The sequence below is a fragment of the Nomascus leucogenys genome, chromosome 10, assembly GCF_006542625.1.
Source record: "Nomascus leucogenys isolate Asia chromosome 10, Asia_NLE_v1, whole genome shotgun sequence".
NCBI classification, from domain to species: domain Eukaryota; kingdom Metazoa; phylum Chordata; class Mammalia; order Primates; family Hylobatidae; genus Nomascus; species Nomascus leucogenys.
The window spans coordinates 48904361-48976449 of record NC_044390.1 but is presented as its reverse complement, the minus strand read 5'-3'; the positions used below and the strand labels follow the sequence as shown (position 1 = coordinate 48976449).

The following is a 72089-nucleotide window of genomic DNA, read 5'->3' as shown; positions in this document are numbered from 1 at the left end:
AAATATCAGACCTTGTACAAAGTGCTTACTTCTTAGCATCTGCAGTTTCTTTTCTTATAGAGTACAAAGATCAGATTGTGTTTATTTTTTTTTAACCAACAGAGGGAATTTAGCTTAGGGAAGTGTGCAAAAATAGAACAAAGTGCTGATTGAGTATAGTATTTCCTTTACAGAAGCTTTTTAAAAACGAGGCCTTTCCCTCTTGCGTTTGGGGAGACTTCTAACCTTAACTGGAGAACTTTCAATTGCATGGGTGCTGCAACATTTATCTGCATTGCAAAAATGGAGGTTGGGGATAGTGGGCATAGACTAGTCAATCATAAGTGGGAGAGACAGACAAGAACAGCTGCTTCTGCCTCACTCACATGCCAAAGAAAGACGAGCATCTAGAGAGCCTGTTGATACCGTTCTCTTGGTGTTAGATGCCAGATTGGTACCACTTTGTTATTTCATTGAAGTTTTTAGGTCATATTTCTGGGAGTAAAAAAGAACACCCTATTCATTAGGACTTGCAAATAATCATAATAAATATAATCCTATTAAACCATTAATACTGGGGTGTCGTGGAACCACAAATTGTCAAATTAGATACCAGGTATTTACCAGGTATTATGATGACCTTGCTGGTCATCATAAGAGCTGAGTCCATGAGTGCACGTGGAGGTGGTTGGCATAACCATCGTACCGAGAGATGTGGCTCCTGGGAGTGGAAGCCCTGCTGCTAGACAATGGGTATTATAGCATTCCTCAGCCTGAGGAGAAAGGGAACTGGTGGATCCAGAGAGAGGTGAAGAAAGATGGGTGAAGTCTGGATGAAGTAGATTATTAGTTGTATTTTAGGATGCAGTGAGGAGTAAAGAGTTGTGGAGATGATTATTCAGTCATGTACTTGGTCATTCAAATACATTACTTCACTGATTATTTCTCTTACCCCAAGAGGTGAGTGCCATCACTATTCATCAGTAAGTGCATACACACCATCTGGGATTTTGTAGATGGAAAGAAATTGTGATTCTTGACTTTCTAACTCGAAAGAACCCAAAGCAGAATACCATTTGATTAATTGCCCTAAAACCAGGTGCAGAGTTACCATCTCTTATCTGCACCAAGATCCAAAAGGCTTTGAATTCAGAAAGTTTTGTCCTAAGTTTGGGGAATAGTCATTTGGCAGCAAAATCTAATCAGAACTGACATGAGGCTATTATAATCTTTATGAATCTCACTGCATGTGATACTCGTACATTTTTCTGCAGAAAGTGGATATGTTATAGCAAACAGTGTTACCCCAGACCCTGCTGGGAACATTATGATAAATGGTCTAGAATGTGCATATACCTATATAAAATTGGAAAATCCTGAATTCAGAAGCATAACTAGCCCCAAGATTTCTGATGGACCCATGCAGCTTTGTGTTCTTGATCTTCATTTCTTGGAGGTAGTTACACCAGCCAATTGTTAGGACAGCCAGATCACTGAAGAAAAATGAGAAGCTTTTACCAGAAGAGCAAGCTATGACCCTAGAAGACTTGTCAGAAAATAGTACATGTCGCAAGAGGCTTGAGGGTGGAAAGGGGAGAGAAAGCAGAAGAGATGGGGGCAGAGAGAGATAGAAAGTGGGTTTATGAGTGGGAGAAAATTGCTTTGACATTTTAATACTTTACACTTTTAATAGGTAAGAGCCTATTTATTTTTTCCTTTAGATGGTACAGGAACAGACATTAGGAATCCTTAAAGTCCTGGAATTTTCTAGGCTTGTATCTCTTTTATACACTTAAAATATGTTTTAAGTGTATGAAGGAGTTTATGAAAGTTTAAGTATATGAAGGTTTTTAAATATATCTTTTTAAAAGCTTTATCTCAGTTCGTTTGTATGATTGTATGGCATGACTCAATATAGTACTTAAGCATTAAATACAGTAAACATCTCTCCAAATCTTCTTCTCCTTGGAATTTGAGACTTTTATTAAAGAAAATGAAGTAAGTTATTTTCTTTGTTTTAGTCAATAGAAGTAAAGTTTCATGTGCTCCTTTTCTTTGCACTTCTAGAGTTTGGTGTTCTTGCATCAGCAGCTGCAGACAAGTCTGAATAGTTTATACGTGTGATGAGGGCATTATTTTCATTGGCATTTCCCACGTCCTATGAGGTCTTTCTCCTACCTCCATCTGAGCATGCCTCTGGAGATATGAGAAAGTGACAAATGATGACAGATGAGATAAATTCATCTCATTAGAGGCTTGGTCCATGTAGGACAGTTCTACTGCGCATGTGTGTAAGCATTTTTCCCCAGAGCAGTTTTGAAAATTAAGACTCATAAATATTTGTTAAGTTATTTTATTCCCCTAGGATATTTATACTTTGTTATAAGAAAATGCATCTTAATTTTTTTTTTGCCTCTTTAACATTGAATGGTCAATGCTAAAACCAGGTTGTGCTGCTATCTGAATTGCATCTTTTCCTGTTATTAAAATTAGGGGAGCTTTTCTGTAACCTTTGTTAAACGATTCATGAATTGTTTGCTCTGTCTGCTTTATAAGCTATTGGATAAAGGTCGGCACTGCATTCGCTTGTAGGAAATACCTTCCAGATCTAATCTTTAGGTTTGCAAGTGTGAACTTTGGTTAGACAACAATCCTTGGTGTTACATATTTAACGAGAGAGATTGGGGATGGTTGATGACTATGATAGCTCATGGAGTGGGTGGTGATGGTGCTCTGGGTATGGAGGTGAGGGACGTCTTAGGCAGCTCTCCAGAATTGTTTATGCCCCATCTCTTGTTGGAGACTGTCCATTACTTTCTAGTTGCATTAAATAGGACCAGCAGTTAATGGACAAGCAAGAAGGGAGTTAGATAAAAATGGGTGAATATGGATTAAGATGTGAAGATGAATTTTATTATTATTATTATTATTATTTGAGATGGAGTTTTGCTCTTGTTGCCCAAGCTGGAGTGCAATGGCACGATCTCGGTTCACTGCAACCTCCACCTCCTAGGTTCAAGCAATTCTCTTGCCTCAGCCTCCCGAGTAGCTGGGATTACAGGCGCGTGCCACCATGCCCAGCTAATTTTTTGTATTTTTAGTAGAAACAGGGTTTCACCATGTTACCAGGCTGGTCTCGAACTCCTGACCTCAGGTGATCTGCCCGCCTCGGCCTCCCAAAGTGCTGGGATTACAGGCATGAGCCACCTCACCCAGCCAATTATTTTTAAATTATATGGAAGAATAAGAAAGAACAGGTCATTTGTGGTTATAGTTGTGGTCCTATTTCTTTTTAATTAATCTTTTACCTGATGTCACTTAAACTTCTTTTTTTTTTTTTTTGAGATGGAGACTCACTCTGTCACCCAGGCTTGAGTGCAGTGGTGTCATCTCGGCTCACTACAACCTCCTCATCCCAAGTTCAAGCGATTCTCCTGCCTCTGCCTCATGAGTAGCTGGGATTACAGGCTCCTGCCACCACACCCGCCTACTTTTTGTGTGTTTTTTTTTTTTTTTTTTTTTTGAGACGGAGTCCCGCTCTGTCGCCCAGGCTGGAGTGCAGTGGCGCAATCTCGGCTCACTGCAAGCTCCGCCTCCTGGGTTCACGCCATTCTCCTGCCTCAGCCTCTCCAAGTAGCTGGGACTACAGGCGCCCGCCACCACGCCCGGCTAATTTTTTGTATTTTTAGTAGAGACGGGGTTTCACCATGGTCTCGATCTCCTGACCTCGTGATCCGCCCGCCTTGGCCTCCCAAAGTGCTGGGATTACAAGCATGAGCCACCGCGCCCGGCCTACTTTTTGTGTTTTTAGTAGATACAGGGTTTCACCATGTTGGCGAGGCTGGTCTTGAACTTCTGACCTCAAGTGATCCACCTGATTTGGCCTCCCAAAGTGCTGGGATTACAGGCATGAACCACTGCGCCCAGCCTCACTTAATCTTGATAACACTCTTTTCAAGCAGTTGCTTTACATATTGAGAAACTAAGACATGGATTTGTTTTTTTGTTGTTGTTTTCTGTTTTTTGATATGGAGTTTCACTCTTGTTGCCCAGACTAGAGTGCAATGGCATGATCTTGGCTCACTGCAACCTCTGCCTCTTGGGTTCAAGCAATTCTCTTGCCTCAGGCTCCCAAGTAGCTGGGATTACAGGTATGCACCACCATGCCCGGCTAATTTTGTGTTTTTAGTAGAGATGGAGTTTCACCATGTTGGTCAGGTTGGTCTCAAACTCCTGACCTCAGGTGATCCACCCACCTCAGCTTCCCAAAGTACTGGGATTATAGACATAAGCCACTACACCTGGCCTCACTTAATTTTGATAACACTCTTTTCAAGCAGTTGCTTTACATATTGAGAAACTAAGACATGGATTTGATATCTTTGGTAAGTGCACACAACCACTAGGTAGTTGAGAGAGAATGCAGGAATTTATCCAGAGCTGAGGAGAGACTATCCTCACTCTTAGGCATTTAAAGTTGATTGGGAAGCACCAAACTGAAGAGCCACAGAGATGGGTGGTCCAGGGCTGCTGTAGTTGAAGTGTGTCTCAGAAGAATAACATGTTGACATAGGCATGGATTGGAATGTACAGAAAAGGAGAATGGTGAGGCTTGTGGGTGCTTGAAGTCTGGAGGTTGTGCATGGAAGGATGAGTGGGAGATGAGAGGAGGCTGCACAAGTGGGTGGAGAGCAGTAAGAAGAATTTATGGGTGATTGGGACTCACAAAAGCCTTGGTGGGTGAGGGTGGACCATGATGAAAGATGTGTAAGGAGCTATAGATGCTTTGGTGAGGAAAGGAGAGAGGAAGAGTTTATTGGTGATGAATTGGGAATGTTCTAGAGATTTGTAATTTTTTTTCTGCTCCAGTTTAAAGATGAAACAATGAGGAGCTTTTGAGTCAAGTGGATCTGTACTGAATCTCCCAGTTTGCTACCTAAAGATCAAGTTACTTGATAATTCTGAGCTAAAAAAGTAAAGAATACTTTTAGAGAGTGGATCCAGAAGTCAATCACATACACAACCAGTGCTAGAATTCTCTTTTCCTTTTTTTCCTACTGCAAATAGCTTTGCTAGTATATTTTTGTGGCAGGGGAATAAATAGGTTTATGTCCATTAGATGTAAATGAAAAGACTAGGAGATACACAGTTATGTTCAACTTTGAGGAAAAAGGTAGGGAAAGATAAAGCTTGACCGTTTTTAGGAGTGTCAGACCACCTTTTGTTTTTATTGGTGTTTAGCTGTAGGACACACATTCTATCAACAGAGCAATGGTGGCCTTTCATTTTTTACTCTCCCAGTGACAGAAAAAGGATGTAATTGTTCAAAGTCTTTCAGTGCAACTTTAACTCTACTGTAAAGGGGCTGTAAGTATTGGTGCAGTGTCGTGCATAGCAGAGAGTTCTTGGCAACCACTTTGTCAATCAGCTGCTTTTCCTAACTGTGGTCCTCATCATTTCCTTACTGTTTGCCTAAAGTTGAAAGGCTCTTTCAGGTAGGTTGTCAAGTTGACTTAGGAGTAAAAGCCCATGGATAATAATGGTGGTTCAAGGCAGAGTGGCACAGATGGTCAGTTTTAGCCAATAGTAGTTTCAGAAACAGCAAGTCAATGTGTCAGGCAAAATCCTTGGAGTATGTATTCTGATTCCAGTTTTACCAGCATTGTGTTATGACTTTGGGAAGATAAAAAATTTTGGCTGGCCTGTGATGATCTTCTTTAAGTGCTCTGATATGTAGATGTATGTTCTCTAGCAGCTATTCTTCTAAATTGTTGTGGTTTATTTTTTTTTTTTGATCACCAAGAGCTGTGTTGTGGGTATAACACAGCTGTGGCTGCATTATTGCTGCTCCTTTTGGTCAGGCTTTTTGTCCTGTCTGCTTCCTAGTACCCAAATCTAAATGTATTCCCTAAGGGATCTGTGAATCTTACTTTTTTTTATTTTATGTATGCCCTAAGGAATTTGTGATTCTTATTTGTTAAATCGTGATCTTATGTATTGAGGAAAATAATTATTAAGCTTATTTTATTTGACTGTCAAAAATATAAAGCTATTCTAGGATTACTGATTAGTTGCAAATCTTAGTAATCTTTACCAATTGTGGGAAGAATGGTGGTTTCTTTTTTTTAATTTTATTATTATACTTAAGGTTTTAGGGTACAAGTGCACAATGTGCAGGTTTGTTACATATGTATCCATGTGCCATGTTGGTTTGCTGCACCCATTAACTCGTCATTTAGCATTAGGTATATCTCCTAATGCTGTCCCTCCCCCCTCCCCCCACCCCACAACAGTCCCTGGAGTGTGATGTTCCCCTTCCTGTGTCCATGAGTTCTCATTGTTCAATGCCCACCTATGAGTGAGAACATGCGGTGTTTGGTTTTTTGTCCTTGCGATAGTTTACTGAGAATGATGGTTTCCAGTTTCATCCATGTCCCTACAAAGGACATGAACTCATCATTTTTTATGGCCGCATAGTATTCCATGGTGTATATGTGCCACATTTTCTTAATCCAGTCTGTCATGGTTGGACATTTGGGTTGGTTCCAAGACTTTGCTATTGTGAATAGTGCCACAATAAACATACGTGTGCATGTGTCTTTATAGCAGCATGATTTATAGTCCTTTGGGTATATACCCAGTAATGGGATGGCTGGGTCAAATGGTATTTCTAGTTCTAGATCCCTGAGGAATCACCACACTGACTTCCACAATGGTTGAACTACTTTACAGTCCCACCAACAGTGTAAAAGTGTTCCTATTTCTCCACATCCTCTCCAGCACCTGTTGTTCCCTAACTTTTTAATGATGGCCATTCTAACTGGTGTGAGATGGTATCTCATTGTGGTTTTGATTTGCATTTCTCTGATGGCCAGTGATGATTAGCATTTCTTCATGTGTTTTTTGGCTGCATAAATGTCTTCTTTTGAGAAGTGTCTTTTCAGGTCCTTCGCCCACTTTTTGATGGGGTGTTTGTTTTTTTCTTGTAAATTTGTTTGAGTTCATTGTAGATTCTGGATATTAGCCCTTTGTCAGATGAGTAGGTTGCAAAAATTTTCTCCCATTCTGTAGGTTGCCTGTTCACTCTGATGGTAGTTTCTTTTGCTGTGCAGAAGCTCTTTAGTTTAATTAGATCCCATTTGTCAATTTTGGCTTTTGTTGCCATTGCTTTTGGTGTTTTAGACATCAAGTCCTTGCCCACACCTATGTCCTGAATGGTATTGCCTAGGTTTTTTTCTAGGGTTTTTATGGTTTTAGGTCTAACATGTAAGTCTTTAATCCATCTTGAATTAATTTTTGCATAAGGTGTAAGGAAGGGATCCAGTTTCAGCTTTCTACATATGGCTAGCCAGTTTTCCCAGCACGATTTATTAAATAGGGAATCCTTTCCCCATTGCTTGTTTTTGTCAGGTTTGTCAAAGATCAGATAGCTGTAGATATGCGGCATTATTTCTGTACAAAAATCACAAGCATTCTTGTACACCAATCACAGAGAGCCAAATCATGAGTGAACTCCCATTCACAATTGCTTCAAAGAGAATAAAATACCTAGGAATCCAACTTACAAAGGATGTGAAGGACCTCTTCAAGGAGAATACAAACCACTGCTCAATGAAATAAAAGAGGATACAAACAAATGGAAGAACATTCCATGCTCATGGGTTGGAAGAATCAATATCGTGAAAATGGCCATACTGCCCAAGGTAATTTATAGATTCAATGCCATCCCCATCAAGCTACCAATGTCTTTCTTCACAGAATTGGAAAAAACTACTTTAAAGTTCATATGGAACCAAAAAAGAGCCCACATCGCCAAGTCAATCCTAAACCAAAAGAACAAAGCTGGAGGCATCACGCTACCTGACTTCAAACTATACTACAAGGCTACAGTAACCAAAACAGCATGATACTGGTACCACAACAGAGACAAAGATCAATGGAACAGAACAGAATGGTGGTTTCATATGAGTAGAGTATGACTAGTGGTTTTTTAAAATGAGGAATACATGGGAATTCTCAGGGCATTATATTTTACCCATGAAATAATTCTGTTTTTAGTAATAGCTACTTAAATTACTTTAATCTAGGTTTTGTTTCTCACATGATCTGTTTCTTAAACTTTTTGTTTATTTAGCATCATATTTTACACATAAAATAATTATGTTTTTAGTAATAGCAACTTAAATTAATTTCATCTAGGTTTTGTTCTCACGTGATCTGTTTCTTAAACTTTTTGTTGATTTGACATCGAATTCTAAGTACTACAGAAAGTACAAAAGGCATCAATGTGAGGCAATGGAGAGAGGGAGGCTGTAAATATAGAACAGTGTCTGTATGAAAACACCACAGAGGCATATTCTATTTGTATAGGGGTATTTTATTTTTACAGGATTTTATTTTTTCCAAAATTCAAGCTAGGTTCTTCTACTGTTTTTATAAAAAAGCATCCTAAAACTATGTACTTCATAGCATATTAGATTATCTGTAGAATCCAGTACCCTAGCCCTGTGTGTCATCATGGAAATACTCACAGGGCAATGAGCTGTGTACACCCACATGTTTCTGGGCAGAAATGGATTGGCTGCCTGCTGGGTTGTGTCTTACCTGATTAGGAGCTTCTTCAGCATCAGGGAGCAAAGTTGTACTTGAGCAACTTAAGATGTGCATTTTACCCTTTCCACTTCTGCACCAAAATATAAATGTTGGGATATGAGTTTTACAGAGTTGGGTGCATGTAGGCACTGATGTTTCTCTGATGACTGTCCTGGAAACTTTGGCTCTCCCCAGTGTTGTTTTTGTTTGATTTTATGTACAGAACAGATTTTAGTCTTGTTTGGACACATCTATACCCAATTTCTTTTCCAAAGCTCATACCTGAGCCCAACCGAAGGCTGTATTCCTATTTGACCACTCAGCATTCTCGTGGACACTGGAAAAACAATAATACAAAGCCATGTGAAGCATGCTGGCTACAAGGTTTATTGAAAGGTTTTCCAACCACAGTGTTTCCATATTTTTATAGGGTAGTGTATTTTGCGAGACACTTTTAAAAGTATTAAAATACATGGAGGAAACATTATGCCATCTGGATATTTTGCCACAGAAGGTAAGTGAAATGTGAAAATGCTATTTTTGCCCATTGGAGTTGTACTTTCTGGCATGTTGGCTGGCTTCACAGGAGCATATCCTTCTACTGCCTGTCCCTTTTCTCTCCCACCTACTCCTCCTGTGCCCATGGCAGGGACTAGATGTGTGGCCAAATCCAAAGTCAATTACCTGTATAGCCCTCCGTAACTCATCACCAGTAGTGCAGAAAGAGGAGGCATCCCATGTAGAATCAACTTTAGTTACTGGTCCCTTTCTTAGAAAACTCAAACATTGTCATAACTGTCATAAGAAAACAGTGTTTTCTTATCCCTCTCTTATCTTTATGACATTGGTTGATCTATGACTTGAACAAATAATTCATGGAACCCATCATGAGCAGGAAAGGAGTTATCGTTATCTGAAAGGCTTTCAACGACCCTGATGTCAGGTTTTCCTGCCAGTGATGATAGCTGGAGATATGCTCAGATGCTGGCTGCTTTCTTGCCTTACTGTGTTCCACGGAATGCATGATGCATGCACTTGTGAATACATGCACATACATGGGTGTAGCTGCTTGAAAGACTGGGTCTTTCATGGGACAGCACATTAGGCTTTTTTTTTTTCCAAACAAGGTCTCATAATGTCATCCGGGCTGGAGTACAGTGATGTGATTATGGCTTATTGTAGCCTCAAACCTCTGGGTTCAAGCAGTTGTCCCACCTTAATCTCCCAAGCAGCTAGGATCACAGGTACATGCCACCAAGACTTTTTTTTTTTATATTTATTTTGGAGAGAAGAAGTCTCCCTATGTTGCCCAGGCTGGTCTCAAACTCCTGAGCTCAAGGTACATCGGGCATTATGTTGCTATGTTGAAACATACTTCCTGCTTCCTTGTATTGATACCTGCTTACCATACATGTACACACGGATAATGCACAGGTCCTGTATCTCTCTGCTGTGGGGAATTAACTCATGCAACTTACTGTGCACTCTCCATCTTGCAGTAGAAGTGGTTTAGTTAGAAAATGGGAGAACTGTTTTTAAATATCCCTTTGGAACTGTGTAAATGTTGAATTAAAGTGTCCTTAAAAAGCAGTGGTTTCTTTAACTTTTGAGCATGTGTGATGTCCCCTATGAGGTAAAACATTCTGCTTGCTTCCATTCACCAGTGGCTGATTTGCAGGCTTGTGCACTCTGTGGCTTACACTGTTCTCTCTGAGGATGATTATGAGGAGTGGCTGAAAGGCTATCAAGAAGCCAGCACCACATTGAAAAATGGAGCTCAGTGGTTGGAAGAGTGTGGTCAGATCATTGAGAAGTTAACCACACATGATAGTCTTTACAGGTCCAAGAAGGACTTAAGCAGCTATCGAACAAAATCTTTGAACAGGAATCCTTATACTATATAATGATGTTTTCTTCTTCTGTTTCTTGTTCTTTTCCTATTCTCTTGTCTTGTTCTCTGAGACATTTCTTTGTTTGCTTTAAGAAGCACTAAATTTTCATGGCTATCTGAAATATCTAGCCACCCTCAACTGAGAATGACAGCTTAAGAACTCTCAGGCCAAAAACAGCATCAGTGACTTTCTGGCTTTGCTTAGGATTAGGCTTAATGAGATTAGCTCACCATGTTGAGTTACATGAGCAATCAGAATGCTGTGGGCTGATTAGACAATGTACACACTAAGCATTCTCACACTTACCTATGGTAATAATATTTAAGTTTTGCCATTGCTACTCTGTATTGCCTACTTCATTTTGTTGTTGTTGTTATGGTGGCTGTCTTCACCCTATCCCAAGGCATTAGGTAGCTTTCTTTTTATGGGAGTCCTTCAAGTCTGAGAGCTGGATTTCAACTTTTTCAGTTTTATGTCAGCAACCATTAGACCATCCATTTTCCAATTTCTATAACTTTGAAGCCATCACCTGTTTGCTTTTTTCATTTCTTTTTTTATTTTTTAATTCCTTTTAGTTTTTTATGCTCAGTTTTTATGTTTCTTATTCAATTGTTTATATTCAGTCATTTTAATGGAATTTGGGTAGGAATAGAACTGAATTCAAGTGTTCATTTGCCTTGATTTAATGGAACCATCCAAAATCACTTTTAGAATCTGAAAACAGTGATTATATAGACTGGGCAATTTACAAAAAGAAAGAGGCTTATTGCACTTACAGTTCCAGGTGGCTGGGGAGACCTCACAATCATGGCAGAAGGTGAAAGGCACATTTCACATGGCAGCAGGCAAGAAAAGAGAGCTTGTGCAGGGAAATTCCCCTTTTTGAAAGCATCAGATAATGTGAGACTTACTCGCTATCACAAGAACAGCACAGGAAAGACCTGCCCCCATGATTCAGTTACCTCCCACCAACTCACTCCCATGATATGTGAGAATTCAAGATGAGATTTGGATGGGGACACAATCAAACCATATCAACATTTTACTTGCAAATTATATTTGAAATTATATTGTTACTATGTTGCTAGTCATTCACAAAACATTTAAACAAATTGCGATGCCAGAACTCATATATTGACATGCAGTGACTCCTGGAAATCAGTAGAGAAATGTATTAGAAGAAAAGTTCTGGAAAAGACCAGACTGATTGTTGGCCTTATCACCCAACCTCAGGCATTGGTCACATTAGCTCACAGCACTAAGAAAAACCAAGTACTAACCTTGTTACTCAAGACTTTAGGTACTATTGATTTAGATAGACAAAAGATTTACTACAAAGTTATCCTGAAGAATATGTCCCTCATGCAGAGGACCCAAGAGGTTATGATGACCCCTGGAAAGCTTGACAAGCAGTAACAGTAAAAGTTACATAGGGACATGAGTGCAGAAATATTATCTCTACTGAAAATAAGTTTTATACTAGGCAAGAGTTACAGGGTATATGTAGAACTTTAGCACACGGGGTCAAACCACATGTATAAGTTCTATACAGTTTATGGGTTAACAATGGTAAATCCATTATGCTTATGAGAAGTGAATTAGCACAAATGATTGGAATAGCAAATAACTCCAGGGTTCATGATGAATTAATTGCTAGAGCACAAAATAACCAAGACCTCTCTGACTTTATGATGGGGATGGGTAACAGCAGTTTGGATGAGACAATACCCAAACATCATTCCTAGGTTAATCTAAACTAAAAAATGGAAGACTTTAGAAGGAGCCATTAAAATACTCAAGAATATGGAAGATTATTATTGTCTGATGGGACAGTACTTTATAGAACACCTGGGAAATTTCCCATCAAAAATGACTTTTTAAAAAGTCAAGTTAATATATCCAAGATAAATCCAATTACTCACAACATACACATAATATACCATACTGAGGTGGGAAATTGAAGAAAAATAAAATTAAAAAGAAAGAGAAATAAGCTTTCCTGTATTAGGCAGACTTGTCCCAGAGGCAGCAACAGGCACATCCCAGACCCAGGAAAAGTCTTGATAATATTATCTAATGTACTCTGGAGACTCTCCCAGCACTCCCTCAACATAGGAAGAAGAAAAATTTTCCTTTGTTTTAGGGTATTAGATTCTTGTTCTCTGTAACTAGTAACTTCAAGTATTCTGTTTTATCTAAAAAGTACAGCAAAGGTCATGAGAATCCTGAGCAGGCCTGAACTACAGCTATCTAGACACCATAGTGAAGGTTATGGGATAAGCCCGTGCCTAGGCAAACCTAGATAATGGACATCTGGGTTGCACAGCAACAGTTATGTGCAATCCTGAGTTATGAACCTGTTACAATTTGATTAACTTTGTCCTGCCTCTGTATCCCTGCTTTCATGCCACTGTAAGCTTGCTTCAAGCTAGCCTACCCCCTTTTGTAAAGTGTATAAAAGTCAAGTGCTGTCTTTGTTTCAGGCCCAGTCTTTGGATGTGAGTCTGCTGGGCCTGAGTGCACTCAATAAAAGATTCTCCTGTTTTAACCCGAGGTCTCTCTTGTCCTCCTAGATCCCACAACAATATAACACTGATCTTTTGACTGCCATAAAATCTTTCTTGCCTCTAAACCAACACTTCATTCTATAGTTTAATCTTCTTTCCACTTCTTCTGTTCTCTTAGCTTAAGGAAAGATTATGACAAACTTTGTATGTTTTTCATATGTACTTGCAAAAGATTATACAATTTTGTTGTGATTGTTCTTGCTTTAGGCTGAAACTTCCCTAATCATCCCTTAGAGATTGTGACACAGCATGCTAGTTTCCTTTTCATATCCAATTGTTTCTTCTGCATTTATCACCCTAGCTATGTGATTATATTTTCTGAGCTTCCCTGCAGCTTGTTATAGCTATTTGACTAAGCCAGTGATTTGTAAGCACTGTGCTGTGTGTACCTTCTATGAATCCTTCCTCCTTCTTCTCTTCATCTACCAAGCAATCTGGAATGAAAATACAATAGCTGGACATCAGTAGCCTTCCTAGGTAATGCAGGCAGGAGTGATGGGCAACAGTCTGTTAACTTCTTTACTAGAAGATAAGTTTCAGAACAATAAGAATCTTGTTTATGTTGGTCAAAGCAATATCCCCAGCGCTCACACAAAGTGTATGGCATGTGCTAAGGGCTCAGGTATCAAATGGGTATTGAATGAATGAATAAATTAATTAGTTCACTCTGGAGTCATGAATAAACAAGGTCTCAGCTTATTTCACATAATCAAACTCCTGATTAATTCAAATCACATTATTTTTTTCTCTTTACTGCCTCAGCCTTGCCAATGTTATAGAAAGATAAGATTTTTTAAAATGTACATCAATATTCCTTTCCATTAAAATGTTTTAAAAGCTATTTTTATAACAGTGCTTTCCAATATTTTCCTGCTTAGCAAGTTTAAAATTCTAGGACTTCAGACAATATTATTCTTAACACAGAATGCAGCCACTGGATCCTGAGGATTTCACTAGATGTTAGTTACTGAAACTGAACTTTCTTGAATTCTTTTCCTTCCACTGTGGTCTCCCGCATTTCAACATATCACCTATACTTGTCCTCAAACTTTATTTAAATTTTTCAACAGAATTAAATTAAATATTAATCATCACTCCTTCTCTGTTTTGTGAAGTGATCCTTTTCTTCCTATGATAACGATTCCTCTGGGCCCTTTTCATGGCCACTTTTGTGGTTATAGGGTTTGTAAATACATTTTTTGCAAATGCATATAATTTTCTTAATTATTTTTTACTCTTCCTCCAAAGTTGTTGCTATTTAACTCTTCGTGAGAAAAATTAAACTCATGTTTTACTTTTGTTATATACTTATTTATACTTGAGCTCCTTGATTTTTGCTCAAATTGCTTTTCAAGTTACCTGTCTTTTAGAGAAGACATTATTTGGTTTTCATTAGGTGTATCAAGCTTTTCTTGATAGGTGTATCAACAAGTGTAGACTTCTCTATACAGAATTTTCTTTTTCCAGAGTAGTTTTCTGAAAAGTCTATTAAAATAGAGAAAAATAGAGGTCTTCGAAAGAGTTCTTCCTAAACCTCCCCTCTACCAGAAATATTTCTATGGTCACATGGTCCTTTCTCCCTTCTTGCTTTTGTCTGAGTCCAAAACTAATCTCTCCTTGATCTGGATTGCATGCACTTGCGCCTTCTCAGGGCCCTTTTGTGTTTTTTCTTCTCTCTTGACTTCAAAAATGAGGTTTCTGTATTGGCTGTTACCCTTTAACATAGAAGTATACCCACCCTTTTTAAAAATCTCAGAATAAAAAGGCTTGCTTTACCATATATCTCCTTTACTACCTCATCTCTCTTCTCAGTGAAATATTTGGGAAGAGAAGCCCTCAGTTTGTGTCATTGTTTTCTCACCTCCAGTTCGCTTTCTCCACTGCCTGACATTCAGCTCACTCACGCACATCCCTTGTCACTAAGTTGCCATAGACAATATTTAGCTTTCCTGCCTTCCTGGCAAAATTTAACTCTGTGCATTGGGATAATATGTATTCAGCACCTATTGACCAGGCACTGTGTTAGGTCCTGCTGTTATAGAAATGAGAAGCAGACATCCTCTCCATTCTGATGAGACTCAATGGAGCAGCTATTCCTGATTCATATGCAGGTCCCTTGACATGGCCTAGCTTTTGCAAGCTTCACTTAATGCCATGTAAATCTCCCTATTCTCCAAGTCTTTCTTTCCAATTCCCCTTACTATACACAACTTCAAAGGCAATTATCTCCATGCTCATGGCTTCAGTTGCCTTCTCTATTCTTTGAGGACAATACAATTATAAATGTTTTCATTTAATAGCTTTATTTTATACAAGATATCTCATTTGCTATAAACACAGATTCAAAGTTGCTCCATAAAAGTAATCGCTAAAATATGGTGACATTTTTAGCATGTAAATTATAGGGAATTTCTCTAATTACTCTTAATGGTTTGATTTAGTATGTGTATTATTTTTGAAAATATATGTTGGGATGTCACAAATGGACTTAGTCTACAGAGATTTATATCCAACACTTGACTAGAGAGCTCCATTTTAATGTGATGCTAAGACTAAAAATCTATCTTTTCCTTCTTACTTATTTTTCTTCCTACATTCTCTGCTAGGAGAAAGGCACCACTGTTTCCCCAGTCCCCCACACCAGAGCCTTAGCAGCTCTGTTTTCCCTCTATCTCCCCTCTTCTTAACATATAATTACCAAGCACTACCTATTCTATCTCTCAGATGATCACAAAACTTTTCCCTTTGCTTTAATCACTGCCACTGCCTTTAACATTACTGTTCTTTAAGACGAAGCCTGTTAGTTGGTCCTGTTGTTTCCTGCAATCCTTTGTTATTGTTCAGAGTGACCACACTGCACACACATCTGACAGTGATGCCTCACCTTTGTATGGTTCAAAGATTCTCATGTTTTCAGAATAAAATTGAAACCACCCCAGCACCAAATTTGGAATCAAATAGACCTGGGTTTGTATCCCGGGTTCATGCACTGTCTAGAAGTGTGGTCTCAGAAAACTGAACTCTCTAAGCCATTGTTTGCTTATCTGCCTAAACTCTCTGAGAGTGGGGACTGTTTCACATATACAGTGCCTGGCACGTAGAAGGGACTTAATCAATTATTATTATGCCAAAGGATAATAAAAAGAGACACAAACAGGAAGACGCACAAAGTGGAGGGTCCTATGCCAGCCTGGAAGAATGAGATGAGACAGCAAGAACTGGGCATTTAGGTAGGGGGGAAAGAAATTCACTGGACCCTATGGGGAAAGACTAAGGGGTAGGAATGCAAGGCAGAGCCAGTCTTTGTTCCTGGTGCCCAGCCCTGGGAAAGCTGGCTACAGGCATGAAGGAGGCCAATGTGGAGGATACCTCCCAGGGGACCGTGGGGACAGTGTCAGCCACTGAATGAAGAATGAAGGGGAGACATTTTTAAATCGACATGAAAAAATCGTTGTTCTTTTAAAAATTATACTAACCTACAATATCACTTCCTCTAAAAGACTGACCTTCACTTTCTGATAATCAGGCTGGGGGAATTAGGGAATATAGACTACCTGGGATCAAATCCTGGCCACCCCTGAGCAGTCATGTGACTTTGGGGAGCTTACTTACTTCTTCATCTCAATTTCTTCTGTAAAATTTGTAAAATGAGATTATTTCTGATGGTTAAATGAGCATATCACAGTTGGAACACTGTCAGGCACATACTGTTTGCCAGTTATTGACTATTCATCTTTATTGAATTAGGACTATGGTACTCTATAGTTTTCAAGTTTGTATGAGAAAATCATGCTTAGTGCATTGATAATCAAAGAAAGGAAATCAGAAAAACCCAGCCATGGAAGGAAGAAACAGAGAGGAAAAAAGGGAGTGGGCTAGTTTCAGTATTTCAGAGCTTGTGGAGACAAGTTAGTTCCCTATTTTATAAACAAGGAAGTGGAGGCAGGATGTGTCCTGGGATCTCATGCAAGATACACAGTGATAACTCTTTATTGAGAGTAGGGTCCCAGGAATTGCTATGGACAAAGTTCTGACAAAAATTACCCCTTGGAAGACAGGAGGGGAGTGTTTAGATACAAAAACATTCAACAATTTAGGCGTATCTAAATTCAGTGAGCAAATGAAAAATGTACTACTTGGCAAAATGAACTTGCTAATGGGACCCATTCTACTAACTGGGACTTCCTACAGAACTTATAGAGGAGGATGGCTTCAACTAACAAATTGGCCTGTGCTTTCCTCAGGACCTAAAAGCTCAGAAAGCCTGTGATGAATGAAAGCATTAGTCCCAATAGCACTGCACAAGGGGCCAGGAAAGCAGCAGCATCATAAGTGACAGGGTGAGGTAGCCCAGGCTGGGACACTGTGAGCTGTGGGGAGGGGCAGCAGCTGGGCAGGGCATTGTGAACTGTGGAATGGGGCAGCCAGGTGGGGCATTGTGAGGCACATGCCTGGGATCCCCCTGGGTCAGTGGGCTTCAGTCTGGAGGTGACTGCAGAAGGAAGAGCAGCTCCCTTTGTAGTCTCTTCAGGCAGTTGTTGTGTCTCTTCAGCGTTTGTTGGGTTCACAACCTATTTAAAAGCCAGCTGGTCTTCACCCTCCCAGACAAGTCAGCTCAAGGGAGGCGGTGGAGTGCAGGCCTTGGCCTGAGCCCCACCCAGGGCTGAGCTGTGGGGCAGGCAGGAGAGCAGCAGGCAAGACCATCTCTGCAGGTGCAGTGAAGCCCTGGCCTAGAGCAGCAGGTGTGAGAGGCCAAACCTGCAAGCTAAGGCACAGGTAGTGGCAGAGAGGAGTAGAAGCGCCCCATGGGGAACACACTGAACTGTTGTGTGTGCACCAAGTGGGGCTGGCACCGGGGGCGTGTGTGTCCCTGTGAGCCTGAGATCTGTGAGGCAGCAACTGGGAACACAACGCCAGTAGCACCAGTGCCTGCTGCTGTAGAGCCTACTGAATTTGCTTTTGAAGCTGTTGAGAGCCTCCATGTACACCACATCCAAGACCGAGAGATGACAGAAGGTAAGGAGGTGATGGATGCCATCTGCCTTTGGCACATCTTTGGCTGCCACTGTCCCCAGGGTCCCCTGGGAGGTATCCTCTACATCGGTCTCCTTCATGCCTGTAGCCAGCTTTCCCAGGGCTGGGCACCAGGAACAAAGACTGGCTCTGCCTTGCATACCCACCCCTTAGTCTTTCCCCACAGGGTCCAGTGAATTTTTTTCCTCCCTACCTAAATGCCTAGTTCTTGCTGTCTCATCTCATTCTTCCAGGCTGGCATGGGACCCTCCACTTTGTGCCTCTCCTTGCTTGTGTCTCTATTTATTATCCTTTGGCATAAGAAGCATTATTTGAGGCTTTTTTTTTTTTGGTATATTCTCTCCTGTTTCTAAATAATATCTCAAATACCCCAGCATTCCAGTACCTATTCCATTCTCTCTCTTTACCTATCCAGATGGTGCCTAAGTAAAGGAACCAGGTAAGTGCCCAAGTGTTCCCTTCCTTCCATTTATTAGAGTATGGAAGAAATAATACTAATACTAATACTCAGGACAATTCATACCCAAATATTTTGGAATTTCTTATTTAAATTCAAAATAGAGGTTGCCATGGTATTCTTAATAGGTTGTTGTAAGTCACCTTGACAGAAACTGCTAATTCCTTCTAACTATAATTTGAACACAGAAGGAAAAAAATGGAGCATGCTTAGAATAATTGGGAAAGATGTGAAGTGTTACTGCCAGGGCTGCAGAAAAATTAACGTGTTTTCCCCCCAAAGGAATTTACCCATGAAGTTCTGTTTACTTTAAAATTCCCAGTTTATGCTGGGAGTGGTGGCTCAGGCCTGTAATCCCAGCACTTTGGGAGGCCTAGGCAGGTGGATCACCTGAGGTCCCGAGTTTGAGACCAGCCTGGCCAACATGACAAAACCACATCTCTACTAAAAATAAATAAATAAATAAATATTAGCCAGGCATGGTGGCGGGCACCTGTAATCCCAGCTACTTGGGAGGCTGAGGCAGGAGAATCGCTTGAACCCAGGAGGCAGAGGTTTCAGTGAGCCAAGATGCGCTATTGAACTCTAGCCTGGGTGACAGAGTGAGACTCCGCCTCAAAAAAAAAAAAAAAAAAAGAAAGAAAGAAAATTCCCATTTTAACACAAAATGGGTCTCCACATTTATTCTGGTGACTTAACAGACTTCATTTACCTCCTTGTTCTAAAAGAGAGGTAGGGTGGTTCATAGTCAAAAGTTTCAAAGAGATGAAACATAAGTTTAGACTTCAATTTGTAATATAAAGATTGAAAGTCAAAATGCCAGACCTTAACTACGCAAGAGTGTTTGTTGCCATGGTTCCTCTTCCCCCTCCTGCCAGAAGCATCTTGTTCAAAGACAAGAGAGTTGGAGTTCTTCAGACTTTAAACTGCTGGGAGAGGCAGGGGAATGGGAGGAGGTAGAAAAGAGGAAACATTTAAAATTTTGCCTCTAAAATTTTGGAAAGAGATAAATCTAGGTAAAAATAATTCTGGGTAACAATATGTCTTGAATAAAAAGTAAATCTTCCAAAATAGAAAACACTGTATAGTAAAGATATTTAAATCCAGTTGGTTCATTGGTTTCATTTAAATGTCAGAGATTTCATTAATTTAGAGGAAGTGTCTTGTAGCTCTTCTATATAAACTTTGGTTGGGCTCTTAAGTTTTTAAAAAGGTAGAATAATTAAGACTCATGATAAATGTGACTTTGTAACTGGGATGTATTATACTCACTTTTCAGGATATTTCAGAATTGTCTTAGAATAAATAAATACGTTATGTGAATTAATTGATTATACCTTTATCCACAAAGCATGTAAGTACTTGTGTAAACTTCTGCTTTGCTTGGAAGTGTAAGGTAAGACTCTGAGTGATTTTATACATGAGTTAGTAGATGGGTAGTTTTGGATGACAGCCCAAAATAGGCTCTTTATTGTCATTCTTCAGGATTGACAACACTTTTTTCACTTTTTTTTTTTTTTTTTTTTTGAGACGGAGTCTCACTCTGTTGCCAGGCTGGAGTTCAGTGGTGCAATCTCGGCTCACTGCAACCTCCACCTCCTGGGTTCAAGCAATTCTCCTGCCTTGGCCTTCTGAGTAGCTGGGACTACAGGTGCGCACCAACACACCCAGCTAATTTTTGTATTTTTAGTAGAGACGGGGTTTCACTATGTTGGCCAGGATGGTCTCAATCTCTTGACCTCGTGATCCGCCCACCTCAGCCTCCCAAAGGGCTGGGATTACAGGCGTGGGCCACCTCGCTCGGCCTACAACACGTTTTATGTATGTCTCATTTGGCCCCTCCAAATACAGAGAAGGCCTGTGTATGTTCTCCCTGTATTGCTAATGAAGAAACAAAAAGAGATCTTAAATGACTAGTAAAACAGCTACTTAACAGAACTAAGGTTTTTAAGTCCTCAGAATGACATGGAAATGATAGATATGCTGAATTTAGTTCTTTAAAGTTTTTAAAACTCCAGAATGCATCTTATATTTTACCTGTAAAGTAGACCTGTATTTTAAAATGATTTTAAAATGATTTTTAAAATTATTTATTCCATTTAAAGTTCATTTTACACAACTCAAAGGCAACATTTACCTCCTCATTTTTTTTCTAAATAAAGGAGAGTGTGACGACGTTACCCATGCTGGCCTCAAATTGCTGGCCTGGGCTCAATAGATTTTTCCACCACAGCCTCCTGAGTTGCTGGGACTACAGGCATCTGCCATCTTGCCTGGCCCTATCTCATGTCTATACATTTATTTCAATGGATAAGAATAAAAGTAGAGGTAGTGAAATAGCTCAGATTTGTCATTCAAATAAACAAGTTGATAAATTCTAAAGAACTTCTCTTGGTTACTGTGAGTTGAAGCTGAGAGTGCATAGGACAGGAGAAGGTGGCAAGAGGCAGGTAAGGAACCAGGCATTAAGCATGGGGCGATAAGGAGTGTTACAGCAGAATAGCTTTAAAAAAAAGTTTGCGAGCACAGAATTTCTCATTTTGTGTTGATTACCATGACCATTAAATTTTTATTTCAATTTGTGTTTTTAATTGTATTTGTGTGGAATTCAATAAAACAATAAGCAAAATCTCAATTTCATCATTTGCCTATTAACTTTTCATAGGAACACAGCAGAACACCAAATGATAAAAGTATAGACACATTGAAAGTTTGCTTTTAAAATCTTTATTTGAGACAATTTTATATTGGTATTCCTGGAAACTGAGAAATTTCTACTTAGATGTGAAACATTTTTGTTTTTTACAATGAGGAATTGAATTATTTCAGTTGTTTAGAAAAAATTAGACACAAGTTATGCTCTACTTTTGTCTTCTCTCCTGAAACATTTCAGAAGAACAAGATTTATTTAAGGCATTTCAAAAAGCTGTTTCTAAGAACCTGGAATAGATTTCAGATTACTCAAAAGTGTTTTTTACTACCTTACCTTCATTTAGCAGCATAGCTAATGTAACTCAAGGTAGTAACTGTAACACAAAATAAGGTACTGTGATATTATTCAGTTTCACTATTACTCACCAATTTTTCACGCAGCCTTTTATGTTCTGACTTTAGAAGCTTTACTAATTTTGGGGGTAAAGGTGTTCTCCAGTGACCCATTTCTTTCCCCTACCCTAGGGGTGAAGGAAAGAATGGACAATATGAAGTGAAAAAGCCTCTGAGCAACAGACTTGTCCTCTTTTCAGTAGCTATTTTAAGCCCTCCTTTCCAATGTGTTTAATGGAAAATATACAGAAAATACAGAAAAGTAATTTGTTATACTCAGAATACTCAAAGCTAACTTTCATTATGATTCTGGTATTGATCCTTTCTTAATCTTTATGCATGTGAATATAACATTTCTTCAAAAACAAGATTACTGTATATGTGCTGCTTCCTAACTTTTACCTAACACAGTGAAATAATGACATAAGTTCCTGAAACAGTGCTTGACATCTAGAGAGCACTCCAGGATGTCTTTCCATGCCTGTGCACCTGCACCCTGTTCTACCTCATGCCTTCTAATAGAATCTTGGTAAACTATGGACTGGTTGGAGCATTACTTATTTACCTGTCATTTATGATCGGATATCTTTTATAGTAACATCATACACAGTTACATTTTGTTTGATCATGGGGACACAGATAAAATATGTACTTTGATAACTGATGCATTGTACCTCCCTATAAAATTCAGATGGTATATTTTTGTCTCAGAACATAAATCAATGGGATGAGTCATTTTGTAGCTAAGGTAGTTTAGTATTAAATGTTCCTTTGCCAAACTGAAGTTAACCATTGACTTTTCACTGGACATTAGCATTTCTCATTAAAGTTTTTGTGATTCTTGGTAGCTCTTTTGTGGTTCTTGGCAGTTCTGAATAGCTGCCCCTTTAAGAGTTCTGATGCTGTCTTAGATGACCAATCAGGAGACAGCACTAGAAGAAATCTTAGAAGATGTGGGAAAACTGGGAGAACTTAACCAGTTTTAGGTATACTGAAACATATCTAATGAGCATATGTGTTCCAGATGCAGGGCAAATGGTACTATACAAGACAGACTCCCCATCCTAACTCTGAACCTTACATTCTAGAGGGAGCTAGGGATCAACAGCACTTGAATAATCAAGAATGTGAGGTGGTGAAATGTTTAGAAGAAAGCAAAACAGAGCAATGGATTGAGGAGGAGGAGAGTTTTACAGTAGGGAAGGAGGTGGAAGTTGACTGCTTTCCTTAGGTGACATGTGAGCAGTTCTAAAAGTGAGGGGAACCTTGTGAGGATGTGGGGAGCTTCCACACAGAGGAATAGCGGCTTTTGAGTTCCTTAAATGGAAGCAAACTTTGTTCGACCAAAGCACAAAAAAACCACAAGGGTGGCTGCAGCAGATTGAAAGACAGGCCAGGTGGTTAAGACCTTACATAAAGACACAAGGATGGCTGCAGCAGAGTGAAAGGCAGACCAGGTGGGTTAAGACCTTGTATGCAATATGAGCCTTGACAAAGATTATAGATTTTGTGATGAGAAGCCATTGGAGGAATATAGCCCAGGGAATACTGATAGTTCTTTAAGAAAAAGATCAGATTAGCTGCTCTGTGAGAATATGCTGGGATGCAGGTGAGGGTGGAAGCAGGCAGACCAGCTAGGAGGCTGTTGGAGTGGTTCAGATGAGAGTTAACAGTGAACAGAAAAATAAGAAGGACCTGAAATAGGCTGACTTGAAGAAATTAAGTGAATCCAGAAGTAGGTAGCAAAGTGATCAATAGACAAGTCACAAAAAAATGCAGATGGTCTTTAAACACATCTTAACACATAAGAGAAGGGCAAATGAAAACTATGCTGCAGTTTCTCTCTTATTGGGAGAAATTTCAAAAACTTTCCAATACATTCTTTGGTGTGGCCGTGAAGGAAGTTGTGTCCATATGTTGCTGGTGGAAATGCAAAGTGGCTCAGCTCCATAAAGAAAACTTTGACATAATCTTACAGCATTGTAAATGCATTTATTTATTTATTTTTATTATACTTTAAGTTCTAGGGTACGTGTGCACACGTGCAGGTTTGATACATAGGTATACATGTGCCATGTTGGTTTGCTGCACCTATCAACTTGTCATTTACATTAGGTATTTCACCTAATGCTATCCCTCCCCCAGCCCCACACCCCACAACAGGCCCTGGTGTGTGATGTTCCCCATCCTGTGTCCAAGTGTTCTCATTGTTCAATTCCCACCTATGAGTGAGAACATGCAGTGTTTGGTTTTTTGTCCTTGTGATAGTTTGCTGAAAATGATGGTTTCCAGCTTCATCCATGTCCCTACAAAGGACATGAACTCATCCTTTTTTATGGCTACATAGTATTCCATGGTGTATATGTACCACATTTTCTTAATTCAGTCTATCATTGATGGACATTTGGGTTGGTTCCAAGTCTTTGCTATTGTGAATAGTGCTGCTATAAACATATGTGTGCATGTGTCTTTATAGTAGAATTATTTATAATCCTTTGGGTATATACCCAGTAATGGGATTGCTGGGCCAAATGGTATTTCTAGTTCTAGATCCCTGAGGAATCGCCACACTGTCTTCCACAATGGTTGAACTGGTTTACAGTCCCACCAACAGTGTAAAAGTGTTCCTATTTCTCCGCATCCTCTCCAGCATCTATTGTTTACTGAATTTTTAATGATCACCATTCTAACTGGCGTGAGATGGTATCTTGTTGTAGTTTTGAGTTGCATTTCTCCGATGACCAGTGATGATTTGCATTTCTTCATGTGTTTTTTGGCTGCATAAATGTCTTCTTTTGAGAAGTGTCTTTTCAGGTCCTTCGCCCACTTTTTGATGGGGTGTTTGTTTTTTTCTTGTAAATTTGTTTGAGTTCATTGTAGATTCTGGATATTAGCCCTTTGTCAGATGAGTAGGTTGCAAAAATTTTCTCCCATTCTGTAGGTTGCCTGTTCACTCTGATGGTAGTTTCTTTTGCTGTGCAGAAGCTCTTTAGTTTAATTAGATCCCATTTGTCAATTTTGGCTTGTATTGCCATTGCTTTTGGTGTTTTAGACATGAAGTCCTTGCCCATGCCTATGTCCTGAATGGTATTGCCTAGGTTTTTTTCTAGGGATTTTTATGGTTTTAGGTCTAACATTTAAGTCTTTAATCCATCTTGAATTAACTTTTGTGTAAGGTGTAAGGAAGGGATCCAGTTTCAGTTTTCTGCGTATGGCTAGCCAGTTTTCCCAGCACCACTTATTAAATAGGGAATCCTTTCCCCATTTCTTGTTTTTGTCAGGTTTGTCAAAAATCAGATGACAGTAGACGTGTGGTGTTATTTCTGAGGCCTCTGTTCTGTTCCATTGGTCTATATATCTGTTTTGGTACCAATCCCATGCTGTTTTGTTTACTGTAGCCTTGTAGTATAGTTTAAAGTCAGGTAGCGTGATGCCTCCAGCTTTATTCTTTTTTGCTTAGGATTGTCTTGGCAATGTGGGCTCTTTATTGTCTTTATTCTTTATGCTTAGGACTGTCTTGGCAATGTGGGCTCTTTTTTGGTTCCATATGAACTTTAAAGTAGTTTTTTCCAATTCTGTGAAGAAAGTCATTGGTAGCTTGATGGGGATGGCATTGAATCTATAAATTATTTTGGGCAGTATGGCCATTTTCACTATATTGATTCTTCCTATCCATGAGCATGGATTGTTCTTCTGTTGCAGGAAGTCAGGGACCCCGAATGGAGGGACAGGCTGGAGCCGCAGCAGAACAACATAAATTGTGAAGATTTCATCTTAATATGGAAGTTTATCAGTTCCAAAATAATACTTTTATAATTTCTTATGCCTATCTTTACTTTAATCTCTTAATCCTGTTATCTTTGTAAGTTGAGGATGTACGTCACCTCAGGACCACTGTGATAATTGTGTTAACTGTAAAAACTGATTGCAAAACATGTGTTTGCTGTAGTCCCAGCTACTTGGGAGGCTGAGGCAGGAGAATGGCGTGAACCCAGGAAGTGGAGCTTGCAGTGAGCCGAGATCGCACCACTGCACTCTAGCCTGGGCAACAGAGCAAGACTCCATCTCAAAAAAAAAAAAAAAAAAACACCATGTGTGTTTGAACAATATGAAATCAGTGCACCTTGAAAAAGAACAGAATAACAGTGATTTTTATGGAACAAGGGAAGACAACCATAAGGTCTGACTGCCTGCGGGGTCGGGCAAAAAGAACCATATTTTGATTCTTGCAGAGCCTATAAACGGATGTGCAAGTAGGAAACATATTGCTAAATTCTTTTCCTAGCAAGGAATATTAATATTAATACCCTAGGAAAGGAATGTGTTCTGAGGGGGAGGTCTATAAATGGCCGCTCTGGGAATGTCTGTCTTGTGCAGTTGAGGTAAGGATTGAGATATGCCCTGGTCTCCTGCAGAACGCTCAGGCTTACTAGGGTTGGGAAAACTCCACCCTGGTAAATTTGTGATCAGACCAGTTCTCTTCTCTCGAACCCTGTTTTGTGTTGTTTAAGATGTTTATCAAGACAATGCATGCACCACTGAACATAAGACTCTTATCAGTGGTTCTGCTTTTGCATTTTGTCCTGTTCCTTCAGAAACATGTGATCTTTGTTGGACCCTTATCAGTGGTTCTGCTTTTTGCCCGTTGAAGCATGTGATCTTTGTACCTACTCCCTGTTCTTACACCCCCTCCCCTTTTGAAACCCTTAACAAAAACTTGCTGGTCTGAGACTCAGGCGGGCATCATGGTCCTACCGATATGTGATGTCACCCCTGGCAGCCCAGCTGTAAAATTCCTCTCTTTGTACTGTCTCTCTTTATTTCTCAGCCGGCTGACACATATGGAAAATAGAAAGGACCTATTTTAAAATATTGGGGGTAGGTTCCCCCAGTATTCTTCCATTTGTTTGTGTCCCTTTTATTTCATTGAGCAGTGGTTTGTAGTTGTCCTTGAATAGGTCCTTCATGTCCCTTGTAAGTTGAATTCCTAGGTATTTTATTCTCTTTGTAGCAATTGTGAATGGGAGTTCACTAATGATTTGGCTCTCTGTTTGTCTGTTATTGGTGTATAGGAATGCTTGTGATTTTTGCACATTGGTTTTGTATCCTGAGACTTTGCTGAAGCTGCTTATCAGCTTAAGGAGATTTTGGGCTGAGATGATGAGGTTTTCTAAATATATAATGATGTCATCTGTAAATAGGGACAATTTGACTTCCTCTTTTCCTATTTGAATACCCTTTATTTCTTTCTCTTGCCTGATTGCCCTGGCCAGAACTTCCAACACTGTGTTGAATAGGAATGGTGAGAGAGGGTATCCTTGTCTTGTGCCAATTTTCAAAGGGAATGCTTCCAGTTTTTGCCCATTCAGTATGATATTAGCTGTGGGTTTGTCATAAATACCTCTTATTATTTTGAGATATGTTCCATCAATATCTCGTTTATTGAGAGTTTTTAGCATGAAGGGCTATTGAATTTTGTCAAAAGCCTTTTCTGGATCTATTGGGATAATCATGTGGTTTTTGTCATTGGTTCTGTTTATGTGATGGATTATGTTTATTGATTTGCATAAGTTGAACCAGCCTTGCATCCCAGGGATGAAGCCAACTTGATTGTGGTGGATAAGCTTTTTGATGTGCTGCTGGATTCAGTTTGCCAGTATTTTATTGAGGATTTTCACATCCATGTTCGTCAGGGATATTGGTGTGAAATTCTCTTTTTCTGTTGTTTCTCTGTCAGGCTTTGGTATCAGGATGATGCTGGCCTCATGAGTTACAGAGGACTGCCTCCTTTTCTATTGATTGGAATAGTTTCAGAAGGAATGGTACCACCTCCTCTTAGTACCTCTGGTAGAATTTGGCTGTGAATCTGTATGGTCCTGGACTTTTTTTTGTTGGTAGACTATTAATTATTGCCTCAATTTCAGAGCCTATTTTTGGTCTAGTCAGAGATTCAATTTCTTCCTAGTTTAGTCTTGGGAGGGTGTATGTGTCGAGGAATTTATCCATTTCTTCTAGATTTTTTAGTTTGTTTGCATAGAGGTGTTTATAGTAGTCTCTGATGGCAGTTTGTATTTCTGTGGGATCAGTGGTCATATCCCCTTTATCATTTTTTATTGCATCTATTTTATTCTTCTCTCTTTTTTTCTTTACTAGTCTTGCTAGTGGTCTATCAATTTTGTTGATCTTTTCAAAATCCAACTCCTAGATTCATTGATTTTTTGAAGGGTTTTTCATGTCTCTATCTCTTTCAGTTCTCTTCTGATCTTAGTTATTTCTTGCCTTCTGCTAGCTTTTGAATTTGTTTGCTCTTGCTTCTCTAGTTCTTGATGTTAGGGTGTCGATTTTAGAGCTTTCCTGCTTTCTCTTGTGGGCATTTAATGCTATAAATTTCCCTCTACACACTGCTTTAAACATGTCCCTGATGTTCTGGTACATTGTGTCTTTGTTCTTATTGGTTTCAAAGAACATCCTAATTTGATTGCACTGTGGCGTGAAAGACAGTTTGTTGTGATTTCTGTTCTTTTACATTCACTGAGGAATGCTTTACTTCCAATTATCTGGTCAATTTTAGAATAAGTGCCATGTGGTGCTCAGGATGTATATTCTGTTGATTTGGGGTGGAAAGTTCTGTAGATGTCTATTAGGTCTGCTTGGTGCAGAGCTGAGTTCAATTCCTGGATATCCTTGTTAACCTTCTGTCTCGTTGAACTGTCTAATATTGACAGTGGGCTGTTAAAGTCTCCCATTATAATTGTGTGGGAGTCTAAGTCTCTTTGTAGGTCTCTAAGGACTTGCTTTATGAATCTGGGTGCTCCTATATTGGGTGCATATATAGGATAGTTAGCTCTTCTTGTTGAATTGATCCCTTTACCATTATGTAATGGCCTTCTTTGTCTCTTTTGATCTTTGTTGGTTTAAAGTCTGTTTTGTCAGAGACTAGGATTGCAGCCCCTGCTTTTTTTGCTTTCCATTTGCTTGGTAGATCTTCCTCCATCCCTTTATTTTGATCCTTTGTGTGTCTCTGCATGTGAGATGGGTCTCCTGGATACAGCACACTGATGGGACTTGACTTTTTATCCAATTTGCCAGTCTGTGTCTTTTAATTGGGGCATTTAGCCTATTTACATTTAAGGTTAATATTGTTATGTGTGAATTTGTTCCTGTCGTTATGATATTAGCTGGTTTATTTTGCATCATTAGTTGATGCAGTTTCTTCATAGCATTGATGGTCTTAACAAATTGACATGTTTTTGTGGTAGCTGGTGCTGGTTAATTCTTTCCATGTTTAGTGCTTTCTTCAGGAGCTCTTGTAAGGCAGGCTGGGTGGTGACAATCTCTCTCAGCATTTGCTTGTCTGTAAAGGATTTTATTTCTCCTTCACTTATGAAGCTTAGTTTGGCTGGATATGAAATTATGGGTTGAAAATTCTTTTCTTTAAGAATGTTGAATATTGGCCCCCACTCTCTTCTGCCTTATAGGGTTTTTGCCGAGAGATCTGCTGTTAGTCTGATGGGCTTCCCTTTGTGGGTAACCCGACCTTTCTCTCTGGCTGCCCTTAACATTTTTTCCTTCATTTCAACCTTGGTGAATCTGACAATTATGTGTCTTGGGGTTGCTCTTCTAGAGGAGTATCTTTGCAGTGTTCTCTGTATTTCTTGAATTTAAATGTTAGCCTTCCTTGCTAAGTTGGGGAAGTTCTCCTGGATGATATCTTGAAGACTGTTTTCCAACTTGGTTTCATTCTCCCCATCCCTTTCAGGTACACCTATCAAACATAGATTTGGTCTTTTCACATAGTCCCATATTTCTTGAAGGATTTGTTCATTTCTTTTTACTCTTTTTTTCTCTAACCTTGTCTTCTCTATTTCATTAATCTGATCTTCATTCACTGATACCCTTCCATCCTCTTGATCGAATTGGCTACTGGAGCTTGTGCATGCATCACTAAGTTCTTGTGCCATAGTTTTCGGCCCCATCAGGTCATTTAAGGTCTTCTCTACACTGTTTATTCTAGTTAGCCATTTGTCTAACCTTTTTTCAAGGTTTTTAGCTTCCTTGCAATGGGTTTGAACATGCTCCTTTAGCTCAGAGACGTTTGTTATTACCGACCTTCTGAAGCCTACTTCCGTCAACTCGTCAAAGTCATTCTCCGTCCAGCTTTGTCCCATTGCTGGCAGGGAGCACCAATCCTTTGGAAGATAAGAAGCACTCTGGTTTTTAGAATTTTCAGCTTTTCTGTTCTGGTTTCTCCCCATCTTTGTGGTTTTATCTTCCTTCGTTGTTTGATGCTGGTGACCTACAGGTAGGGTTTTGGTGTAGATGTCCTTTTTGTTTATGTTGGTGCTATTCCTTTCTCTGTGTTAGTTTTCCTTCTAATAGTCATTTCCATCATCTACAGGTCTGTTGGAGTTTGCTGGAGGTCCACTCCAGACCCTGTTGGCCTGGGTATCACTAGCAGAGGCTGCATAACAACAAATATTGCATCGCAACAAATATTGCTGCCTAATCCTTCCTCTGGAAGCTTTGTCTCAGAGGGGCACCTGGCAGTATGAGGTGTCGGTCAGCCCATACTGGGGGCAGTCTCCAAGTTAGGCTACACTGGGGTCAGGGACCCACTTGAGGAGGCAGTCTGTCTGTTCTCAGAGCACAAACACTGTGCTGGGAGAACCACTGCTCTCTTCAGAGCTGTCATACAGGGACGTTTAAGCCTGCAGAAGCTGTCTGCTGCCTTTTGTTCAGCTATGCCCTGCCCACAGAGGTGGAGTCTATAGAGGCAGTGGGCATTACTGAGCTGCAGTGGGCTCCGCCCAGTTCAAGCTTCCAGCCACTTTATTTACCCACTCAAGCCTCAGCAATGGTGGATGCCCCTCCCCCAGCCACTCTGCTGCCTCACAGTTCGATCTCAGACTGCTGTGCTAGCAGTGAGCAAGGCTCTGTGGGTGTGGGACCCACCAAGCCAGGCATGGGAGAGAATCTCCTTGTCTGCCAGTTGCTAAGACCTTGGGAAAAGCACAGTATTTGGGCCGGAGTGTCCCATTTTTCCAGGTACAGTCTGTCATGGCTTCCCTTGGCTAGGAAAGGGAAATCCCCTGGCCCCTTGAGCTTCCTGGGTGAGGTGATGCCCCACCTTGCTTTGGCTTGCCCTCCGTGAGCTGCACCCACTGTCCAACCAGTGCCAATGAGATGAACCAGGTACCTCAGTTGGAAATGCACAAATCACCCATCTTCTGCTTCGATCACACTGGGAGCTGCAGCCCGGAGCTTTTCCTATCTGACCATCTTGGAACAGATCTCCTGTAATGCATTTAATCCAGAAATTCTACTGTGAATAATTTTTCCTGAAGGTGTATCCATGAATATAAAATAACATAAACACAAAATTTTTGTTCTATTATTTTCAATAGCAAAATATTGGAAATAACTCAAACGTTTAGAAAGGGACTGGCAAAATAAACTGATACAACAATGCAAAGGAGAACTATGGAGCTGTAAAAAAGAATGAAATCTCTCTTTACTGCTGTGGAGTGATTTCCAGGTTATATTATGTAAAAAAAAAGCAATGAGGGGCTGGGTACAGTGGCTCACGCCTGTAATCCTGCACTTTGGGAGGCCAAGGTGGGAAGATCACGAGGTTAGGAGATCAAGACCACCCTGGCTAACACAGTGAAACCCTACTAAAAATACAGAAAATTAGCCGGACCTGGTGGCAGGCACTTGTAGTCCCAGCTACTTGGGAGGCTGAGGCAGGAGAATGGTGTGAACACAGTAGGTGGAGCTTGCAGTGAGCTGAGATTGCGCCACTGCACTCCAGCCTGGGCAACAAAGCAAGACTCCATCTCAAAAAAAAAAAAGCAAGGAGGAGAATGTACACTAATATACATAAAAGAAGGCAGGGGAAACATATATTTGCTTACTGTAAAAAAAAAAAAACCACTGCAAGGGATTCTTGATGATGATGTGTGACAGTTTTTCCCTTAACTTCAGTGGGTAGACAAAGTGCATATTTGCTCAAGATGTTATTTTGGCATTGGTTTTCCAGTGAATGCTAACCATTCATTTTTTGCTTTTGAGTTAATTTGTGAAAGCTTTTCTTTGTAATTTATTGTTCATTTTTTAGTATATAGTTTGCTCTTGCATTTCATTTGATCCTCATAATGTTTTGAATTTGTTGATATAAGAATTATACTTGTTTTACATGTGAGGACAAGGCCTCTGAGAAGTACAAATTAGGTTTTTCAAGGTTTGGATATATAAGACTTGGTAAACTGAGAGTGTAAATTCTACATAAGACTAGAATATATAGAACGACTCATGAGTTTATTTGAATACCCTTTTTATTTTACTTTCTTAAAGTTTATTAAAGTAATTAGGCTTTAGAGTTCAAACTGCAACAGTCAATGGTGAGAAATGAAAAGGAGGTACTTATAACCCAGAAGTGTTCTTTTTCTTTTAAAGACAGATTATTGCTGTCACTCAGGCTGGAGTGCAGTGGCATGACTGTAGCTCACTGTAGCCTTGAACTCCTGGGCTCAAGCAATTCTCCCACCTCAGAGCATCTGAAGTAGCTATGACTATAAGCGTGTACCACTATGTCTGGCTAATTTTCAAAATACGTTTTATAGAGATGAGGGTCTCACTGTGTTGTCCTGGCTGGTCTCAAACTCCTGGTGTCAAGCAATTCTCCCACATTAACCACGCAAAGTGTTGGGATTAGAGGCATGAGTCACCACACTTGGCTCAGAAATGTTCTTAAAAGCCTAAGAAGTAGAGTTAAGTGCTCTTAAGACATATATAGGCCAGGCACGGTGGCTCACACCTGTAATACCAGCACTTTAGGAGGCTGAGGTGGGTGGATCACGAGGTCAGGAGATCGAGACCATCCTGGCTAACAAGGTGAAACCCCGTCTCTACTAAAAATACAAAAAATTAGCCAGGCGTGGTGGAGGGTGCCTGTAGTCCCAGCTACTCGGGAGGCTGAGGCAGAAGAATGGCATGAACCTGGGAGGTGGAGCTTGCAGTGAGCCGAGATCACACCACTGCACTCCAGCATGAGTGACAGTGCGAGGATCTGTCAAAAAAAAAAAAAGAAACATATAAAGGGGGAAAGTATACTACCTAATATGAAATGTCACAGCTCAGTCACTGTCACTAAAACAGATCAAGGAGTTGAAAAGTTATGGCAAGACTGAGAACTGACATGGAGGAACAGCAGTGGTTAGGAAGCCCAAGGTGGGGTTGTCCGACCTGGGAAAGCAGAACCAAGGCATGAGTGAGCTTGAGATGGGCACCAAGGAGCTCCACATGTGCCCTCAGGTGATACAGGCAGGCCAGCTCAAGGCTAGCAGGTAGGTAGCATCTGATGTGTGAAAAGTCTGGCCTTAGATAAAATCTCAAACTGCATCATAATTGAGAGACTTGGAATGTTTTTATGGGCCATAAAACTAATACCAGGTACAGTATAGGGATGATAGAGCAGGTCGCTAAATGCAGTAAGCCTTTACATAAACAGATGCCTAGCAGTTGGCTCAGAAAGTGTTGACGTATTTTATTTAATTGGGATATATGAAAGTAATATGTTGAAATTAATCTCTTTCTCTGAATATGCTCCTTCTGTCAGTTAATTCCTTCATTACTGCCCTCTTCCTATTAATATTTTGACAGGAAAAGTTATTTCTTGCCAGTTTACAGTGCATAATTTTAACACCTTTGGCCTTTAATAATGCATTTTAGTTATTCTAAATTGCATACATTGTTTTGTTACGTTTTTAACATCTTTACAATTGAGATAGATCTTACGACTAATAGAATCTAGAGAAAAACCAGTATTCAGTGTCAGCGGGTCTACAGATTCCTTCCTCTGAGGGATGTTTACATTTAGACCTGGGCACAACTGTTTTTAAGTCATATGTTTCCCCATCATTCTATTATGCTGCCAGATTACGTTGTAATTTAAATTGATAATACAAAAACACTGGGTCTTAAAATACGTGATAGTTATAACCCCTAATCATGAGATCAAAATTATTTTCCTAGTTTCAAACATTTTAGGAGGTTACAAAAATAATTTTTGAAGGCATTCACATATAAGTTGTGTAGTTACTGTGTTTTTGTCCTCTGGATATCTCCAAATCTCTGCATGTGCCTGTCTATGGGGCCTAATATTTTATTTAATAGTTGGCAGTCTTTTGTGACAATGAAAAAAGAGTAGTGTGATTTCTCAGAGTCTCCTTAGGCTCTTGGGAAAAGAGTTAATGGAGAATGCAGAAATAACAGTGTATGTGTTTAAGTTTCTGTCTAATGGCTTAAGTATCCATTCTATAAAATAGCAATATGTGGTATTTGTCATCAGCAGAAATTACAAGTTATATAGAAAATTGTGGTAGGCTATAGACATAAAATGAACATTTTCTGAAAACCCCATGCAAATAAACACTAGTAAATTCCTAGTGAATTCAGTACATACAGTATGTACAAATGATATAAACTCATCAAAGTGGAAATAACATTTTTAACTATGGAAAAATGGTCAAAGTGTATAATCTAATAAACAAATATAAGTTAGAGCCTCAATAGTGTTCGTCCTTCACATCAGTAGGAATTGTTTTAAGTATCCAAAGCTGAACTAGAAGCTAAAACTGGTGTGATTTGAAGCACTGTGCCCTAATATGCCCATATCTTCTTTAGAAAGCAACTTAACGCTATATATTGATTCATGAAAACAATCTCACCTTTGTTCTAGTCATTCCACTTTTGAAAATCTTTCTTAAGGATCTCTAAAAAAAAGTACAAGATACTATACATGAAGGTTTTCCTCATAAGAACAAAACTTTGTAAATGCCTAAATCACCAACGATAGGGCATTGGCTAAGTAAAGTATAGGAATAACACTTGATGAGCCAATATTTTCCAAAGGGGTCAAGGTCATTTGTAAGAAAATAAAACATGAATGGCGTACTGCTTAGAGCTTTTTTTTTTTTTTTTTTTTTTACCATGCATAAGGAAAAAAAAGGTAATGGTTGTGAGTTTTAAACAAGGCATTATTTTGGCTGTTGCAAATTTCTGTTCTTGATAAGACGTTTCTTAAGAAGTAAGCAAGAGACTTTTACCTATTCCTGCCTTTAGTGTAATTATCAGTACTATCAGTAGTGCTGACTAACCAAGTCTCTTACAGTTGCCAGTTGAAGAAAATCTACCTCAAAATAGTTAAAAATGTTTATTGAAAAATTAACTTGTATAGCCAGGGAGTTAACAGGAGTCAGTGAGGCACTACTTGACCAAGGAATCAAATGATTTCCCCAGAATCTATCTCAGTTATGCTCTTCTCTGTTGATCTCTCCTGAAAATACCCTTCTCTTGATGGCAATGGGAGCCACTGGCAACTCCTGGTCAGCTACCAGTCCTGTGAGCCAGTTCTTCCTTTCTCCTCTAATTCTTGGGAAGTCCCAGATGAACTGCAATTGACTGGTCAACCCCTTGGTCAGATGCCCAGCATAAAACCCCAGGAATGGGGGAGTGACAGCTTGTTACTTGGGCTGATCTTGTTTTATTTCCTGTATGTTTTCATTTCTCCTTGATTCTTGTATTGAAATACACAATAGCACATCTTGGTTTTATGTGTGGGGTATATGTGTATGGGTGTAAGCCTGCTACTTTTTGAATCTTGTACATAATTTTCCTGGGCTTCCATGGAAAATTCCAAATTAAACATTATGACACAGGTACTGAAACATTATATGAATTCTGCAAACATTACTTGTTATGTTTCACACTCAAATGATAATATATTTGCTTTTTTGATACAAAGTAGTCATGGACTTTTTCAGAAGCTTTAGGTTAGGGACGGCTATATAAGTCTCTTCCTGTCATGTTGTGCACAAACGATTTTATTTTTCCACATAGCTAACATTATATCATCAAATTTTCAAATATGTGGGAAAAAAACTTGAAAATGACTTTTGTGTAAGTTTTTTACATAAGAATGTTTTCTCCCAATGAACTTCAAATCATGGAGAAAAAGCAGATTTGTTAGCTATGTAATATTCTAGTGAGACGGCAGTATTATTAAAATGGATGATTCGGATTTCTGCTAAATCAGAAACTCCCAAATTGTTTTTATACTAGATTCTAACCACTTTAGTTGGAGGGAAGAAAAGGATCCTGGGTAGATAAATTTGTGAAATGCTGAGTTGGACAGTATTCACTAACAGGCTGATTAGTTTTTACTGTACCACTGTGCGCTTTGATTTTGTAAAAGCAAGGGATAGAGCGGATTGTGATTTGCCCACTAAACCCCTTTTTACAAAGTAGAACAGTTATTAATATGTGATTTGGAAAATATTGCCTTAATTATTACTCTGTGTGGATCTTCACCTAGTTTCTTACAGGATTGCTTAAGATCAGTGGGTTGAGATGGACAGTGCTGAGGAGTGTCATAGGTTTTTATTTTCCCTTATTACAATTTTTACTATATGATGACAAAGTTTGTGTAATAAAAATTCAAGAATATTATTTTTAATCTTGCTTAAATGGATTATCTCCCTTTGGTGCAAGGTGGACTGTAAACAGACCTACCTTGACATATATAGGGCCAACATTTTTTAGAAGAAGATCTAAGTAAGATCTGTTTCAAAAGTACTCTTGATGAAGTCCCAGATGAATCATGTGCTGGAAAGAAGTGAGATTTTAGCTTTGGAAATGGAGGGCAAAAGTTAAAAATAATTTTCTGACATGAAAGTGTCCTTATAGATTAGAGCATTGAACTTTTTATGTAGTCCACTTAAATCTGCCATGATGAATTGCCCCTGAATAAATCACAGACAAGTAAATGAGTTAGCCATGTTATTTTCTGAGGGATAGTGGCCAAAAAACAGCTCTTTATTTTAGCATGTTTGATATATTGAGCTAGTGTCTGACAGTAATTTTTCCACAGCATCACTTGCTGCTTGAGCCTATTCCTAAAATGTGCTGCGAATATCACTAGAGAGGCAAGTGATTATCTTTTTATTTGATAAGTAGAAGTGGTAGATGCAGGGGGCAGATGAGGGGGAGGGTGTCCAGAGAATCTGTGACCTGCCTATGCACTGGGAGAATGGGGTGGGGTCACGAGAAGTTTGCATCTTGTGCAGTGGGGAGGAGCCTGGCTTCTTCAGCTTGTGTGTGGTGGCCTGGTATTCAGTCTGTGAGTTGGGAGCCCACTGGAAGGATCCCCTCTCGCTTTTCTGAGTTTTTTTTTTCCTTTTTGCCAAGTAAATTCTGTTCTACTCACCCTTCAATGTGTCCTTGAGCCTAATCTTTCTTGGTCGTGTGACAAGAACCTGGTTTTAGCTGAACTAAGGAGCAGAGTTTTGCAGCAGAAGGAGCAGGGCATGTATATGAGTCCTCTTTTGCATTAGATTATTTAGTTTTAGTCTCTTTGAAAGTCCTTGACATAGCCCAGTTTTATTCTATATATATGCAGAGAGGCTATAATTTTGCATTCCCAAGTAGAATTATTATATTTTTGCCTTTATTTCCTTCATATTTATTACTAGAAACTTTTTTCAGAACTATTTAAAGTGATTAAAATGAATGTGTAGCTACTTTAAAAATCATTTTTTCTATTCGCATAAATTATCACATTTTTTTTTTTCTCTGTAGATAGCGCTTTGGAGCCAAACCCTTCTGATGATCCAAGGGCAGGCACAATCTTCTTGCAAAAAGCTCAAACAGATGGTGAGACGACGCTGTTTCTTCCACCAAGAAGACGACTGAAAACTCTCTGTCATAATGAGTGTATTATAGACAGTATTTAGAGAAACTTACATTGGTTTAAATTTTTCAACTTTTCATATATTCACTTGTCCTATTTTAATGTGTGAAATACTTCTCTTTAGTTGTTAGTGAAAACATGTAAACTTGCTGTTTATACATTTTGCTACCTTTTAGCAACACCATTTATCATGTGATTTAGGAGTAGTCATAGATTTATCTTTATTCATAATTTTTTATTCATAATTTTTTGTCTTTCACCGTTTTTCCCTTGCTCCAAAGAGTTCATTTTAATGATGAATGATAGAATTTAGGCTTCAGCTTGGTTTTTATTTAAACAAATTAAAAAAATCATTTGTTCATCAATGGGGATTAAATTTGTGATTTCAGCCTCCTCTTATACAGTGCTTTAACCATATGAGTTTATCACATCCAAGTTTATGCTACTCAAAACTTTTAAGCTATTAAACTTTTCCTGTTAATGTAATATAAATTTAAATATCCAGTACTCCTGCTTATATTTTAAATGTTATGTTAAATCATAGTTTATTTGATCAAAAAGCCATATACAACCAAGTTTTTTAGTTGATTTCAACAGTAAGAATATAAATGAGGGTTCTATAATAATATTTGAAGTAATGCAGCACAATAAAATTTGGGTTTCTAATTGTGCTCTTATGGTTTGTGTGGATTTCGCCTGCGTTAAGTCAGTCATCTCTGGTCAGGACTTGTGTTTGTTCATTTTTGCATTGCTATAAAGAAATACCTGAGTCTGGGTAATTTATTTTTTAAAAAAGTTTAATTGGCTCCTAGTTCTGCAGGCTTTACAAGCATAGCTTCAACACCTGCTTCTGCTGAGGACCTCAGCAAGCTTACAATCATAATGGAAGGCAAAAGGAGAGCAGGTGGTTTCACATGAGAAAGGAAGCAAGAGAGAGGGGAGGGGGGAAGGTGCCACACTCTTAACTAGCTCTTATGTAAATTACCAGAATGAGAATTTGCTCATTATTGTGAGGATGGCACCAAGCCATTCATAAGGAATCCACCGCCATTACTCAAACACCTCCCGGGAGGCCCTGTCTCCAACATTGAGGGTCACATTCTCATATGACATCTGAAGCAGGAGAAATATCTAAACCATATCAGAATTGTATTTATCAGTTCCTTCCAGAGCCATGGGCTTCTCACAGAGTGTGTGGAAGCAGTGAAGGCTATTTCATGTCCCTCAAGTCTTCAGTGGTAGGATTGTTTGCCTTCAAGGCCTTCCAGCATCAAAGGAGGAGGGAGTGCAGGAAACAAAGCATGGCCCAAGTCCCTCTTGGAGCTTTTGTTATTCTGGCCTTTGTTAGAAAAAAAAAATGATTTTGTTTGCTACAGACACTATGTCCAATTAAGTTTGCATACTCATTTTAAAATTTAAATGTAAAATAGGTTACTTTCCAGTTGTGCAAAGACACATTTTTTTGTTAGTGACATATTAGTAGATGACCAATAAGTGGTTTGAGATGCTTACAGGGATTCTGGTGCATCTACAGATTTGTACCTGGCCAGGAACTAGTTCTTAGAGCTCCTAGCTCTTAGATTCTGGTAATTAAAGTAATCCATGTGTAAACGCAGAGTGAGAAAATACCAATGAATCACGGCTCATATATGCAACAGTTAAACTTATTTATTAGCTAAATTTCTCATCTGGCTTAAGTTGTTATGCCCCTTTTTTTGTACATGAGGATTCTTTCATTTGACTGTAATAAAATAGATAGATAGATAGATAGATGATAGATAGATGATAGAAGATGATGATAGACAGATAGATAGATAGATAGATAGATAGATAGATAGAGATAGATAGATAAATAGATAGAGAGATAGATATGTTTTTTACTCGGAGACGGAGTCTTGCTCTGTTGCCCACAGCTGGAGTGCAATGGTGCGATCTTGGCTCACTGCAACCTCCGCCTCCTGGTTCAAGCAATTCTCCTCCCTCAGCCTCCCACGTAGCTGGGATAACAGGCACATGCCACCATGCCTGGTTACGAATGTAATAGAATATCTGTTAGGACAAAAAATAAAGCCAAGTTTTTAGATTTTACTTTATGAGATTTATTATGCCCTATAATTTAAATTATAAATAGTTGGAAATTATTTTTAAATGGAATTTTGTCTCATTTTGCATAGGGATAATCAATCAGATGTTAGCAACCATTTTATTTTATATTCGTATCAGAACTGTTTTTTTTATTCTTAGTTCAAGAAAAGAGAAAGAGCAACCACATGAACCATGTAAGTAAATAGTCACAAAGTTAAGAAATTCATAGTTTGAAGTAAAATATGTCTATCTTGATTCCTTAAAAATAAAATGAGGACCCAGTGCTATTAGCATGGAACTCTCTTTGTGGACTTTGTAAATCTCTTCTGTCTTTCCAAGGATCAGATTTATGCAGAAAAGTCTTTAGCTTAGTGTGTCCACCTTTAAAAGGATCTGACATGCAAGTTAAATTTTAAGTATGTGGTTGTGGTATAAAGATCTTTATTTAATCTTAAAATAAATCAAACAACAAAATTAGAATAGCTAAGTTAATTTTCCACACTGTCTATTGACTTTCTGGTATAGCAGGTAAAAGCACAGCTTTCTGGGTATACCATGACATTATTTTTTTCCCACTGTTTTGTCCAATTGTAGCACACTTTCATTAAATCAGTAATATTTACATGATTCTGCTTATGCCAGTATTATTTACTGCTAAGTCATACAGTGTTTCAGCTGTGCATCTGCATTACATATCCTTCATTCATTTAAACAGTTCTGGCATCTGAGCACTTCTTCACTTCTCCCAGATAATCCTTTTCCTGGCCTAACATAGTTTACCCAGCCAAATGCAGTAAGTAGCCCTTGGCTGGTCTCTCTGCTTTATCACATCCTGTAATTTTTAGCATGGAATTAATTGTCTGACTATATTCATTTGCCTGTTCTCTAACAGTTATTCTTACCACAAGTGTTGTAACATTTGTCACATGCTTATCAAAAATATTCATCAGCTCAAATACATCTGTTTTATATTTCTCTTGGGGCAACTTTCCTTGGCCTTTTGTCATCCTAGTTCAGTGTAGAGTGGCTTTCCTAGATGTGCTACATGCTTGCTTTTCTAAGCTATCTCTTGAAAGTCTTCTGAGATATCACTTAACTGCCCTCATCTGTGAGATTCCCTGAGTCCTAGATTCTGTGTTTCTTTCTGCCTTGTTACCCTCTCTAGTTGTACTAGAGCACATTTTCCTGGGAAAGGGCACATGGGAACATGTTTAGAGACCCAGCTAGTCTTAAAGCACTTCCTCTTTGATACAGTATAAAATTTCAGGTTGAAACTAAATGTTAGGGCGCTAAAGGTATTTTGTAATTGTGTTCTCATTATAATATTGTTTTTTAATCTGTTGCCATTGTGTGATACATTATTTGTAACCGGGTTTTACATATCTCTAGAAGCTTTTTAGGACCTTCTTTCTCTCTGGGATTCTGAAATTTTATAATGCAGCTTGGTGTGAGGATCTTTTCCCTTTATTGGGGCTACTAAGTCTTCAGATTATCTCTTCTAGAGAATTTCTTTTCTTCTCTATTTTCTCTGTTAATTTTTTCTGATATTCTTGTTATTCAGATGCTGGGCTGCTTAGACTCATGTATCCACATTGGTTTTTAATCCCCCCACCCCCTCCTATTTTCCAGTTTGTCTTTTCATTCTACTTCTTGGATATTTTTTACTTTATAGTTTAATATTTCTTGTGTTTCTCTTGTTGAGGGTATTTTTTTAAAGTTTTGCTCCAAAATTTTTACTGGTCCCATGAATTATTTTTTCTTGTTGTTTTGCTCTCTCTTGAATGGTGGTCCTTGGCTTTCATTGGAAGCCGGACTTCTGTTCACTAAGGAGACTCACTTTGAGGTTTTGGAAATAAAGACAGCATTTCATTTGGGGGACTTCAGTGTATTATCTGGGGATCTTTACTCTGGGACCATTCAGTTCCTTCTGAGAAGGCTCTCCCAATTTTCTGCCTGGGATGTAAAAGCATGGTGACTTGCTTTCCAGAAGCAGGGGTGGAGTTCTGCTTCTTGATGTACAGTTTTTTCCGTCTCTCAAGTTTTAGCTATGGTATCTCTGAGCCCATAAATTTCAGCTTTTATATATCCAGAGAACACACATTTAAACTCCTTGTAAGATGGGAGGACAGGTGGACTTGGGGCTCTAACCACAGATTTTCAACTGACCTCACTTTTATTTTATGTTTCACCCTACTTTCAAAGGTGCCATTTCCCTCTAAGTTGAATTCTGCCTTGGGTTCTGGAAGACAAACTGGCTTGCTTGTTTCTGTTCCAGTCACTTCCTGTAGGCACCAAAGTTGTGCTACCATGCCAGTTACCACTCCATTATCTACTTTTTATAATTCAGCATTTATTAAAAATCATCAATGTCAATCTTCTCTATTGGTCCTGCATATAACTTGAGTTATATGAGTACTTCTAATGAGATTTTAGGAGGGAGAGGGAATAAATTTATCGTCAATCTATTATATTTAACCCAAATTTATGACCTATATTTAAAGTGTAAATTATAATTTAATTTCAATATAATTAATATTAATCCAGAGAATTTTACTTATGTATTTATAATAAATGTATTACACTTTTCTACCAGGGCCTTTTTTAGTTTTATTTTTATTTCTGAGACAAGGTCTCACTCTGTCATTTAGGCTGGAGTGCAGTGGTACAATCTCACCTCACTGCAACCTCCACGTCCCAGGTTCAAGCAATTCTCCCACCTCAGCCTCCTGAGTAACTGGGATTACAGGCACCCACCACTGTACCTGGCTACATTTTAGTAGAGACAGGGTTTCACCATGTTGGCCAGGCAGGTCTCAAACTCCTGACCTCAAGTGATCTGCCTGCCTTGGCCTCTCAAAGTGCTGGGATTATAGGTGTGAGCCACTGTGGCCGGCCCTTGTTTAGTATTCCTATTCAAATTTTATACCCTGCCATATTGTTCCATTACTTCACACTATAAATGGAGCTGTTTTCATTAATGCCCAAAGTGTTAGAAATATTAAATTAAAATGTGTTCATTTTTAGCCTGGTCAACATAGCAAGACTGCATCTCTACAAAAACATTAAAAAACAAATTAGCCAGGCACGGTGGCATGTCCCTGTTGTCTCACCTACTCAGCAGGCTAAGGCAGAGGATTACTTGAGCCCAGGATTTTGAGGCTGCTGTTAGCTCTGATTGTGCCAATGCGCTCCAGCCTGGGCAGCAAAGTGAGACCCTGTCTCAAAATAAAGGCTAATTCTTTAAAAACATACCTAAAATTTGTCCTCCCAAAAAGGAGAGAGACAAAAGTAAACTTTAGAATTTTCAATGGACTAAAACAAAAGGAAGCAGGTACAATGAAAAAAAAGTCAGTATAGGAGTTCAACAGATACTGGACCTTTGATGGTAATGTTTTGGTTTTGGCTTACTAAACTATGAGGTATGATGATTTTCTAGTCTTAAGACTAGAAAGTAAGACTTAAGACTACTAAGTAACACCTTCCATTTTGTGTTAAAGTTTGTAAAATTTTATATTCTTGGCATTTATGCAGACTGAATGAAGATAAGTTGTTCCTTTCTAGTTTTGACTACCTGAAATAATACCTATAAACAGTAAATTGTTAGTGTATTTGATATAATTAAATATAGTAAGATTTATCTTCCAAATTGGAACTGATTTAATTAATTTGTCAAGCACTTGTTGAACTTTTAAACTTGTCCAAAATTTTGTGCTCAGCATCTCCAGGTAGAGAAGAAAGGACTCTCCCTTCCTTGGAAAGACCTACTTTCTTATAAGGGGAATACTCTGTAAGAATTAGTATCATGTAACAAGTCATGAATTAGACTGACTAGTTTACAAAAATGGAAATATTTTGTGGTGTGGTTGCTGGCAAAGGAATCCCAGAGGGTAAATGGGGTCAAGCTTGCTGGGACAAAGAAAAAGAATCCTAGGCAGAGAGCAGAAGGAAACTGTGTGGCAGGAGAATGCCTACGAGCAGGTCAAATGACTTGTAGAATAAAATGAATCAACTTTTGAAATGAATGGAAAGTATTCTCCAAGAGTCTCATTTCAGTGATGTCCTGGCAGTCTTATTGAAACATGAAGTGAAAGTTAGATTCCTAGAGTTGTCTTTGTTATCTGTTTTCAGGGTGTGAGAGAATATTAAAGTGATAGTCTTTTTATCTTCAACGTGAGAAAACAGGACTAGAGAATGCTATGGCTTTCTCTATTGTTGGTTATGGAGCAGCCCTGGCACACAGAGCATCTGAATCTAAAACACTTGTTTTGTCCCACTGTCTTCTCGAAGATTACATTTAGGGTTAGTAACTTAGTAATGTAGCATTAGTCTTCATTCATTGCAATAAAATGCTCTTGTGCCAATATTATTTAATGCATTACAGCTTATTGTAGTAAGTAAATAATAGAAAATCTCAGCTGCTTTATATTGCTTTAAAAACACTGAAATCTTAAACATTTCTCATTATTTATAAAGGGGAATTCACAATAGACGCTTGCCAGTTCTGATGACAGGTACCATATTTAGGGCAGCCTTTTATAACCCATTTCTCAAACATCCTCTGTTGAATTTAAGAGCCTCCATTGGGTTTCCCATGGAGTGCACATGATTCCACACTCAGTTCATGAAGTATAAGAAGTACCTTAGTACTTTGTCATTTGACATTTTAAGCAATGGGAAAAAATACACTTTTTTTTTTTTTATTATACTTTAGGTTTTAGGGTACATGTGCACAATGTGCAGGTTTGTTACATATGTATCCATGTGCCATGTTGATTTCCTGCACCCATTAACTCGTCAATTAGCATTAGGTATATCTCCTAATGCTGTCCCTCTCCCCCTCCCCCCACCCCACAACAGTCCCCGGTGTGTGATGTTCCCCTTCCTGTGTCCATGAGTTCTCATTGTTCAATTTCCACCTATGAGTGAGAACATGTGGTGTTTGGTTTTTTGTCCTTGCAATAGTTTACTGAGAATGATGTTTTCCAGTTTCATCCATGTCCCTACAAAGGACACGAACTCATCATTTTTTATGGCTGCATAGTATTCCATGGTGTATATGTGCCACATTTTCTTAATCCAGTCTATTGTTGTTGGACATTTGGGTTGGTTCCAAGTCTTTGCTATTGTGAATAGTGCCACAATAAACATACGTGTGCATGTGTCTTTATAGCAGCATGATTTATAGTCCTTTGGGCATATACCCAGTAATGGGATGGCTGGGTCAAATGGTATTTCTAGTTCTAGATCCCTGAGGAATTGCCACACTGACTTCCGCAATGGTTGAACTAGTTTACAGTCCCACCAACAGTGTAAAAGTGTTCCTATTTCTCCACATCCTCTCCAGCACCTGTTGTTTCCTGATTTTTTAATGATGGCCATTCTGACTGGTGTGAGAGGGTATCTCACTGTGGTTTTGATTTGCATTTCTCTGATGGCCAGTGATGATGAGCATTTCTTCATGTGTTTTTTGGCTGCATAAATGTCTTCTTTTGAGAAGTGTCTGTTCATGTCCTTTGCCCACTTTTTGATGGGGTTGTTTGTTTTTTTCTTGTAAATTTGTTTGAGTTTATTGTAGATTCTGGATATTAGCCCTTTGTCAGATGAGTAGGTTGCAAAAATTTTCTCCCATTCTGTAGGTTGCCTGTTCACTCTGATGGTAGTTTCTTTTGCTGTGCAGAAGCTCTTTAGTTTAATTAGATCCCATTTGTCAATTTTGGCTTTTGTTGCCATTGCTTTTGGTGTTTTAGACATGAAGTCCTTGCCCACGCCTATGTCCTGAATGGTATTACCTAGGTTTTCTTGTAGGATTTTAATGGTTTTAGGTCTAACATTTAAGTCTTTAATCATCTTGAATTAATTTTTGTATAAGGTGTAAGGAAGGGATCCAGTTTCAGCTTTCTACATATGGCTAGCCAGTTTTCCCAGCACCATTTATTAAATAGGGAATCCTTTCCCCATTTCTTGTTTTTGTCAGGTTTGTCAAAGATCAGATAGTTGTAGATATGCGGCATCATTTCTGAGGGCTCTGTTCTGTTCCATTGATCTATGTCTCTGTTGTGGTACCAGTACCATGCTGTTTTGGTTACTGTAGCCTTGTAGTATAGTTTAAAGTCAGGTAGCGTGATGCCTCCAGCTTTGTTCTTTTGGCTTAGGATTGACTTGGCGATGCGGGCTCTTTTTTGGTTCCATATGAACTTTAAAGTAGTTTTTTCCAATTCTGTGAAGAAAGTCATTGGTAGCTTGATGGGGATGGCATTGAATCTATAAATTACCTTGGGCAGTATGGCCATTTTCACGATATTGATTCTTCCAACCCATGAGCATGGAATGTTCTTCCATTTGTTTGTGTCCTCTTTTATTTCATTGAGCAGTGGTTTGTAGTTCTCCTTGAAGAGGTCCTTCACATCCCTTGTAAGTTGGATTCCTAGGTATTTTATTCTCTTTGAAGCAATTGTGAATGGGAGTTCACTCATGATTTGGCTCTCTGTTTGTCTGTGATTGGTGTACAAGAATGGTTGTGATTTTTGTACATTAATTTTGTATCCTGAGACTTTGCTGAAGTTGCTAATCAGCTTAACGAGATTTTGGGCTGAGACAATGGGGTTTTCTAGATATAGAATCATGTCATCTGCAAACAGGGACAATTTGACTTCCTCTTTTCCTAACTGAATACCCTTTATTTCCTTCTCCTGCCTGATTGCTCTGGCCAGAACTTCCAGCACTATGTTGAATAGGAGCGGTGAGAGAGGGCATCCCTGTCTTGTGCCAGTTTTCAGAGGGAATGCTTCCAGTTTTTGCCCATTCAGTATGATATTGGCTGTGGGTTTGTCGTAGATAGCTCTTATTATTTTGAGATACGTCCCGTCAATACCTAATTTATTGAGAGTTTTTAGCATGAAGGGTTGTTGAATTTTGTCAAAGGCCTTTTCTGCATCTATTGAGATAATCATGTGGTTTTTGTTTTTGGTTCTGTTTATATGCTGGATTACATTTATTGATTTGCATATGTTGAACCAGCCTTGCATCCCAGGGATGAAGCCCACTTGATTATGGTGGATAAGATTTTCGATGTGCTGCTGGATTCGGTTTGCCAGTATTTTATTGAGGATTTTTGCATCAATGTTCATCAAGGATATTGGTCTGAAATTCTCTTTTTTGGTTATGTCTCTGCCAGGCTTTGGTATCAGGACGATGCTGGCTTCATAAAATGTGTTAGGGAGGATTCCCTCTTTTTCTATCGATTGGAATAGTTTCAGAAGGAATGGTACCAGTTCCTCCTTGTACCTCTGGTAGAATTCAGCTGTGAATGCATCAGGTCCTGGACTCTTTTTGGTTGGTAAGCTATTGATTATTGCCACAATTTCAGAACCTGTTATTGGTCTATTCAGAGATTCAACTTCTTCCTGATTTAGTCTTGGGAGGGTGTATTTGTCGAGGAATTTATCCATTTCTTCTAGATTTTCTAGTTTATTTGCATAGAGGTGTTTGTAGTATTCTCTCATGGTAGATTGTATTTCTGTGGGATCGGTGGTGATATCCCCTTTTTCATTTTTTATTGCATCTATTTGATTCTTCTCTCTTTTCTTCTTTATTAGTCTTGCTAGCGGTCTATCAATTTTGTTGATCTTTTCAAAAAACCAGCTCCTGGATTCATTAATTTTTTGAAGGATTTTTTGTGTCTCTATTTCCTTCAGTTCTGCTCTGATTTTAGTTATTTCTAGCCTTCTGCTAGCTTTTGAATGTGTTTGCTCTTGCTTTTCTAGTTCTTTTAATTGTGATGTTATAGGTTTAACTTACTGTGATGTTTTCTTCTATTTCCCTTCCCCTTCAGGTATCTACTAAGCATTTTATTAAAAAGTGCAGCTCGTGTTCAACCATATACCTAGATGACAGCACAGCCAGCCAGCCTCATCTTACAACCGTAGTAAAATCGTGAGTACAACTATGATGTCAAGGGACACAGCCCCTTATTCTAAAATCATCCCAGCCATCCTTGGTTATTTCAGCTGTTTGATTGTCCTTTTCGGCAATGAGTTTAAGAAACTGGTGTCAACTATATATTGATTTCCGATTCTAAATATTAATTTTCAAAAAAATATTAATTTTCAGTTTCTCCTTTAGCTTTAGACTTCACATTGGAAGAGAAAATTAGTTAGCAAATAACCAATCCTTGGAAAAGTGTAGTTATTTATTTGATGCTTTTATGCCTTATGTTGAATACAATGAGTAGGATAGGTGTCCTTTATAGGATGTTTTCCCCCCCAAAAAAGGATTTTTTTATGAGTTACAGGCCTAAATCAATCAATGTGTACTACTTTTGACATTAATCTTGGAAGAAGGAACAACTTTTTCTCTACTGGCACCGTAATGTATCTGCATTTGACTTCCCTTCATTTTGCATGAACACCTCATAGGGCACAATTGAAGATGCACTTTTAGAACAACCTAAGACAAGCCTTTCAAGTTTATTTTAAAAGCAACAATAACAATAACAGCTCCGTTGGGGTTGTCTAGAGGGCATCATGATCATCTGCTTGGATTATGAGTGTTTAATTTTTGGAACACAGTTTTAGAACACAGTTTAGAGAGTGCTAATTTAGAATATTAATGTCTTTATCTTTCATTTTACTTCTTTTTCTTCACAAAAGGACGGTTGTCAGTTTTACTTTTCATTCTATAAACATAGCTAGCTTATAAACCATTTTGTTTCTAATGCACTAGCTTTCCTAGCCAAACCAATTGTCAATAACTTCTATTTTAATTAAAAGTAGGAAGTTTACACTCATAATAATGTCACTTTTCTACCTCACTTTTAACAGTGGTTGAGATAAAACTGTGTTTCAGCAAAAACTTAACTCAAACTCTGTCTAGAGTCTTAAGCTTTGTTACCTATTAAGTAATCACTAAACTTCTGTATTCAGCCAAGTCTCTAAATCCTTGGGCAAAAAAAAAAAAAAAAGAAAGAAACCAGCAAAAAAACCAAACAAACAAAAAATAAAACTGTACTTTGGCTAGAGTCCCTGGCTTCTATTCAAAAGATTGTAATATGTTAGTATACAATTCAAAAGTAGTTTTAAAGATTAATCTTGCTCAAACAAGTATTCATAAAGTTTATGTTTTTTTCTCCATCATTCTAATTTTTAGAATTCTACTTTTGGAAGTGTAGTAAGTTGTAATTTTCTGTCAGAAATGATCACTTGGTATATTCACTATTGTAAAACAAAGGTTTATTGAGCAAATTAATCGGGCAAAATGGGTTTCTGAACAGATTTTGGAAAATGTTTTATATAGGTGAGTAGAGCATTGTTCTCAATGGAATGCATGGACCACATTTGATTACTTATGCAAGTTTTCTTAAAATATATGTCTGCAATCACATGCCTCTTCCTACCTCCACCTCTCCTTCAACTCCGGGCACTCAGAAGCCTTTTAAGAAAATAGGGATGGAGGCTGGGCGCCGTGGCTCACGCTTGTAATCCCAGCACTTTGGGAGGCCGAGGTGGGCGGATCACGAGTTCAGGAGATCGAGACCACGGTGAAACCCCGTCTCTACTAAAAATACAAAAAATTAGCCGTGCGTGGTGGCGGGCGCCTGTAGTCCCAGCTACTCGGAGAGGCTGAGGCAGGAGAATGGCGTGAACCCGGGAGGCGGAGCTTGCAGTGAGCCGAGATTGCGCCACTGCACTCCAGCCTGGGCGACAGAGCGAGGCTCCGTCTCAAAAAAAAAAAAAAAAAAAAAAAAAAAAAAGAAGGAAAATAGGGATGAATGTGAGGCATTCTTATACGTATAAAAGCATCTCAGAAGATTCTGATTTGAACCCCAACTCAGTCATTCGGATGTACGTTGGAATCACTTGGGAAATTTTAACAACAACCCCGATGTTCAAAGTTATACACAATGTTAATTAAATCAAAATGTCTCATGTTAAAAAGAAGGCAGTTTTTAAAGCTCTTCAGGTGATTCCAACGTGCGGCAAAGTTTGAGAGCCACTGCTTGATTTGAATTTAGGACAACAAGCTGCTCCTATTTGGTGGGACCTTGGGCAAGTCAATTTTAAACATTGTTTTTCTTATCTGTAAAATGGTGTTGGATTAAATGTCATTTAGATCATTGGTCCTTTTCAGCAGGTAACTTCACATTCTGTGATTTTAAAATTATTTTAGAGATTAAAAACTTCTTGAAGCACTATAGATATAGCCATCTTAGATACTAATGTTACAGGCTTTTAAAAACATGCTAATATTATATAGACCTACTGTTAAAATTCAGATTTGCCTTCCCTCAATTATTTCAGCCTCATTTTAGATGCTGTGGGCAGATGGAAAAACATAACTTATGTTTCCTGATACACAGTGTCTGTAGATAACTTAAGAATACAGTAACATATATCTGAAGAGTTTTACTTGTTCATAAATATTTCATTTAAAATAATTGAAAGTACCTGCCTTTAATATTATACTGTGTAGTGTTATGCTGCATTATCTTAGCACTGCTTATTTTCAGAAAGCTATCATTGATTTGGTGTGTACTTAGGTTTACTAACATGAATTATGCAAAAGTTATTGTAAATGATTTAATTTGGTATAAAACACTTTTATCATTAATTTTTAGGAAATAATAAAACACGGATGGTTAGGAGATAGTTAATTAAATCAACTAAAGTGCAGGGCCTAACAACTTAAAAAAAACCACTACTGTATGTCTTAAATTTAAGCATATGTAACACATAGGTATAAATTGCATGGGATGAAAGGTTTTGTGGGTAGAAGAGCATCTAACAGGGAAATATGTTATTATTTATATATTATAATCATCAACAGAAACATGTCTTCTAACAGTATATTGCCTAGCATTTTGATCCTCGTATTTTTGTTAAAAGACAAAAAACTAAAACAAGAATGTAGTGCCGTAATGGTACCGTTCTGAAGTAGAAGATTTAAATTTCAGGGCCACTGGGAAAATTTCTTCCTCCCCCCTTTTAAAAAAAGTTTTTAGACCCAACAAATGATAAAATCCATTGTTATGATTTTTTCTCTTTCCGTAGTGTGGCCTTAGCAATATATTATCACATGAAGAAAAGGTGAGCTCTTTTAAAACCTTTCTTATTATTCCAACTCATTACTTTTTATAATATCAATCTCAGTGTTAGTTCATAGATATAGACACCATAAGCTGTATTGTGCCTACTAAAATATTGAAGCATATTATTTGTGTTTTCTTTCACCCTTGAGACTCTTTAAGTCCTAACTTATTGAGAATCTCAAAGAATCTGTGTTTATATACTGTGTAAGAAATTAAAATTGAGATCTTTAAAAAATCTGCTTCTGGTTTAGATTTTACTACCTTAGCACTATTGATATTTTGATCTAGATAATGCTGTGTTGTGAGGAAATAAATGCTTTGTTGGTGCATTGCAGGAAGTTTAACAGCATTGATGGCCTTTACCCACTAGATGTCAGTAGTAAGCAATAACCCAGGTTGTGACAACAAAAATATTTTCTGAAAACTATGTCGTTAACATAAATAGCATTTTTTTAAAGAAAAATAACTTCTCTACAATAAAAAGTTGAGTAAAAAGTGTGTCATGCATTGATATTATTGCAAACCTCTAAAGTTTGGCATAATAGAAGACAGATGGATTCCCTTCGCAATTTTTTTAGAGAAGCAATAAGATGATCAAGCTTTTTGTAAATATGTAGTTACTAAAAGGTGTATCTTCAAAGCTTTTAGATAATTGTGAGTGTTCGTTAATACTACCTCAAAACTCCCCTGTAACTAGTTTCTTAGTTACAGGGGAATTTTACATACCAATACATTTATTCCATCAATACTCACTGATTTTTCTTGTGCAGTAAATGGGCCTTTCCCCCATGCTTGCTTGTATAATAGTATGCATTAGTTATTTGGGAAATAATGGTTTATGTTTTGTTGTGTCAAAAACTCACTTTTGTTAGTATCACTATGTCTTATTAAGAGTTCTTTAAGTACTGAGAAGCTGTCGAGTTTATGGTAGAAGGAGTGTGTTTTCCAAAGTTCTGGTTTTTAGCCTGAAAGCTTGACTATTATCATTGAGAACAGTTATTCTCTTTTTTTGTTTAACTTTTATATTAAGTTCACGGGTATATGTGCAGGTTTGTTACACAGGTGAACTTGTGTCATGGGGATTTATTGTACATATTATTTCACTGCCTGGGTATTAAGCCTAGTACCCATTAGTTATTTTTTCTGATCCTCTTCCTCTTCTCACCTTCCACCCTCCAAAAGATTTCAGTGTGTGTTGTTCCCCTCTATGTGTTAATGTGTTCCCATCATTTAGCTCTCACTTACCAATGAGAACATGTGATATTTGGTTTTCTATTCTTGTGTTAGTTTGCTAAGGATGATGGCCTCCAGCTCCATTAATATTCCTGCAAAGGACATGATCTTGTTCTTTTTATGACTGCATAGTATTCCATGGTATATATGTACCACATTTTCTTTATACAGTCTAACATTGATGGGCATTTGTGTTGATTCCATATGTTTGCTTTTGTGAATAGTGCTACAGTAAGCCTATGTGTGCATGTGACTTTATAATAGAATGATTTATATTCTTTTAGGTATATAGCCAGTAATGGTATTGGTTGGTTGAATGGTAATTCTGTCTGTAGGTCTGTGGGGAATCTCCAGACTGTCTTCCACAATGGTTGAACTAATTTACACTTTCACCAATAGGGGAACACTTATTTTCCATGATGTAAAAGGCTCACTTTATTCATTTTTGAGAATGATAGTCAGTTGTACTTTTAAATAAAAACAATATTTTATTTAAAAAAAGTGATTATTCAGTTTACATTTAAATCATTGGTTCTTTTTCTTAACACAACCATACTGCAGTAAGAAGAAGTGCTTCTTGTTAGCTTTCCACTTATTCAGAGTGTTAAATAGGAAGGTAAAGATTTAATAATACCATTAGTTTTTACTGCTTCATCAAAGACATTCTTAACTAAATCAGGCTCTCTTTTTTAACTGTAAGGGGCTGTGGAGAATAGAATGAGTTCTAGTGTAATTTGATCACCTTGATTTATGCTGAGAAACCTTGATTTATGCTGAAAAACCAGCTATTTCACCCACTTTTGCTTTTATAAAATCATGGCAAGCGTCACAGTGAGAAAGCAGGCAATGCCTTCATATCCTTTTAAAAATTATTTTAATTTATTTTTTATTTTTAATCAGCTTTCTCAGGCTGAAATAGTATTTTTATCAGAACAGTTTTGACTGCTTGGGCCTCATGAAAAATGGCCTGCATAGTATTCCATGGTATATATGTACCACATTTTTTTATACAGTCTAACATTGATGGGCATTTATGTTGATTCCATATCTCAGGCTGAAATAGTATTTTTATCAGAGCAGTTTTGACTGCTTGGGCCTCATGAAAAATGGTCTAGGGGATCTCCAGAGGTCCACAGAGCACATTGCAAGAACCATTGGTTTATTAAACAGGCAAAATGTATTAGTTGTATTAACCTCTTAAGTTCATCAAAGACTGGCCTGTTTCAAAATAAAAAGACAGATGAAGTTTTTAATTCAAACTTAAAATAAATAAATATATCATGAGAATCTAATACAGAGAAAATGATAAAGAGAATAATTATACTATTATCAGTAATTGATAGTCATTATTATATTATTAATACTTTTTAATTAGTAATTATTAAGAGAAAAAGACTAGGAAATCTGAATCGCATTCACATTTATTTATTTATTTTATTTTATTTTATTTTATTTTTTTTATTTATTTATTTATTTTTTGAGACGGAGTCTCGCTCTGTCGCCCAGGCTGCAGTGCAGTGGCACTATCTTGGCTCACTGCAACCTCTGCCTCCTGCGTTCAAGCAATTCTCCTGTCTCAGCCTCCTGAGTAGCTAGGACTACAGGCGTGTGCCATCATGCCCAGCCAATTTTTTTTTTTAATTTGTCGTAGAGACGGTGTTTCACTATGTTGGGTAGGATGGTCTCGATCTCCTGATCTCGTGATCCGCCTGCCTTGGCCTCTCAAAGTGCTGGAATTACAGGCGTGAGCTGCCGCGCCCGGCCATATTCACATTTATTAAAGTTCTAAAGACTTTATTGCCCATTACTACTGCTTTCTAAAACATTCTTGTGTTCCAATGTCAGGTTAGAGGAGTAAAAATATAACAGGTTCATTACCATGGCCTGTTAGGGAGGGTCAGTACTTACTGGCAATCCTGACTGGTAACTGTAATAAAAGACTTGACAGTACTTGATGTGCTGAGTAAGAAGAGTCCAGGAGACCCTCCGAAGGTCAGGCTCCAGGAGAAGGATTTGTAAAACGGTTTGCCTTGGTGAAGCAAAACAGCAAAACACAAAGGAGGCATTATTTTACTAAACAGATATGTTACTGAGATATTAATCATTTCTGAATTAATTTCTTAAATGCACATTTTTACTTTATAGAGATGCAGATAAATCCCTTGATATATTTGATGAGCAATTACATCCACTCACTGTAAGTGTCACTTTTATTGAGGCCATATTTTTCTCATAGACTTGTGTTTGTTTCACGCTGAAGTCAAAGACATTTTTAAGTCTTCTTCCCCATGCCACGTTGCATCTAATCGTCTTATTTAAGAAGTGTTATAAAAAGGATGTGCTGGAATAAGAAATGACCTGCAGCATTGGTTAATTAGTGAGCTAATGAGAGTAAATATATAATCCAAATAACAGAAAATTTATCTTTTAAAAAGATAATTGTCAGTAGCATCAAATAATATGCATTTTTGTAAATGCCTTTAACACATATACATGATTTCTGTAAATAGAAATAAAAAAATGTAAATTTAAATAAATGGTGTACAAATTAAAAGAAGTACTTCCTCAGGTACATAATAGCCACATGTGGCTAGTGACCATTGTATTGAATAGTGCAGCCTTAGAGCCTTATGGTTACAGAAAACTAAATGTGTTTTTTCAAAGTTTGTTGCAGAGAAGAATGAATTATTGTCAGTAAGTAAGACTTTAAAGCCTAAAAGTAGTTTACATTTTTATAGAATTCTGTGGGAAAAAGAGTAGAAAGGAACATAAAAATTTTCTGAGCTTGAGCCCAATTTTTTCACTGAATGTTGATGAGTATTGAATCATTATAGTATCTTAAGATTACACTGTTCATATTTTAGAAACTAAAAGACATCTCCCCAATCCAAATTGTTCTAAGTGACACATAGGCACAAGTATGTATACTGCTGTCTTAAGAATACTTCATTTTTTTCCCAATGGATACTTACATCACTTACTTTCTTCTTTCAGCAAGAAAAGATGCCAAAGGAATACTTTGAGTATGTTCCTGAACACAAGTTTATTTACAGATTTGTCCGTGTTCTTTTTAAAGCCACAAACCTAACAGCTGAATTTGCAATAGTAACTTTGGTAAGATATTTCTTATTTATAAAGCATTTTTAGAAGTTGGTACTTGTACACAGGGTATGGTGCTGTTTTTAAATAAAAGTTGGCTTCTGGGCTGGGCGTGATAGCTCACATCTGTAATTTCAACACTTTGCGGGAGGCTGAGATGGGTAGGTCACCTGAGGTCAGGAGTTTGAGACCAGCCTGGCCAACATGGCAAAAAACCATCTCTACTAAAATTGTAAAAATTAGCCAGGCGTGGTGGTGGATGCCTGTAATCCCAGCTACTCAGGAGGCTGAGGCAGGAGAATCGCTTGAATCTGGGAGGCAGAGGTTGCAGTGAACCAAGATCTCCTCATTGCACTCCAGCCTGGGTGACAGAGCAAAACTCTGTCTCAAAAAAAAAAAAAAAGTTGGCTTCTGAAATTATTATCCAAACTTTAAGAGAAACTTATGAAAGCGAAGTAAATACACACATTCGAGTTGAATCATCATTACAGCTTAAAATGTTGCCATTGCGTTTTTCATAATAGAACCATTGCTATTAAAAGCAGCGGGAGAGATTTCTGATTTCCCCCCACACATCAGTGCATATGCAGTGTGCACACATGCAAGGCAGGTGGAGGTGTTGGGATGGGGAGCAGTAACAAAACCATCCGGTTCATGGGCAGAGATGGATTCCAGTGGAGCTCTGAGTTGAGTCCCAGGCTGCATTCCTCAGGCAGTTCTCATGCAGGCTGTGATTGACAGCTGCTGCCCTGTCGTCTTTGTTCCTCGGGCCATGAGTCTTAATCTACCCCTGCTGATCACTTGTGCCTGCTCATGAAATTGCCCAGGAATGTGGTTCCAGTAGGCCTGGGACACAAACTTTGCTCGTTAGTCTTCCAAGCCATAGCTGTTTCCCTACATTTACATCATCCCTACAGAATTCCTGTTGTACAAATATCATTTTGAATAATAAAGTCTATTCAAATTGTTGAAATTGTTTTACCCCTCTTCACAGCCAACCTATAGAGGAAAGTCAACTGCATGGCTGGGAAGGAAAGAATACTTAGGTCAATACTTACTTATTTACCATTCAATTAGAGTTTAGGAGAGAAAGCTTCTGACGTGTACTTGAGTCAAAGCCCTCAATGGGTGCTGGACCAGACACAGGCCTTTTCGAGGAGCTGCAGGTCATTTGGAACTCTTAGCATATGCTGGAGGGAAGCAGGAGTGGTGCTTCCAGATTTAGAGAGATAGATGATGCTGGGGGGAAAGCTGGATTGGAAAAGGGAGAGTTTTGTACTCAGGCTAAGCCAGATGTGCCTTTTAGACAGCAGAGTAGCAGTGTCTAGTCATCATTTGGATATACGGGACTAGAGCATGGATTTGTGGTGGAGATGCAGAATGAAGTGTAATAGCAGCTGTTCAAATGCAGAGTAAGTGTGTAGAATAAAATTGGACAAGCCAGGCATGGTGGGTTCATACTTTTAGTCCCAGCTACTTGCGAGGCTGAGTTGGGGAGGATTACTTGAGCCCAGTAATTTGAGTCCAGCCTAGGCCACATGGTGAGAACCCATATCTTAAGAAAAGAAAAAATGAAGCCAGGTGTGGTGGTTCAGCCTTGTAATCCCAGCACTGTGGGAGGCCATGACAAGAGGATTGCTTGAGCTTAGGAGTTCAAGAATAGCCTCTGCAATAAGGTGAGGCCCCATCTCTACAAAAATAAGGAAATTAGCCAGTCATTATGGCACATGCCTGTGGCCCCAGGTACATGGTAGACTGAGGCAGGGAGATTACTTGAACCAGGAGGTGGAGACTGCAGCGAATCATGATCATGCCACTGCACTGCAGCTTGGGCAATAAAGTTAGGCCCTGTCCTAAAAAAGATAAAGAAAATTGAGAGACAATAGGTCTGTGACCACTTATAGTGAGTAAAAGACAAGCCCCCAGGGGAGTAGCTACTACAGTGGGAGGAGGAAAAGCAGGAAAGGGTAATAAAAGAGTTAAAAGAGGCTGTGGTCACAGTGCTGAATGCTGCTGAGAAGTGACTCATTCCATAAACACTGGATGCTGACTCTGTGTCACTCTTCTAAGTGCTGGGGTAGAAGGGAGGACAGGTTGAACACAGTTCTTGCCTTTATGAGCTTATGTTCTAGTGAGACACAAGTAATTTTTCAGGTAGTGTCAAATAGCAGGAAGAGGAAGCAGGATAAAGGGATTCAGAGTGTTGGGGTGCTCAGTACTTTAGATAGAATGATAAGGAAGAGTCTCTCTAGAGAGCCAACATTTGAACAGTGACCTGACCAAAGCAACGAAGGGAAGGAGTGCTGGCATTACAGGCAGCAGAGACAGGAATGTGTTTCACATGTGTTCACAGAACAAACAGCAAAGTGACCAGTGTGGTCAGAGTGAGGAATAAGGGAAGCAGTGGAGATAAGGCCACACAGGCAAGGCCACAGCTCACAGGGCCTTTTGGCTTCAGGCCATAGGAAGATGTTAAGGTTTTATTCCAGTTTGATAGGGGACTCATGCAGATCTTGAGCAGGAAAGTGAGTGCTGTTAATAAAGAGGTTATGGTGACTGCTTTCAGGAAAGTAGGCCATGGTTGGGAGGAAGACTGGAGGCAGAGAAGAGGGCCAAAAAGCAATTAGAGTGATACAGGTGAGCAATGAGAGATTGTGGCTCATAATCGACCCAGGCAGACTACCAGTGAAGGCAGACATAACAGGCATTGGAGACATTGCAGAAGGGTAACTCAAATGCAGGTATTTGGCCCCAGCAGCTAGGCAGATGGCAGTGTCTTGTACAAGATTAGAAAAGGCTTGGGGAGTTGGTTGTTGGGCTGGAGACTTCCAGTTTGTAAGTGTGAGGGCACCAGAAACCTAGGCAAGAGAAGTGTTGGAAGAGTAATGTCAGTGGGGCAGGCAGTGTACATTAAGGAGAGATGGAAGATGAGGAGCTGGCATGAGGGCATGGTGCTGTGAGCACCAATGAGATGACACAGCTGGAGGAGTAGTGGGGAGTGAGATGGGAACAAAGGAAACACAGTTAGATTGGGGAAAATTGCTAGTAGAGAGGCATAAAATCTTCAAAGAGGTGATTGTAGGAACAGTGTTCTGCAAAAGTGGGATGGGATCAACTGCACTGAGAAAAGTTGGCATCAGTGGGGAAAAAGAATTCCGTGTCACACTGACCCAGGAGGGAAAACACTGATGAGTGAGTGTCAGCAGGTCAGCGGCTTAGCAGTAAGGCAACTGGAAGTTAAGGGCTTGCTAGTGTTGTTTCAGTGCTCTCTGATTCCTATACAAAGAGTGAGGTTCATTCTCAAAATACTTGAGACTTTTCAGTTTGGGGGAAAGGGAGCAGAATCTCTGTAAAACATGTCATGCTCAATAGCCATTTGTTTTTGAAAACAGGCAAGTTTGGAGAACACTTCTACATCTGAGCTGATGATCATAACCTTCAGACAGGAAATAAACTCGTATAAAATAAACTTTTTCCCTTTGTTTTGACATAAAGAGTTCAGGTAGCTTGCAGACATACTCTTCTGCAGAGCACCCTCTGAGGTAACACCTCCTCACAGCTCACCTTTAATCTTTACTCAGCTGTTTACTTTGCCCAATTCTTTGTAAAGCAGATGTTTGATAGATGTAAACTATCAAACACATGCTAGTTCATGAGATTGTCTCACAAACTACTCAGCAGGCTTAGAGGAATCCCAGGGATGCAGAAACTGGCAGCTGTTTCCACTTTTAAACCAACAGAATTGACTAAGTTGCAGGATGTAAGAGAGAATAAATTTTCATGAAGTGATCATGAAGATGGGAAAATAGGGGCTGAGAGGAGGATCATTCTTTTATACACATGTGTTTTTTATCAAGCAACTGACTATTGGGAATGTTTTACAACCCCTGAGACCTGCACCTGCCATGCTGCTTTGCACAGCGGCCACTGGGAGGCTCTCTTGACCAGCAGTTTTTTAAGCTAGCACCACAAAGGGGTTAGTTTTTGTGAAAAGGAGATTAACGTTTGCTCACTATCACATGGGTTTTACATATTCAAGCTTGACATACCTGTAGAATTTCTATCTACCTCCCAGCTGGGTATGAGACATTACATTTGGTACGCACTTGAGTATTTCCTAAACAACTTTAATCCACACTGGTCCTTAGTGTTTGCTGCCTTTTATGAGTGTGAAGATGATGACACTGCCTCTCCTCATGGTGGCCTTGGCTGACATATGCAGGCATTCTTGTCACTGAAATTGGGCTGGAAATTCCCATAAGCAGAGTAGGCAGCAGAAGTATCTGACCTATGATTGTAATGTGGTCTCTTGCTTTGCCTGACCAAGCAAAGTATGTAGAGCGTAAGAATAAAAGACACTTTCTGGTCAAAACCAGAAGAAATCTGTCATTCAAAAGAGTTCTTATCACAGCACTTAAAGTGAACTTAATCAAAGGCCAGTGCTCTATTTTGCAGATTTACATAGAAAGACTCTTAAGTTATGCGGAGATAGACCTTTGCCCAACCAACTGGAAGAGGATTGTCATGGGAGCCATTCTTCTCGCCTCCAAAGTTTGGGAAGATGTGACTATATGGAATGGGGAATACTGCAGGCTCTTTGGGAACACTAGCATTGAAGACATGTGAGTTTCTAAGGTTTTTGTGAACTTTCTAACCATTTTCATTATCTTATTTGCTCCCATAAATGTAACACTTTAAGACATATTTTTAAAGGCTACAGTGTGCAGATAAGGAAAACACATAAAACCACCTACTTCTCTCTATCCAGCTTTAGTATAAAAGTTCATATGTTTTTACTGTTAATGGGTAGGTCTTGGTGAGTTACTGTTGTAATAATCTGCTCTGCTCAAACATGGAAAAGTATTTTTCTGGTGGTTTTTGGCAAATACTTCACAAGTGCACTACCAGAACAGCACGGTACAGTAAATATCTTTATGGCTTTTTAGAAGCTGTCTGTAAGTTCCAGTGTCTTTTTAAGGGACACATGTCTGGCTGTTGAAATAATTGGCCACTCTTAAAGTCTAGGGCCTCTGGACTATGGAGAAGTTATAGCCTCAGCCTCAGTCACACACTGTGTATTTGCTTTTGCTGATGTTTTCTCCCTTTTATTTAAATGTCTGTTTTTTATAGAAACCTTGAGATGCAGAATAGCCACAGATCCCTGTGCCCTCTCCATTAAGAGTGTTGCATGTGTTTAGAAATTGGGTTGGTGAGTTTGCAGCTCCAGTGTTTCCTTAAGGCAGTATGCAAAAAATTGCCGAGGCATCACACAATGCCCACCACACTCAAGAGGCTCCTGGGGCACTCATACAACCACAGTAGCAATCTGTGGGACTTGAGTTACCAAGGAGAGTGCGAGAAATCTTGCTGAGTCATGGGGTTGCTCATAGACGGTGCCAACATGATACTGAAACATGGGCTTCATGGGGGCTTTCTTCCAGTCTGGCCTTACGACTGTTGTAAAGGGAAGAGCCTTGGAGCTTGTAAGCAGGGTGAGCTAGGGAGGCATTTCCAGCAAACATTCTAGCAATGTCCACAGGACAGTGAGAATAGCTATATGGGTGGCACTTAGGAAAATATAAAGGAACACCTGTTGCTGTCATTGAGCAGCATATGAAGATCAAGATCATGACAGGCAGTGGCAAGAGTTTGTTTTTTTACATTTGCCCACTACTCCAGATAAGACTGTCATCCAGAATGTATGTGATCACAAAGGTGGAGCTTGATGGCTGATTAGAAGTCTCTGCCAATTGAAAATTGTTCTCCTCATAGGAATAACAAATTGAGTAATTATCTAAATAAAAAACACCTTTATTAGAACTAAAAATGGCTAAATAATTATAGTACCTGGTTTAAATTTTGTATCACTGAAAAAGGCAGTGAACACGGTAGGAAAGTCAGTCTTCAGTTGCTGATGCCAGCCCTCCCTTATGTCCTGGCATTGGCCATGTGACAAGAAGAGAATCTGTATGCTTGGGGGAGGGAGAGCACAGCAGTGTGAGACTTTGCATTGAACTCAGTGCTGCGTTGTCATCGCAAAAAGCAAAACTGGGCTGAACTCAGCCAGTGCCCACCCACGGATGGAGCATTTCTAGCCCTAGCCTGAAGGGAATCACCCATCCCACTGGCTGAAAACTGAGTTGTGGAAAGCCTCACTGCTGTAGGATAAAGTACACTGGGGTCCTTAATAAACTTGAAAGACTGTCTAGGCCACAAGGACTGCAACTCTTAGGCAAGTTTGAGTGCTGTGCTGGGCTTGGAGCCAGTGTATTTGGGGGGCGTGTGACCTAGAGAGACAGCAGATGGGGCAGCTCAGGGAGTGCTGTACCACCCCTCCTTCAATCCTAGGCAGTGTAGCTCATAGCTCTGACAGAGACCTCTTTCTTCTGCTTGAGAAGAGAAAAGAGGACTTTGTCTTGCAACTTGGATACTAGCTCAGCCACAGTAGGAGAGGGCACTCGTCAGAGTCATAAGGCTCCCATTTTGGGTCCTAGCTTTTGGATAATACCTCTAGACAAACCCTGGGCCAGAAGGGAACCTGCTGCCTTGAAGGGAAGGACTCAGTAAGGGCAGGATTCGTCACTTTCTGACTAAAGAGCTCTTGGACTTGAATAATCAGCAGTGGTAAGCAGGTAGTACATGTCATGGGTCTTTAGTGAGCCTCAGAGATCTGCTGGCTTCACGTGTGACCCAGCACATTCCCAACTGTGGTGGCTATGAGGAGAGACAACTTCTACTTGAGAAAATCTGAGGGAAGAGTACAGAGGACTTTGTCTTGAGCTTAGACACCAGAGCAGCCACAGTGGAGAAAAGCACCAAGTGGGCTGTTGGGGTCCCTGATTCAGGCCTTGGCTCTTGGATGGCATCTCTGGGCTTACCCTGGGCCAAAGGGGAGCCTAGTGCCCTGAAGAGTGAGTTCTAGGTCAGGCAGCATTCACCACAAGCTGACTGAGACCCCTTGGGCCTTAGTGAACATCAGTGGTGACCTGGCAGTACACCCCAGGGGATTGTGATGCTGGTGAACATGGGGACAGACTACTCTGCCTGGGTAATGGGGAGGGAAGAGTGGAAAGGTGTTTGATGGTTTTAGTGCCAGCTCAGTCACAATAAAATACAGCACCAGGTGGATTTCTAAGGTTTATAACCCCAGGGACAGAAGGCTCTCTGGCTTCACTACCTGCTAATTGTAGAGCCTTGGGGCTTAGAGCAAAGTAGCTGGCAGCCAGGGAGTTGTTACAGTAGGAGCCTTGGGCAGTCAGAGTGCTATGTGGGCTTCAGATCAGACCCAGTGCTGTCCCAGATGTAGTGGCCACAGGGGTGCTTGTATCATTCATCTTCGAACTCCAGGAAGCTCAGCACAGAGAGACTCTTTTTGTTTGGGGGAAAGTAAGAGAAGAAATGAGTCTCTGGCTGCTAATGCAGAGAATTCTTCCAGATCAAATCCAAGATCACTAATGTGCTACCTCTACATATCTGCAAGAACCAATGACATTCTTCACAGACATAGAAATAGAAAAGACAATCCTAAAATTTATATGGAACCACAAAAGACACAGAATATTCACAGCTATTCTCAGGAAAAAACGAAAAAAACAAAACAGAAGGAGTCACATTGTTTGACTTCAAATGATACTCTACAACTATAGTAACCAGAACAGCATGGCACTGGCATGAGAACAGACACATAGACCAATGAGACAGAAGAGAGAACTCAGAAACAAATCCATATGTCCACAGTGAACTCACTTTCAACAAAGATGCCAATAATACACAATGGGGAAAGGATGGTCTCTTCAATAAATGGTGCTGGGAAAACTGGATATCCATATGCAGAAGAATGAAACTAGTTTTTCTCATCTTACACAAAAATCAAATCAAAATGCATTGAAGATTTAAATTTAAGACCTCAAACTATGAAACTGAAATAAGAGATTAGGAATATTCTTGAAGACATTGGACTGGAAAAAGATTTTTTAATACTCCATAAGCACAGGCAACCAAAACAAAAATGGGTAAATGAAGTCACATCAAGTTAAAAAGCTTATGCACAGCAAAGGAAACAACAAAGTGAACAGACAACTCACAGACTGGGAAAAGATATTTGCAAACTATCTGTCAAGGGATTAATTACCAGAATATATGAGAAGTGCAAGCAATTCTGTAGGAAAAAAACTAATAATCTGATTTAAAAATGGGCAAAAGATCTGAATAGACGTCTCTCAAAAGAAGACACATTAGCTGCTGATGGCAAATGCTTCTGGTTCCTGCTACAAGGGAGGCCTAGATGGGAAAATTACCTGAGCTCTGGAGGTCAATGCTGTGGTGAGCTGTGATTGTGCCACTCTCCAACCTGGGTAGTAGAGTGAGGCTCTGTTTCAAAACTTTAAAAGATACATACAAATGGCAAACAGATATATGAAAAGATACTCAACATTATTAATCATCAGAGAAATTCAAACCAACACTACAGTGAGAGATCCATCTCACCTCACTTAGAATTACTTTTATCCAAAAGACATGCAATAACAAACTCTGGCAAGGATATGGGGAAAAGGGAACCCTCGTACACTGTTAGTGGGAATGTAAATTAGTACAACCCCTATGGAGAACAGTTTGGGGGTCCTCAAAACTAAAAATAGAGCTACAATATGATCCAGCAATCCCACTGCTGGGTATATACACAAAAGAAAGGAAATCAGTATATCAGAGATACCTGCACTCTCATGTATGTTTCAGCACTATTTACAATAGCTGAGATTTAGAAGCATCCCGAGTGTCCATCAACAGGTGAGTGGATAAAGAAAAGGTACATGTACACAATGGAATACTATTCAGCCTTAAAAAATAATGAGATTCTGTTATTTGCAACAACAACATGGATGAAAATGGAGTATAATGAAATGGAGTATTAACTCATTATGTTAAGTGAAATAACCCAGGCACAGAAAGACAAACTTCCCATGTTATCACTTTTTGTGGGAGCTAAATGTTGAAACAATTTTACTTGTGCAGATAGAGAGTAGAAGAATTGTTACCAGAGGCTGGTAAAGGTAGTATGGGGGATGGAGAGTAGGAAGTAATTGTTAATGGGTACAAAAATGTATTTAGAATAAGATCTAGTATTTGATAGCACAACAGGGTGACTATAGTCAGTAATTATTTAATTGTACATTTAACAATAATGAAAAGATTATAATTAGATTATTTGTAACACAAAGGATAAATGTGTGATGGATACTTCATTTACCTTGGTAGGATTAGTACACATCATTGGCCTGTATCAAAATATCCTGTATACCCAATGAATATATAAAGCTATAATGTATGCACAATTTTTAAAAAAGACTATCATTCAGCTGGGCTCAGTGGCTTACGCCTGTAATCCCAGCACTTTGGGAGGCTGAGGCGGCGGATCATGGGGTCAGGAGATCGAGACCATCCTGGCTAACACAGTCAAATCCCATCTTTACTAAAAATACAAAAAATTAGCCGGGCATGGTGGTGGGCACCTGTAGTCCCAGCTACTTGGGAGGCTGAGGAAGGAGAATGGCGTGAACCCAGGAGGCGGAGCTTGCAGTGAGCCAAGACCTCGCCACTGCGCTCCAGCCTGGGTGACAGAGCAAGACTTTGTCCCCCGCCCCCCACCCCCAAAAAAGGCTATCATTCAGAATTACTACACTGCGTATATACAACTGAAGTGAGGATGTTGTGACTAACAAAAGACTAGTGACTGTTGGTTGCTGTTGAAATGGCTGTTGGTGAAAATGACCACTTTGCTGATAGTATAAACGAGCGATGATGATGATGTTGCTAGTAGCCATTTTAGCAAAAGATGTGGCAGAAAATGAATTTGAAACAGAAGTACTTTGAAAGTTGCAGACACTAAACTGACTTTGATCACTACTGTCATCAGTCTGCAGACTGATTTCTCAAAGGAAATAAAATTTGTAATTATGAACACTTAGCTCTGCTATAATTGCAGCTAAATTATTCCCAAAACTTGCAACTAAGCTGGCTGAGCTCTAGTTCTAGTTACAAGGTCAGGGAATGTGCAAGTTCCCACAGATGTGAGCTCCAGGAGCAGTGGTGTCAGAGGCCTGCTGTAAGAAAACCAGTTCTACACAATGCTGTTTGTGAATGTGGAAGCACCAGAAGCTATGCTCTGAAAAGGCTGCTTTTGTTTATGATCTTTGGAAATTGGAAAGCATTACAACGAAGTGTTTAATATACATTTACCTTGTCTCCCTGCTGTTGATTATGCATAATAATCTTGTTTTGACTGTAAATTGGACCACTTAAAAATGAGTGTCTATCAGGTTTTTCTTAAAACTCCTCAACATCTTCATGTCTTGTTGGAATATATTTTCCTTCAAAATATCGTTAAACTGAGCAGCTGCGCTTAAGAAAATTTGCTGTGCCTGTAAAGGGTATGCTATTCAGTCATTTAAAAAAACAAACAAAAAAAACTAAGAAGATCCATATCCTGTAGGCATATGCTTATCTTCAGTAACTAAACCTCTATTAGTAGGTGTAATAATTTAATAAAATATTGTATTTCTACACAGTCAAAATGTGTTCGTGGAAAAATGTGAGATAATATAAAAGAAATAAATACAAAAGTCCTGATTGGCTGATTATTAAAACATTGTCTGATTTACATTTCTATAGCCTTATGGTCATATGAACAGAAAATTGATGTTGGAAATAGTTTCAGATGGGTTTTCAGTTAAACAAATGAGAAAACTACATCTCTGCTCATATTTTAACTGCTCTTCCAGGAACATCAAACATTTGTTGACTTAGCCAGTGGATAAGATATTAAAACTTTAAAACCGAGAAACTAAGTATGTTGTTGAGGTATTGATTGTTTTTATACAATTAAGTCTTTACAGGGATTACTGTGAAAGTGGTTCTATATTATTTTATATTCATTTGTTTAAACATTTAACAAGAAGCCAGGTACACTGGTTCACACCTATAATTCCAGCACTTTTGGAGGCCAAGGTAAGAGGATTACTTGAGCACAGAAGTTTGAGACCAGCTTGGGCAACAAAGACCCTGTCTTTAATTGAATTTTTCCTTTAAATTAGCCCAGCTCAATGGCATAAGCCTGTAGTCCCAGTGACTTGAAAGGCTTAGGTAAATGGATTGCTTGAGCCTGGGAGTTTGAGGCTGGTGTTAGCTAGGATCATGTCACTGCACTTTAGCCTGAGTGACAAGACTGAGACCCTGTTTCTTAAAAAAAAAAAAATAGGCGAGGGCAGCTGTTATGATCATGTGACAGAAGGCTGCTCTCAGCCTTTATCTCTCCCAGTGCCTTCAACTCATCCCCCCCATTCTGTTCTGGCCGTGGGTGACAGAAGCTGAGCACCTTGGGGTTTTATTTTCAGCTCAGGAGAAACACTGAGTGTGTAAGCCCAGTGCCCTGCCAGAAGTCATATCATAAAGTGAGTTTAGTCTAACCAAGATGTCTCTCTTTAATCTTTCCGCCTTCCAATGTTTAAAGAGTATTCCTGCCCTGTCTAGTGACAGTTTCTCACCTTCGTAATTTCAAGGTGAGTAGAAAATGGCATTATGCCCTTTGACATAACCTCATGCACTGAAGCAGAGGGAGGGGATTCCCTTTCCCATCAAATGTAGCATATGTATGTATTTAGGACCAATCCTTGTTGTTTTAGCGCTTTTCCTCCTCAGAAATAACGGGGTGGCTCTCCATGGATCCATTTGTTGCCATGGTGATCTGCCCATGGCTTTTGTTGGTGCCTTTATTTTTTTTTTGAGACGGAGTCTGGCTCTGTCACCCAGGCTGGAGTGCAGTGGCGCAATCTCGGCTCACTGCAAGCTCCGCCTCCCGGGTTCACGCCATTCGCCTGCCTCAGCCTCCCGAGTAGCTGGGACTACAGGCGCAAGCCACTAGGCCCGGCTAATTTTTTTGTATTTTTAGTAGAGACGGGGTTTCACTGTGTTAGGCAGGATGGTCTTGATCTCCTGACCTCGTGATCCGGCCACCTCGGACTCCCAAAGTGCTGGGATTACAGGCGTGAGCCACCGCGCCCGGCTTTGTTGGTGCTTTTTGACTTCAGTAAGCCTCTTTTTGTTATCCTTGTGAAAATGTCTGGAAGTTCTTCAGAGCTAATAAATGGCATTCATCATTCCTGTCATCTGATCACTATTGTGGGGCCTCGTGAGTGAGCATGGAGTCTGAGCTGTGTACCTGTACTAAAGGAACTCTCAAGAATGAGCCCCGAGTCAGCAGCACATATGCATAAGAGGTGGTCACCTTTCTTCTCATCCCAGACTCAGGGTGCTGGATGCAGAAGGGACTGCAAGCGACTGTGCCTTGTTTGGACATTAGCATAGGAATCCAACTGGGTAGCCTTTATTTGTTTGGAAACAGAATTTAGAGACATCCTAATAGCTCAGAATTATATTTTTAAATGAATAGAAATAAATTTTATTAAATGACAACAGAAAAAACCACTACATGTTTAGTACATGAACTAAACTTCTGTAGTATTGTTTGAAGGGTATCTACAAAATTCTCACCCTAATGTTTTCTTGCAAAAGAAGTGAAAATATAAAGTGCAGAGACATTCTGTAACAAGGAGCCACTGAGAAACACAAAATATTTAAAAGTCATATAAAATTTATGTGCATTTTTGAGGATTATAAAATAATCAGTTGGCATCAGACTTTTCATTTTAGCAACATCTATAGAATTATTTTCTAGTGGGAGTTTTCACATAGCTTTTGAAAAAAATGTTAAAACTGAAAACTTTCTGGTATTTTGTAAACTACTGGGGTTCCAATTCAGGGTGCTTTTTTATATTTATAAGGTCCATCTACAGCATGTAATATCATGGGTCTTTGAGTGAATATCAACTAAGGCATTCTGACATTCTGTACATTCATAGGTTTTACCTCAGAAATGAGTTTTTTCTTGTCTTCAGGTGGAACTGGAACGAGTAGAACACTACCATATGTTTGTATTTATAAGGCTTTTCTTCATTGAACCCTTTTATGTTTTCAAAGAGAAATGACAAAAACTGAAGCCTTTACCATGTTTCTTAAAATTTTCTGGTTCTTCTCCATTTTAAATCCTAAAATGTCTTTAAAAGCAAGTGGGAAAATCAAGTTTATTATCACATTTTTACATTTATGCTTTCTCCCCAGTGTGAGTTTTTCTAAGTTTTCAAAGAGAACTGAGAAAATTTCAGGCTTTCCCATATTTATTACACATACAGAGTTTCTCTCCAGTGTGTGCTTTTTCATGTGTTCTAATAGAACTAGAACTTATAACTGCTTTGTCACATTTCTTACATCAGAATAATGTTTATGAAGATAGCCCAGTGTTCTAACATTGTCCCATGTTGGTTTTGTTGTGTTTCTCCTCCCACAGGAATGAGCTTGAAAGACAGTTTTTGCAGCTAATTGACTATAACGTCAAAGTTTCTGGAAGTGTTTATGCCAAGTACTATTTTGATCTTCGATCCTTGGCAAAGGACAATAGCTTGCATTTGCCAGTTTATCTTCTCAACAAAGAAAGGGCACAGAACCTGGAAGTAAGGTGATAAAGTCATTAAGGGCGGTTTTCTGTCAACCACCAAAGCCAACATATGTGACTAGATTAGATTAAGTAGTGATGAGAAAAATGAAAAGCTCCAAAATTAACTTAAGTACTGAAGAGCTTATTAACCTTTTGGTATCTTATTTCCTGTATCATTTATGGTTTATACAAGAATCCACATTATTTAAAAATTATAGATCTCTTCTGTGACCATAATTCAGAATATTTTTAACCAAATTTAATTCATTCTTAGTGGTATTCTTTTTGAATCTTTGCCCTTTCAAGTAAGCATACATGAATAATTTCTTGCAATTCCATTTTAAATGATATCTGCATATATAATGCACTTACCACTTTTGCCTGTTTTTTATTGCTTAGTTTGCAAATTTATGTCATTTTGTATTGTATATATTACAGTGCGGCCAGTCCCATAAGTTTGTTAAGCAAAGCATTAGTGCTTAAGCCAAGAGACCTACACTTAGTCTGTATAAGGTATGAGTGTCTCAGGTACTGGATGCAAGAAGTACATGGGTTTTACTGGAAATGGTAACTTTTGGGGGACAAAGCAATATTTATGGTTTGCGACTTCTGGTTTCAGTTGTGAGCAAAGTTACAACTGAAATGGGTGCATATTTACAATTAGTACTTTTTGTGGTACCTTAAAAGTACTTTAGAATAATATACCTTCTACCATAATTAATGTGCCAGTTTCTGCCTTTTGCTGCTTTAGTCGTTCGACCTCTTTGATGTTCCAGTGCACTCCAGCACACATCTGCTTCATTCAAATTTGCTTTGAGGATATAATAACTACTGCAGATTGGGTAGAATCTGAATAGATTAATAAACTATAAATTTTCCTTTGCTCCAGCAATCTAATCATAGCCCTTAAAGGAATTTACCTTAGTGAGGTGGCAGGGAGTAGCATCCCAGGAACCTGGCAGTGTGAACCTCAGCCAAAGTAGTTGTAACTGTGAACTATCTAAAGGAGTGTCTGCATGTGTGGCTTATCATCAATGGTGCTTGTTAAAAGGTTGGAGCCCTTTTTAAAATTGTACCTCTTTTCTGTTTCATTTACTTTCTTAGGCTATTTCAAGGATGGAAGACGCCAAAATCTTTTATAGTGCTACCATGAGAAGGTCCTTCAGGGCTGATAATTTCATTAATTTTCAGCGCTCTAAAGCCATTATCTCTTGAAGGAAGAAGTGAGGGGCTATATCATCTGAACCCCTCATCAAAAAAGACTGGAAAATATTACCTCTCCTGCCCAACAACTAGAAAAGTTAGTATTTTCAAAAGAGGAAAGATCTCAAAGTTGAGAGGCTTGTGGACAACTAGGATTGCACTCCACAGGAAAAAAATGGGACCTTTGCAGTGCAACAACTCTCATACACTCTTCTGTCTTTTTAAATGTAAACAGGTATAAAAACCACTCCAAAGTGAAGACTTCTTGCCCACACATAAATATCTTTTTTAGTGTGTGGACTGATAGCTGTGAACTCTGTAAGGGTTTTAAAACAATAGTTTAAATTTTTAGATTTTAGACATAATTTTCTGTTTCTTTTCTATTTTTATTTTCCCCCAATATTGCTGCAGATGCATTTAAAGTAAATGCAGTATTACTATTAAAACATGGGACTGTAACAACTCTTGAAGCCACTAGAAGCAGACTGCTCATTTTCAGGTGTTGAAGGGTTCTTCCTGCCTACTTTTACCATCGGAACTGCTCGTCACTGGCAATCATTTTAAACAAAAGCTGATGGAGGACATTTGCCATTCATATCAGCATTACTTGCTAGCATTTTAGCATGTTTGGGGTCACAAAGAAAAACTATTAGTTATTGGTTACCTACTTGTATTAGGTTCCGTGGTATGTTTCTTATAAACTATAATGATCCTTTTGTGTGTGTGTGTGAATTTTATTTATTTATTTATTTATTTTTTATTTGCTGATAAATTTTCTTATTTGTTAAATAAATGTATTGAGAGATATTTTCATAATGCCAAACCACATGACAATCCAGTGGTAATATAAAAATAATAATATGTGATGTGACCTGAAAGTTTCAGGGCAGATTCTAGTTTTAATGTAGTGTGCTTAGACCCTCCAGTGTGCTGCAGCTTATCTGTATATGCTATAAATCTTTATAAAATACCATTCAAAGGTTTAATAGTATTTATTTTTTCTTTTTTATAAAAGATGGGGTCTTACTATGTTGCCCAGGCTAGAGTGCAATGGCTATTCAGAGGCACAATCAGGACACCACAGCCTGGAAATTCTGGCCTCAAGCAATCCTCCCATGTCAGCCTACCAAGTAGCTAGGACTATAGGTGTAGTACCACCGCCTCTGGTTTTATTTTGCAAAAATTGAATATTAAGCTTCTAACTTTTTGTTTCAGTCAATATCTGCTGTCTCCAAGAAATACTGAAACAAAAAATTAAAAGCTTAATATTTAGGAGTTGGGCATGCCTGTAGTTCCAGCTACTCATGAGTCTTAAGTGGGAGAATCACTTGAGGCCTAGCATGGGAGGCAGCAGTGCTCCATGATTGTGCCTGTAAATAGCCATTGCACTCTAGCCTTGGCAACATAGTGAGACCCTATGCCTTTAAAGAATTGCAAAACTAAATACATGTATAAGCAATATAATAAACTTTCCAATGATGTTTTGTAAATGTTTGTAGCATTGATACTTTGACAAGTATCAAAGCTTAACATTACACTAAGACTTTTGGAATTCTTGTATTTTTATAAAGTGCCCTCTTCTCTTTTAAAGTAGTTCTTAGCAGAGCTCTTATCTACGTTGATCACCTAAAATTATTTTCCCTACATGTGGTAAAGGAAGAATATGATCAGTGTTAATTTACATGTAACAGATTAGAAGGAATTGGACCCTAATAGTAGTAGGTGATTAAACATTTTATTATCCCACCTGTTAGCCTGGCTACAGGTATTATATTTCATGTCCTGCTGTTTACAAAAAAGAACTTCCATAAACCTTAGAAATCTTACTTCCTCAAAAATTATTGTTTATGGAGTTTAGAGCTTGGAGATTTAAGTATTTATTGCAGTTTTATTTTCAAATGATAAATGCTATCTATAATTTACATGGTTTTATTTCTCATGTTTACATTAAAAGAAAACCTGATAAACTGTTTTAATTAAAATGTGACCAATGTGTTTATAACATTTGTATTTACATTATGTTACATATCTGCCTAACTTACATGGTTTAAGTCAGTCTTGATATGTCCGAAGACATTTTGATAAGTTGCTTTCACCGTTCGTAAGTTGGTTTGATTCATGCCTCTGTTTAAGATGTAATATTTGTTTTCTCTCTCTTAAGCTCTTTTCAAAGTGAAGATAATTTGTTACACTTAAAATCACTGTCCAGCCACAGTACTTCGTGGCATAGTGCATTAGATGGCGTCTTTGAATAAATGGTTATTATGCCTGCGAGAAAAAAGCATAATGTGCTTATTAGGATATAAAATTATGTAAATATACAAAAGAGAAAGGATTTTCAGAAATCGTACAGAATTAGAACAAGAGGTGTTTGAGGTATTCAGTTACACAGAAAAAAATTGGAAGTACAAAAAGTAGAATTAACGTTGCTGTACAGAGGGTGACAAACCACATAATTTGACTTTAGCACACTGTTTTCAAGCTTACATTTTAGTTAAAAATATATCAAATCAGTTAGGTTGTTTT

General features: G+C 38.7%; 1 protein-coding gene across 1 annotated transcript; it reads left to right on the top strand.

Annotated features, from left to right (window-relative positions):
• Positions 1-17835: 17835 nt before the first annotated feature.
• On the top strand, positions 17836-69575 carry LOC100586098 (cyclin-Y-like protein 2). The gene is made up of 10 exons (XM_012499976.1): positions 17836-18046; positions 37203-37277; positions 39559-39593; positions 47231-47331; positions 50445-50480; positions 53861-53912; positions 54710-54829; positions 59270-59436; positions 68214-68376; positions 69465-69575. Exons 1-10 carry the CDS (start codon positions 17836-17838, stop codon positions 69573-69575), a joined length of 1071 nt encoding a protein of 356 aa, XP_012355430.1.
• Positions 69576-72089: the final 2514 nt, after the last annotated feature.

Bases quoted from the DNA above. Each gene is read 5' to 3' on its own strand.
- LOC100586098 (XM_012499976.1), top strand. From the start codon at position 17,836: ATGGGGAACACACTGAACTGTTGTGTGTGCACCAAGTGGGGCTGGCAC. The intron at 53,913-54,709 runs GTAAGTGTCACT...TTCTTCTTTCAG, and splicing joins AGCAATTACATCCACTCACT to CAAGAAAAGATGCCAAAGGA. The intron at 54,830-59,269 runs GTAAGATATTTC...TCTATTTTGCAG, and splicing joins AATTTGCAATAGTAACTTTG to ATTTACATAGAAAGACTCTT.